The 72,089-nt window shown below is 46.1% G+C and overlaps 2 protein-coding genes across 2 annotated transcripts in view; both read right to left on the reverse strand.

Annotated features, from left to right (window-relative positions):
* Nucleotides 1-1,392, reverse strand: part of LOC124660518 (polyadenylate-binding protein-interacting protein 9-like) — a 4,110-nt gene extending 2,718 nt beyond the window's left edge. The window contains exons 1-2 of the mRNA XM_047198338.1: nt 1,072-1,392; nt 7-144 (exon numbers count right to left, since the gene is read on the reverse strand). Of these exons, the coding sequence (XP_047054294.1) occupies nt 7-144; nt 1,072-1,368 (435 nt within the window). The 5' untranslated portion in view covers nt 1,369-1,392. The remainder of the gene's footprint in view (nt 1-6; nt 145-1,071) is intronic.
* A 34,291-nt stretch (nt 1,393-35,683) lies between these two features.
* LOC124665415 lies at nt 35,684-41,755 on the reverse strand. The gene is made up of 10 exons (XM_047202828.1): nt 41,657-41,755; nt 40,652-40,779; nt 40,298-40,478; nt 40,095-40,195; nt 39,538-39,621; nt 39,399-39,447; nt 39,214-39,305; nt 38,126-38,246; nt 37,644-37,717; nt 35,684-37,556 (listed from the first exon to the last, which is right to left on the reverse strand). The coding sequence occupies exons 1-10, from the start codon at nt 41,747-41,749 to the stop codon at nt 35,900-35,902; spliced, it is 2,580 nt and encodes an 859-aa protein (XP_047058784.1). The 5' UTR covers nt 41,750-41,755; the 3' UTR covers nt 35,684-35,899.
* Between the last annotated feature and the right edge of the window lie 30,334 nt (nt 41,756-72,089).

The raw sequence follows: 72,089 nt of genomic DNA on the forward strand, positions 1-72,089 counted from the left end.
ACTCACTGTATGATCGAGTTCGGAGACATAAACTGTTCGCCGGATGCTCTCCTCCCTGTCTGCATGCCTCCCCCTGCCGTTTGTCCTCCTCCTTCCATGGTTGAAGTATCCATTTCTCCTCTCATTATCTACAAAATTCCTCCTCTGGGGGAAAGAAACACACTTATCACTTCTTATTCCTGCTTGTATTTCTTTTTTCCTTTCCAACTGAATAATACTACTATCCAATCTTAACTATTGCAAGCAGCTCATCTGGAGAAGAATCACACTACTGAACCATGAAAAAGACAACTCGTATGGAAAAGAATCACACTAATGAACCATGAAAATACTTGTCTGGAATTTTGATATCTGAAAAATGAACACTCTCATTATCAGAACGAAAATGAGTCCACATACCAAATTATGTTTTCTCTCTTCTAAACTGAATTGCTAGATCTGTGATTCATAGATTACATAACTACAGGAAGGTGTCAGAGTGGATCGGAGAACTACTCGACCACAGTTACAGACAAGTGATATGATCCATTTTAATTTGGACTTTACATCGATCTGAATTCTGAAGTGAAATGGTATGCTTAGATATGATAATAGTTTTATAGAGTCAGTTCCTGGTACTGCAGAACCGTGTATTCGTCTACAAAAACAGAGAAATTAGCAACATGAGCTCACAGCAAGCTGACATGAACTGGGACATTTCACTGCCCATGATGACAGACCAAATCAAGAGGATCTAAAACCTACAGTATTAATAAACACACGGACGATCTAGGCAGAGGGAGCAAATCCTACAGAGAGATTCGCACATGGTGCACTAGTGGTGATTTTGGGGTGGCATGATAATATAGAAAGGCAGGGGAACCTTCAAAAGACGAAACAGGGGAGGGAAGCCTTTCGCCAAAGAACGCCAACTACCGCACCACGCAAACCACCAACCGATAACGCAATCCAACACAAAATTAGAAAAACATATCCGATCTTCAAGCAACAACCGGTGCAGAAAAAGGTAGTAATCAAATCCGCAGCACCGATCCGGGCCGATACCAACCAAAAGAGTGTGCGGAATTTTACCATGCGCTGCTGCTGGTTCCCAATGTATCCGGCGGTGTCGGCGCCGGCGGGGTACGCGCCGATCCCGCCATTCCCGACGGAGCCGTAGTAGAAGACGGGCGCGTCCGCCGACAGCGCCTTCCTGGGCGTGGCCGCCGCCGAGGAGGGGACGAACTCCTTGGCGGCCGGGTTGAGCTTGGACAGCAGGTCCACCAGCTTCTGCACGTCCTGGTGGTACTCCGCCTCCTTGGCCGCGGCCGCCGCCGCCGCGGACGCCGCCTGCGCGGCCGCGGGCGAGCCCTCCGCCACCGCCGCCATCCGCACCTCGATGCACTGCAAGAACGGCGAGGCCGCCACCGGCCCTGGTCAAATCGCGCGGCGGATCGGCGGGAGGCGAGGCCGTCCTCTGGGCTCGGGAAGCAGGAGGAGGGAGGAGGAGGAGGGGGAAGGTACCTGGCAGTGTGGTGCGCTCGAGCTGTCGCTAATGGCGTCGATTAGTCGCGGGTGGGTTTTGCTTTTACGAGGTTTTTGGCGATTTCCGGCGTGGAAAATATATGCTGCCAAAACCACCGAGAAGAAACGGACGGCACGGCATGGTTCCTGCCTGCGTGGACGCGGTCCATGCGCCGGCCCGTCCAACATACCTTTTTTTTTTTTTTTTTGCATGGCCGTCCAACATACCTTGACACGGTGCACCGACATGGTCCTATGGTTAATGTGATTGATTACATGCTACGTATACGCTAAAGTACATTTGGGTAACTGTAAACTTTCCATGGGAGCTTGGGTACAAAAAACATTAGAGCCAGTAACTTGCCATAATGCATTGCTCATGTCATGGGGTTGAATATTAACTTGGAAGTATGTGAGTAAGGAGAGAAGGGAAAATACTTTTTTTTAATGTGAGAAGGGGAAATACTTGATGGATATACTCTTCCTTATATATTTTCGGTTTTGCTAGAAATCAGGCCCCTAATTGTTATTAAGTCGAAGTTGATTTCTAGCCATTTGATTTGTCTCGTGATCCGTGCTAATATAAGTGGGTAATTGCCCACGAGTTGCAACTCATATTTTCTCAGTTGCATATAGGTTGCAACTGATATTTTGCCAGTTGCGCATTCGTTGCAAATGATATTTTCGCAGTTGCGCGTATGTTGCTACTTGTTTTTTCCCTGTTGCGCACAGGCTGCAATTGATATTTTCTCAATTGCGTACTACTTGCAACTGATATATATTTTCTCAATTGCGCATAAGTTGCAACTAACATTTTCTCAGTTATATTGTTTCAAAAAATTATTTTCCCAGTCATATATGTGATAATATTTTCTAAGTTAGGCAGGTATGCAAATTGAATAGCTAAGAAATCAACTTAGACTTAATAAAAATCAGTCGCATGATATCTAGGCACTCCCTATATTTTTCTTCTTTCCTCCGTTCATAAAAGATGTCTTAGATTTGTCTAAATTTAGACAAATCCAAATCTAGGACATCCTTCTATGGATATAGTACTAAATACTTTTATCTTCTACCTGAAACGCTAACTTTAGGGAAAAAGTTGTTTATACGGAGTAACAACAATAGAAAATAAAAAATGTACCAAAGAGATCTCATACCAAATAATACCGGAGAACAACAGATTGTTTTGCTTCAATCAAGAGTTCTTACAAATAAAAAAAACTTAATAAGGTCGACGGCCCTAAGAGCATCTCCAGTCGGGTCCCCCAAAGCGTCTCAAAGCAATTTGGGGCGCCCCGGACAAAAAACGGTTCCAGCCGCGTCCCCCAAAGCCCAATTTTGTCCGGCGCGCCCCGATACGGTGTCCGGCGCCCCGAGCCCGTCCTCGCCTCACAGGGGATGCACCGGGGACGCCGGACACACCGAAAAGCGAGGCGGGGAGTGGCGGGGCCGATGACATAGGCATCCCAAATGGGCCTGCCAAAGATAGTACCCGGGGTTTAATGAAGGCCCACTACCCGAAGAATAAGAAGGTTCGAGAGCCCAAGATATATTAAGGAAAGTAGAATTGTAATAGGAAGTGTTGTTTGTAATCGGTCGGGATGAGTTAGAAACCGTCCCGGACTACGTAACTTGTACAAAACGAAACCCTCGGCTCCACCTCTTATATAAAGGGGGAGTCGAGGGACGAGGAGATCATAAAATCATTGTTCACAAACCCTAGTTTTCGTAATCGTCGAGTACTTTTCGTACTGAAACCTTCGAGATCTACTTGCCCTCTACTTCTAACTAAACCCTAGCCTATAACTCGTAGGCATTGACAAGTTAATACCTTGTCAATTGGCGCCGATCGTGGGAATTAGAGGCGTAAGGATCCGATCTCGATGGCACGTTCAAGATCTTCGACATCGTCAACCGGAAGCAACACTATGGATCGAGGTAAACAGATCGCTGCTGGTCTTGTTGATTTTGTTCCTCACCCACCCTCCCGTTTGGATGCATATGCGTATCTGGCGGAGCCCATGGAGATGACGTTCGGGAGGTTTCACTTTCGCGTCGAGAAGGAAGGATCGTATCGTGTCGAAATTCCGATTTCGTCGGGATCGTCGGCGGTCGATTCCGATTTTTCAAGCTATGCATCGTCAACCGAGTCGAGAAGAAGAAACTTCGGCAACACGTTACGTCGGCACCGAGCAAGAGAGAAACTCGCCAAGATCTTCGGCGACACATCGTTTGAGTCATCTGCGGACTCATATATAAGCGATGGCTCAAGCGATGTCGACGATTACGACTTCATCGACAAATCTATCACAGTGGGCAAGGTCTTCATCAATCTCAGCAAAGATGTCACCAAACCCAACATAGATCTGAGTACAAAATATCATCAGATTTATGCTATCGAAAATCAAGAGGAAACATCCGAGGCTTTCGACGATTTGGGTAATCCCTATGTTGATCCCTCAGATCTAAGGAGAGGTATGGGCACTAAATATGTCGGGCCCACACCACGTGTCAGAGTGCAACTTCCGCAAGCAGCCTGGGATAGAGCTGCAAAAGCTTTAGATGGTTCGGAGCCAATGACGACAACGGCTATGGCTCAAGAACTGCAAGCTTATCAATATAGGCTCGCACGAGCTGCCAGAGAAATAGAAAAACGAGACGGCTGAGTTGAACGAGGAGAAAGGAGGCGACCTACGCATCCGGCGGGGAGAAGGGCGGATCTAAGTCGACAATCTAGAGTTTCGGATGATAGCCATAGGGAGGCTCGGAACAGAGGAAGATCAAGGTTACAACACATACCCGAAGCAGAAAGAGAGCACTTAGTTCAAAACCTCGACATGTCCTTTATGTCGATAGATACAAGAGGAAACATTATCCCTAAGACACCGAAGGCTGGGTACATGGCGACACAAGCTTATATCCTCGCATCTAGGCCACCCCCGGGAGATCCAAGGGAAACATTATACAATATGGCGTTAGCGAGGGTTGGAGCTATGGGGACGGCGTTTGTATCAACGCCTCCCGAAGGAACGGCAAGGCAAAATAGTCCACGACCTGCGGCGACAACGGCGGCAGTCCATGAAGGACCAAGTGGAGCGAGAGACACAGGAGCACAAGCAAGGGTCGATAGAGCAAGGCAAAGCAGAAGGGATCATCGGCAATCCCCGGAGCTTAACGACGAGGACATGTGCGGCCTGCCATGCTTCACTAGGAGAGTACGAAAAACTCGAGTCCCTTCGGGATTTAAGTTGCCTGATCACTTCAAAAAATTCGACGGCTTGCAAGATCCAGAGGATTGGCTAGTTGATTACCTCGAGACGGTGAAGTTAACTGGAGGGACTAGGGCAACAGCCATGCAAAGTATTCAAGTGCACTTAAGTGGAGCCGCACGATCTTGGATCAAAAAGCTTCCTCCAGGATCTATCGACGGTTGGGAAAGTTTCGAGGACGTATTCGTCAAGAACTTCGGATCTACGTGCAAAAAACCTGCGTCGTTAGAAGAGGCTGAGAGCATGTCGACAAAAGCCGGACGAGTCAATGAGAAAATATATACAAAGATGGAACATCATCAAAAACTCGGCGAGAAAATATATCGACGAGAGAGCAATAGATGCGTTTGTCGCAGGAATTAGACGTGGAGATTTCGTCGAGGACTTGGGAAGAACAAATCCAAAGACAGTATCTGCGTTAATGGAGATAGCAAATAGATGGGCGGATGGAGAGGATGCTGTCCACAACAAACGGCACAGGTCGCCAGAGGAGGACCGTGGTCGAAATTATCAATCGAGGCGTCGATTTCCTCGACGATGCCGGATTATGACGGACCAGGGCAAATCTCGGCAGGATTTCGGGCAAACGCAGGAGGAAACAATAGAGATGATTATCAAAGAAGCAGTGAGCAGCGAAGCGATAATAGGGACGACTCCCGCAACAGACAAAATAGTGGGCCAAGGTTTCCAAGACCTTTCGTATCCCCCGAAGAAATGCTGAACGGACCATGTCAGATGCATTTTTTCTCGACGACAATGGGAAAAGACGGTCGGGGCACTGCGAGAAGGCTGTCGAAATTTTCGGGCAATGTTCGGGTATGCGAAAACGCTCACGCTCGAGTAGCACGAGAGAAACCCTCGGGAGCCCGGGAGCGAAGTTCACCTACCACCACCTCCCGCGATTACGGACGACAATCGGCATCGGCTCGAGAATAGCGGCGGCGCCTCCACCACCACCTTATGTCGATCCTAACTCAAACGGAGCGGTGTCGATGATTCGAAGGGAAGGCCGTCCAACGGAACTCAAAAAATAATCTCGAGACAGGTGTTCATGGCGAGAGAAAATGCCTCCACCAACGGTTGAGTACCTCAATTGGTCGGGGCAAGACATCGGCTTCACCATAGCGGATCATCCGCGAGCAAGTTCCTCGACCGGGGCAGTCAGCACTTATTCTGCCAGCAGTTATTGCGGGATTTGACGTTTCTCGAGTATTCATAGATGGTGGCAGCAGCTTAAACCTTATGTATGCAGATACATTGAGGAAGATGAACATATCCTTAGCAAATTTGAAGCCAACAGACACAAGGTTCCACGGCATCACACCGGAGAAACCAAGTTACCCATTGGGGAAGATCAACCTCGACGTTCAGTTTGGAACCCGAGAAAATTATAGAATCGAGAAATTGGAGTTTGAAGTCGTGGATTTTCCATCGCGGTATCACGCTTTGTTGGGACGACCAGCATATGCTAGATTTATGGCGAGTACCACACTATACATACCTGTTGTGGAGATTGCCCGGACCAAAGGGACCAATCACGAGTCAAAGGAAGCTTCGCCTTAGGCGATAAGTGCGACAAGGATTTTCATCGGTTATCGAAACTTTCGGGATGCAAGCTGAGTATTTGGCGTCGAAAAGCATGACCGATTACGACGTACTTGCCGGACGTTGGAAGGCCAAATAAAGAATCAACTTTCAATACGAGAGAAAAATTCTAAGGAGGTGCGGATTCACCCGACGGACCCGAAAAAGACGACATCTATCGCAAACAACATGGATATCGCATAGGAAAGCGCGCTCGTCGAGTTCCTCCGTGAGAACTGGAAAATCTTCGCATGGTGTCCAGCTGACATGCCAGGAGTACCCGGGGAACTTGCCGAGCACCACCTAAATTTGGATCCATCGAGCGAGACCAATCAAACAACCTTTGCGGCGTTTTTCGGAACCAAACCGCAAAGCTATCGTTGTCGGAAATCAATCGACTACAAGAAGCTGGTTTTATCAAAGAGATATTCACGAAGCCACATGGGTAGCAAATCCTGTGATGGTGCCAAAGAAAAACACTAAGGTCCTTCGCATGTGCGTCGACTTTACGTGTCTCAATAAACATTGTCCAAAGGATCACTTTCCCCTCCCGAGGATCGATCAAATTATCGACTCCACGGCTGGATGCGAACGTCTTTCCTTCTGGACGCGTATTCTGGTTATAACCAGATCAGGTTGAAAGAAGAAGATGAAGTAAAGACCGCGTTCATTACACCTTATGGCGTATTTTGTTACAGAACAATGCCCTTTGGTCTAAAAAACGCGGGAGCAACATATCAAAGGATGATGCAGAAGTGTTTGGCGACACAGATTGGGAAAAACGTGCAAGTATACATCGACGACGTCGTCATAACATCAAAAGAGGGGACAACGCTGATCGAGGACCTCAAGGAAACGTTCGACAACCTCAACAAATTCTGCCTGAAGTTGAACCCGACGAAGTGTTCCTTTGGCGTCCCAGCAGGAGAACTCTTGGGGTTTTTAGTCTCAGCAAGAGGGATTGAAGCAAATCCCGATAAAATACAAGCTATTGTAACAATGAGAAAGCCAACAAAGTTGAAAGAGATACAACAGACTAGCTGGACGAGTCGCGGCTTTGAGCAGATTCGTCGCCGAGGCTAGGAGAAAAGCGTTACCATTCTATGCTTTGATAAAGCAAGGAGACAAATTCCGGTGGAACGAAGAAGCCGACGAGCCTTCGAAGATTTGAAGCGCAAAATCTCGACACCACCAATTTTCGTGGCGCCGAAGGAAAAGGAACCTCTCTCGCTATACAACGCAGCCACGCCCCAAGTGGTAAGCTCGGTGCTAGTTGTCGAAAGAGAAGAAGAAGGAAAACTCCACGGAGTACAGAGGCCAGTATACTTCGTCAGCGAAGTTTTATCACCGTCAAAACAAAGGTACCCTCAGTACCAAAAGCTAGCATATGGAGTATTCACAACAGCACGAAAATTGCGTCACTATTTTTCGGCACACCCGATCATAGTGGTCAATGAGGCTCCTCTGTCAAATATCTTGAACAATCCGGAAGCTACGGGTCGTGTCTCCCTTTGGGGAATAGAACTTTCCCCTCGGGACATCACGTATGAAAAAAGAAAAGCAATTAAGTCGCAAGTTCTGCCGGACTTCATCGCGAGTGGATGGAGCTGCAAAACACAGGACCCCCGGACTTGTCGAGAACCCGGACCATGAATTTCGACGGGTCCAAGAGAGTAGAAGGAGCTGGCGCAGGAGTAGTACTTATATCACCTGAAGGCGACAAATTGAAGTATATCCTTCGGATGACGTTCCCTAACGCATCTAACAATGAAGCAGAATATGAAGCCCTCATACACGGGATGAAGATGGCGAAAGCATGCGGTGCAACTCGACTGAAAATCTTTGGCGACTCACAATTGGTGGCCCAGCAAGTTATGAACCAATGTGATGCGATCAATGATAGCATGGTAGCATACAAGGAGGTGTACAATGAACTCGAGAAGCTATTTGATGGATGCGAGGTAAACCACATCGGTAGATTGAGCAACGATGAAGCCGACGTCCTCGCAAACATCGGGTCGCGAGTGCCTCCCGATCCCGCCGAGAGTGTTTTGGGAAGAAATATCGGAGAGATCTACAAAGCCGAAAAAGGTGCGAGAAAAAAGAAAAAACTTCGACACCCCTCACGAAACCACGGAGGATGAAGAGGAACAAGAGCTTGTGATGATGGTACGGGTTCCTTGGATGCAAGCATATGTATCATACATCCTCAGGAAAGAAATACCCGACGATCCAGTTGAAGCAAGGCGAGTAATTCGACGGTCTAAAGCTTTCACGGTGATCAAAGGAGAACTGTACAAACGAAGTATTTCAGGCGTTCTGCAAAGGTGTGTAACACCCGAAGAAGGAAGAGTAATTCTGAAGGATGCACACGAAGGAATATGCGGCCACCACGCGAGTAGTCGAGCCATCGCAGCCAAGGTTTTTCGGGCAGGATTCTCTTGGTTGACAGCAATCGAGGACGCCAAAGAAATAGTAAGGACTTGCGATGCATGTCAAAGGTTCGCCGCAAAACCTCACTCTCCAGCAGCAGAACTAGCACCAATACCATTGTCGTGGCCCTTTGCACAATGGGGACTCGATATGGTGGGAAAGTTACACAAATCATGGCCAGGCGGAAAGGAATACATGCTAGTAGTCTGTCGACAAATTTACAAAGTGGATAGAAGCGAAGCCGATAAATTCGCCAGATGGAGCATCCGCAGTAAAATTCATAAAAGGCCTCGTCTTCAGATTTGGAGTGCCTCATAGCATCGTCACGGACAATGGCAGTAACTTTACATCCCACGAATTCAAAGATTACTGCAAAGAAGTGGGTATCAAGCTGCACTTTGCGTCAGTTGCACATCCTCAAACCAACGGGCAGGTCGAGAAAGCCAATGGCATCATCTGCAATGGCATCAAGAAACGCCTGTTGGGACCATTAGAAAAAGCTCGACATACCTGGCCTGAAGAATTACCAAGTGTGTTGTGGAGCATCCGAACAACACCAAATACAGCGACACAAGAAACCCCGTTTTTCCGGTCCATGGCGCGGAGGCAGTACTACCAATAGAAATAGAGCACGACTCCCCTAGAGTCACAGCGTATAATGAAGAAGCTTCAAGGACAGCATTGGAAGACGACGTAGACGCACTCGACGAAGCTCGAGACGAAGTATTATCAAGGGTCGCCAAATACCAACAGGACTTGAAGAATTACCACAGTCGACGTTTGCGGCCAAGATCCTTTCAAGTGGGAGACTTAGTCCTTCGGCTCACGCAAAAAAGTCATGAAAAACTCGAGTCACCATGGCTTGGTCCCTATATTATCACGGAAGTGATCGGCGGAGGAGCATACAGGATAAAGGACAAGAAGACGGGGGTGGAGGAGCAAAACCCCCGGAACGTGGCGCAACTCGGGCGGTTCTACGCCTAGAGCTAAAATATAGTCCTTGTAAAACTTCAATGTCTTGAAACGCCCACGAGTTTTCAGACGCACTCTTTTCCTTTTTCGGGGCACCGAGTGGGGCCGGGAAAGGTTTTTAATGAGGCGGGCTCGTGGTGCTGCAATATAATAAAGATAGTGGAGATATACTTCTTATTCACGCTCGGGGGCTCAACGCCTAAGTCTCAAAATACATACAATATAGATTCACTGAAATATTTCGCCTTGGTACATTAATACCTCGCCAAATATAAAAATCGGAAGCCAGCAATCATAAATATAGTGTACACGTCAAAAATCTTAAGTGCTCTGGTCTAAGAACCTCGCAATAAAAATATAGAACTTCGACATCAAAGATACTCGAAGATTGGCAATCCATCCAAGGGAAAAACAAGGATGTCTTATTACAACAGAAAGATAAACCTTCAAGGTGGAAAAAATAGTACAACCTTTGCCCAGTTAGGCTCGGGGGCTTCAACAATATAGAGGGCTTCGGCAATATACAATAAATTCCTTCGGAAATAAAAAAAGAGAAATCAAAAAAGAGTGAGATACAAGGTTTCCAATATAGTACAAATCAGTTAAATCCCAAGATACTATCTACGGACAAGTCTCTGGTTGTTTTATGTTCAGCATAAGAACCCTTGATAAAGAACTCTGAGTCCATCCGAAGAAGCTCATCTATCATCGATTCCGCCACGGGAGCCACCATATCATCGATTGAGTCAATATCATTCTTCCGCCGCGTCTTCTTAGCCAAACAATCAGCAACAATCTTCGTCAGGTCTAACTTTGGATGACAGATGTTTATCATAATCATGGCGAATCTCGCTCCAGCAGAGAGTTGAGCACGCACAAAGTTATGAATACGGGGAGCATCTCTGAATACCTCTAATAATTCAGGAAGAGTTTTGGGAACCTCATTTCGAGGAAACAAATTCCTATAGACAAGGGTTAATGTCGTCGTGCAAAAATTGAGAAATTCGCGCACTTGGCAAGCACGGTCTTGGAACCTAACAATTTGTTGGGTTCGTTCAGGAGTGGCCCAGAACAAACAGCCATGGTTAAGGGAGAGATTGACAAGAAGATTTGTTCTCTCGTTCACTCTTTGATCTTCGGCAGCAGCATCAAGAACCGAGCCTATTAAGCACCAAGGCAAAAAAAATTGAAGAAGGGCACAGCAAAATAAAGAGAAGACATCACGAGATCGCAAAAACTTACCTAACATATCTGTGCTAGCTTCCAGCATTAGCTCAAGCATACTATTTTCTCGGGTCGTGGCTCCCTTTGCTTCTAATACAGCAGCATCCTTAGCAGCCGTAGCTTCTTTGGCTTGTTGAAGAGCAAGTTTTTCTCGTTCAGATGCTTTCCGAGATTGTTCCATCATGGCCAAAGTTTGTTTCTTCATAGATTGAAGTTGTTGTCGAAGTTCTTGCAAATCTTCCGACAAATGTCTGCTTGACGAACTTTCGAGGAGATTATGGTCGACTAGTACTTTCTTCGAAAAGGAAGATGCAGGTGAAGCAACGGCAGAACAGGGAGTGGTCGAGTAATTATCAAATATTAACTGGAAAAGAAAGGCCCAGGATCAATGATAAGCACGAAGAGGAATTTCATTACTTTCTAGAAAATTTACACGGACATTACAAAAGAAGTTCTCCAGAGGGACTAACAGAGTAATTGTCGCCAAGGCTAAAAGGGCGACAAGAGCAAAAGAAACAGAGAGAAAAAACAAGGAGGCATGCAACTAGACCTCCGGCCTCGATGAGCTAGGAGTCGAAGCTGGCTTGATCCCGAGATATGCCAAGATCTTCTTCGTGTTGGGCTTGGCCGCCTTAATCAGCGACCTCCATCTCGATTGCTCTATCTGATCGGTGTCGCCAACTTTCATCCAATCAAGAGTCTGTTGGCTGTCAGCAACCAGGGCAACAGTGTTTTCGACAGCAACCTTCATATTTTCCTGACGCATCTTCAGTCCAAGGTCTTCTGATGAATTAAAGTTCTTGGCAAGGGCAAGAAAAGTCGAGGGCTCCTCTTTCTTCGGGAAGAAGTAGGGGAACAACGCCGACAAACCTGCACTAGCATTTGCCACGCCTTCACGAATTTCGCGCCCATGAAGCTCCAGATAAGAAAGTGCGTCAAGGAGAGGGTCATTGTCGGGATTCTCCAGATCAAAATCTTGGTTTGTTTGGGCTGCCACACGAGACAAAACATTAATCAAAAACCAAGAAACAGGAAGTACAATAAAATAGAAGGGATCGATAATATTACTCAGAGTACGTCGACTTTGCGACTTCAGACGCTTGAGGATCCCCTGCTCACGAGCAGCTTGTGCAGCTTTCTGCTCGTTTAAAGCAGATTCAGCATCTTTAAGCCTTTTGCAGTTCCTCGACACTAGCAGCTTTTGCTTTGGCTTCATCAGCCTCAGCTTTAGCTTCGCTAGCAACAAGTTCGGCTTTCTTGCGAGCCGCCTCACTTTGCTCCAGTTTTTGAGCAAGTGCGTCGGCACGATGATTGGCCTCTGCAAGTTTTTCTGTCGAGATAGAAAAAAAGGGGGGAGAAAAGATCAAAAAATCGCGACAAACAACAGGAGAAAAAAGCCAGGAAGAACAGCAAGTATAAAATTTGTTACCTTCAGTTCTGCTGGCATACTCACGATACCCAATGAATTGGGATCCAATGCGGATAAGATCTTTGATCATGGGCTGTCAAAGAAGAACAACGCAAGAGAAAACATCGGCATTAAAAAAGAGTGAGGGCCTGAAAAAGCAAAATAGAGGAAATATAGATATCGACAAACTTACATCATCCAAGAGAGGGTTCGAAGAGCTACTCAATTGGAGACTCGGCTCGATGATCGTTTCAACCCTTGCCCTTTTCGGAGAAGGGACAAGGGGGCTCGAAGGAGGAGTAGATATGCCAACATTTTGTTGAGGAGGCGACGATTCTTCTCCTTCAACGGGCTTCTCCGAAATAACTAAAGTATGTGACGTGCTCGTCCGAGGAGCCACGTCACGAGTTGGTACTTCTTCCTCGTCATCACTGCGAGTGAGGATCAATAGCATAAAAAGCAAGGCAAGAAAAAACTTCGACTACAGAAATAAGGGGAAATCAAGGTGACTTACGAGCTGATGAGGGATTCAATATAAGGATCATAAGTTGCCTTCGGATGAGAAGGAACAACTTCTTCGGCTTTGGATGTGCCGGAATCTTCGGCATTACTTCTCTTCCTTTTCCTTTGTGGAGAAACGGCGGGAGGAGGAGATTGGACCGACGTAGTGTCCTCGGAAGATCCCGCAGATTTTCGAGAATCCACGGGATCATTCACAAAAGACGGAGCTTCTTGATTGTCGTCAGTGACAATGCCCCTTTCTTCGACTTCTCCATCCTCAGGAAGAGGAGGAAGGGAAGCCATATAAGGATGATTCTGCAGGAAAATAGCGGCAAAAGGAAAATTAGAGAAATATCAATACAATGAGATGCAGGGAAAGTTCGGAACAAGATAAAAACTCGAGAAGATAAAATACCTCGGGGAGAGGATTGGCGGAGCTGTATGGCTCCACGCGACAAGAGGAGGGAATAGGATCCTTCTTGTTTAGTGAGGAAATTCTTCGAATAAGCTTCTCCAAGTCCTTCAAAGAAAGATCATTGGAGAGCACTATTGGCGTCATTTTCACCAGCATACGTCCAAAGGGGATTTTTTCGAGCCTGAAGAGGCTGCACTCTAATTCTAAGAAAATAAGCAGTGATTTGAACACCAGAAAGTTCTTTGCCCCGAGTATTTTGAAGTTGACGAATGCGAGACATAAGAGCTTCTGTCGCCTTTTTCTCTTCTTCGGAAGCTTCAGCATCCCAGGAGTGGCGGCGTTGAATTTTTGCGTTTCCGTCGAAAGGGACTATGTTGTGTTCCACGGAATTAGCACTTTCTTCGTGTATATAGAGCCACCTTTTGCGCCATCCTTGGACGAGTCAGGAAATTTGACGTCGAAGTAATCAACGTCGGTTCGGACACAGATAACAACGCCGCCTATGTTGTAGGTGGCGTTGTGAGCGCCATTACGGCGGAGGCAGAAAATGCGTTTCCAAAGAGCCCAATTAGGAGGGATTCCAAGGAAGCATTCGCAAAGCGTGATAAAAATAGAAATGTGGAGGATGGAATTGGGAGTCAACTGGTGTAGTTGAATCCCATAAACAAAAAGAAGGCCGCGGAGGAAATCATGAATTGGGGCGGAAAGGCCGCGGATGAGGTGATCAACGAAACTAACCCGATACTCCATTGGAGGGTTTGGGTAGCTTTCTTCGGCGGGAAAGCGGATGGCGTCTTCCTTCTTCATCGGGCCAAGCCTCTTCGACATATTAACATCTTGGTTGGAGATTTTAGATCTCTCCCACTCAAGATCCTCGGCGGCCATCTTGGATTCGGAGTCGTTGTGGCGGGTGAGTCGCGTGCGCGGTGGCATCAACGGCACCTGGGAAAGCAATGTTCGTGCGTGCGGAAGATCGGAAAGAGTTGGGCGCGGGGAGTCTTTGCAAGGAAGAACAGATGTGCGGCGCAAGCGAAGGAGCGAACCGAGGTTGAAGAAAGGTATATATAGGAATCGGGCGAAGCAGTGCACCGTTGGATGAAGAAATCGTGTGGTGAAATAAGGATATTGCAGAGAAAAGGGTAAAAAGGTCTTTTTACGGAGATGGAATGGAACAGGCGTTACCGAACGTGCGCCAGGAAAAGCGGAGGACGTGTGTCCCCCACTTGCACGACGTGTTAACGTGGTGGGAACAATGGACCCACAAGACAGAGAAATCTCGACTATTAATAGAGCTGAAGAGAATTTGAGAAAAGAAAGTATGTCGACAAGAAAAATAAAAGGAGAATGGCGACAGGAGAAGTTATTTGAATACTTCGGGAGCTTTTGGTCAGAAACAAGTTTTTGCCCAAATGCTCGGGGGCTACTTCGATAAAAGTAAAATTTCGACTATGGCAAATATAGAAATTGTGGGAGCCTACAACCAAGCACAAGTTCTTGGCTGTAGCCTCGGGGGCTACTCCCATCGGGAGCGCTGTTCGCGCACCCGAGAGATAAAAAAAAAAGAGAGAATATCGGAAATAATGGCAATATAGCGACAAGGTGGACTAAAATGTTGAGCCTACAACCAAGCACAAGTTCTTGGCTGTAGCCTCGGGGGCTACTCCTATCGGGAACGCTGTTCGCGTGCCCGATGAAATTTAAAACGGAAAAGAAAGAAAGATAGAAAAGCAAGAGAGTATATTTCGAGTTATAATTAACTCTACATATACTCCCATCGGGAGATTAATATAAGTCATATTTGACTTGATAAAATGTGCCATTCCAACAGCCGGAAAAGCACTCGACAATATATTCTCGAACGCCAAAGTTGCGATCAATTTCTGAATGCCGCAAATTTGCGAAGGTAAGACCCCGGATCCATTCTCGCTCGGGCGTGGCATCGCCGAAGACTGCGCTCTGCTACTTTTATCCGTATCAACGGATACGAAGAAAAATCCTAACGGACGCGTTAGGTACTCGATAAATTTGACCGGGACTCGACAGAATGGTAAGACCTTAAGCGGCACTCGTCGAAGTTTGCACCAGTATCCCGAGATCATGTCCAGGGACGTGATCTTGAAGTAGGTTTTTGCGGATTGCCACTAGAGCAGTTAACTAGTACCTGATCCGTCAGATGAACTAGCCCCAACTACCAATATCCCTGTACAATATAGAAATTTATATAAAGAAATATAGAAAAGTTTAAATTGTCGAATAAAAATAAGCAGTGGAGATTTTCCCTGACTCTACGATTGAAGCAAAATCTCGGGGCTATCGACATAGGCATCCCAAATGGGCCTGCCAAAGATAGTACCCGGGGTTTAATGAAGGCCCACTACCCGAAGAATAAGAAGGTTCGAGAGCCCAAGATATATTAAGGAAAGTAGAATTGTAATAGAAAGTGTTGTTTGTAATCTGGCTGGATGAGTTAGAAACCGTCCCGGACTCTGTAACTTGTACAAAACGAAACCCTCGGCTCCACCTCTTATATAAAGGGGGAGTCGAGGGACGAGGAGATCATAAAATCATTGTTCACAAACCCTAGTTTTCGTAATCGTCGAGTACTTTTTGGCTGAAACCTTCGAGATCTACTTGCCCTCTACTTCTAACTAAACCCTAGCCTATAACCCGTAGGCATTGACAAGTTAATACCTTGTCAGCCGACCCGTCAGCGGCACAATAAATTTTAACCTAACTGTTGCCTACCTCGCGACGGAAGTTATTGGGGCGCAGCGACGGTGCAGTTCCCACAACGACGGTGCAGTTCCCACAGAGGCGCAGCGACGCGTCTCGTCGCGCCTAGCTCTGCGTGCCGGCGTTAATGGGTGCCACAGCTCCCTCGCCTCCCTCCGGCCTATAAAAAAGATCGTCTCTCATCGTCCCTCTCACACACAAACCCTAGCGCCTCTCTCCCCAATCCTAGCCGCCACCATCTCAACAAGAGTCGACGCCATGTCTGGTAGAGGCGGAGGCTGAGCTCGCGACCGTGGTCGTCGCCGGGGTCGTGGTCGTGGTCGTGGCCGTGGCAGAGCGGCACGCTCTCCGTCGCCTGCCACGCCGTCGTCTTCACCATCGGAGATGGACGTGGAGCCGGACGTGCTGTTCGAGTTCGTCCTCGTCCTAAAGGGCGACCCACGCGGCATCCAGAGGCTGCCGGACTCCTTCGCCGAGGACGTCGCCGGCGACGACCGCCCGCGCACGATGCATCTACGGGAGGCTTCGTGCGGCTACTACCGGTGGATCGTCGACGTGATCTAAGACGCGCACAGCAAGATGTACCTCAACATCGGCTGGGAAAAGTTCGCGCGCCACCACAGCCTCGAAGCCGGCTTCATCCTCCTGCTCTCCTACTTCGGCGACAGGGACATGAGCGTCAAGGTCTTCGACGAGACACGCTGCCGCCGGGACTACCACGACGACAGCACCGACGAGGAGGACGACTGATGATCAAGAGTGTTGTTTCTTCGCAGCGAATACGTGCATGGAAGTTTATGGATGTTTGTCTCATCGGTAGAACCAACAAGGGCACCATCCTCCCGCTGGATTTTCCAGTTTGGGTGACTGGGTGTGCCCTCGAGTGTTCTTTCTTAGCAGCGAACACAGAAAACCTTCGATGCACGACCTAGTTAGGTTTAGTTTTTTGCAAAATTTTATATTTGTGTCCACCATGGTTCAAACTATGTATTAGTTTGTGAAAAATCATGTTCCAAATTATTCCCAATTATGTATTAGTTTGTGGAAATTAAAATAAAAATGTCAAAAAAAAGTATTTTTAATGTTTACGGCGTTTGGGGGACGCGGCTGGGGAGCGACGTCTCCCAAACGCAGCACGGACAAAACACGTTCCCCAAACACTCAATCCAGCACAGTTTGGGGACGCTTTGGGGGACGCGACTGAGCTATTCAATGGGGTCAGTTTATATGTTACGCTTACGCAGTCAATGAACTAGTTCTGGCATGTGCACTCTCTATTGTGAGTTGTTTAGCTGACTGCATTAGGCGGAAGTTGTTACAACACAGTGTACGTTCCAAATATACTGTACAGTCATCGTTCTAGGTTTTGATCAATGCCGTGTTCAAAAGTTTATAGGTTGAATACGCGAGAATGATGTCATCGTGCCTATAAATATGCTTAATTATTTTATGTTCTGACTGAAAAAATCGTTGCCTCCTAGTCACAGTCCTCGCTCTTCAGTATTTTTTTTACATCACCAAAGATTTCCGAATTCTGGAGGAAGTAATATAGTCTTCTTTTCAGACCTGACCGGGCTGGGGTTTAGGATTTCTGGTGCCGGATTACAGAAGGAGCTGCTGGTGCGGAACATGGCTCGTCAAGCAACGACTTGAAAATGGTGCTACTGCTACATGACTCTTGTACTAACACCGTTTTAGTGCTGAATTGGGTGTGAATGGTTCACAAATAAGTATATAGGTTCGCCGTTCCGGTGAATTGAAAGTTCGACACGCCAAATATGTGGCTGCAACTAGACGCAGACCAAGCATGGCTTATGGCTGGCAGCCTTGGAGTTGTTTTTTTAAAAAAACGAAGGCAAAAGTTTTGCCTCATCCATTAATTAAGAAGAGGGTGCTCAGTTTTTAGGAGAAAACCGGGCAAAAACCAACAACAACATAGCCAAGTCTACACAAAACTCACGCCCACACGCACAACCAAGCCTAACAAAGATCCAAACAACACGGCTACACCCACACTAGTCAACATAGAGGACTACAAGATGACACGAACGAACTCCCAACACAAGCGCCGACAAAGGCATGCCATGATATTGGGGGCACCCATCAATCAACTGCGGATGCATGGTAGGTAGCAGCGAAGGTAGCGAGAAAATCGCAAACCTCACGAGCAACGACACCTCCAGGCCCCGTCGCCAGCAAAACTGACTTAGCAGCCCCATCACCAAAAGGAACCACATGCTTCACTTCCTCGACGGAAGGAGGCACAACCTCATCACCGCCCAACTTCAGGAGCTCAGGCACCACAGATGAATCCACACAGAACTCATGCAGCTCTGGTGTGACCTCAACCACTGATGACTTTTGCTCCGCGGAGCTAAGCGGAAATGAAGCCTGCATGATGGCGAGGTCCTGCCCACCAGAAGAGCATGCCTCCGTCGGCTCCAAAGAAACACCAACACGTGCCAACAACAGCTTGAGACTTGCCACCTCTTCACGAAGGGGGCGAGACGCCTCCTCGACTCGGTTAGCAACCAACTGGACGAGCTCCAAGCGCAACAATGCAAACTGGCACTGAAGGTGAGAGTCGAAACAGGCGTTGCCGCTGAACTCGTCGCAACGCCTTGGAGAGGGCCTTGGCGGCGATGTTACATGCGGCGTTGTTGCAGGAGACGACGAGTGGCACACCACCTCAGCCCAACTCCGGGACGCCGATGGGCGACGTGGCTGTGCGAGCGGAGAGCGGCGCCGCTGACAAGGAGCACGTGCATCCGGAGAACGTGCACGACCGTCCGGAGAGCAAGAACGAGCGGCGGGAAACCGCGCACGACAGAAACGCTCCCGATGACCAGGGCGATGACAACGGATGCATCTGAACGGCGCACGACATGAGCTAACCTGGTGGTCACGCTCGAGGCACCGAAAGCATCTCCCCCGAGCCCAACGCTTGAAGGCGAGGCTGCGCTCGAGGCCCTCCTTTTGAAGCAAAGGTGATGATCCACGACAAGGGCGGCCGCCACGACCCACCTGCACCCAGTCATCGTCGTCACCAAGAGCGTCAACAGAAGCAAGGCCGACGCAGGGCTCCGCAGCCACTTGCTCAACTTGCACCGGGCCGGCCAATGGCGACCGCGGAGCCAACTCTTCCTCATCGTCGTCCTCGTCGGAGTTGTTATTTAGTGTTTCCTGCCAAGAATGTGAGCTTGCTTAACCCTCATTATCAGAGACTTATCAACGAAATTGAAAACTGTAGACACATGACACATCTATTGTAGGAGTATTAGTCCATCAAAACCGACGAGCAGCTAAAGGCCCCCGCGTTAGGGCGGATCGGGCGGAAACCCTAAACCGCTGCCGCCTCCCCCCTCTTCGGCCCTCCTCCTCCCTGCCGTCGCCAGCACGCGCGCGGGCGAAGCCTGTGGTGCTCTGGGCAGCGGCAAGCTCCCTCTCGCGTCTCGCTCCTGGAGGAGGCGCGGGATTGATGTCGGCGGTCGCCGCCCGGTAGTGGGGCTGATCGGGGATCGGCGGGGTGTGGTCCTGGGTGGGATCCGGGGCGGCGGCCTCGGTCGGTGGAGCTGCGGCACATCGTGCTTAGCTGCCTTGACGAAGGTTGCGGCGGCCGGGTGATCTTCGGCGATGCTGGCGGCGGGGGTGACCCCAACGGCTGCAGATCCGGTGTCTTCGGCGGCGTGGCCGTGCCTGGTGGTGATCGGTCGGTCCGCTATACCTCTCCCTCCCGGTGGCTCACGTTGGTGGCCTACTTCGAGGTTAGGGGTGGCGGCGGACGACTCGTCGACGGGTCTGTGGTTGGTGGCGGCCTCCTCTTCCGCCGATGAGGTCGACCGGCGGGCGGCGGCGTGGGGGCCGGCAGATATGCCCAATAAAGGTGGTTGTCCTAGGGTTCTTCTTTCGCGAAGATAAAGACCTTCCGGATGCCGATCTTTCTTCATCTAGCCGGAGTGATGAGTTCCGGAAGGCTCCACCAGCGAATGGAATAGTGCATCTAGAGTTTGCTGGATCGGGTGGTATTCGGTCGCGCGCACCCATGCTTTTATGCCGGTTGTTTGGCTTTGGAGGAAGCGGCGCGAAGCTCTGTTCTATGTTGCCATCAGATGACATTCTGATCATGGTGAAAATCAGAGGCAGAGAATATCATGAAGGCCGAATTGGATGACTAGCAATGGAGGTTCAGGTGACATAGGCATCCCCAATGGGCCTGCCAAAGATGGTACCCGGGGTTTACTGAAGGCCCATAACTCGAAGAATAAGAGGATTCGGAAGCCCAAGTTATTATTAAGGAAAGCTAGAGTTGTATTAGGAAGTACTACTTGTAATCTTGCGGGACGGGTTGGAAACCCTCCCGGACTCTGTAACTTGTGCATTACGAATCCCTCGGCTCCGCCTCCTATATAAGGGGGAGTCGAGGGACAAAGAGAGGACCGATTCATTATTTTACGCAACCCTAGTTTTTACATCGTCGAGTACTTTTCGGCTGAAACCTTCGAGATCTACTTGCCCTCTACTTCCGACTAAAACCCTAGTCTACAATTTGTAGGCATTGATAAGTTAATCCCTTGTCAATTGGCGCCGTATGTGGGAATTAGAGGTGTCAAGGATCTGATCTCGATGGCACGTTCAAGATCGTCGACTTCGTCGGTAGCAAGCAAGGCCATGGACAGAGGTAAACAGATCGAAACTGGTCTCGTTGATTTTATTCCTCACTCGCCCTCCCGTTTGGATGCATATGCGTATCTGGAGGAGCCCATGGAGATGACGTTGGGAAAGTTCCACTTCCGCGTCGAGAAGGAAGGATCATATCGTCTCGAAATTCCGATCTCGTCGGGATTATCAGCGGTCGATCCCGATTTTTCAAGCTCTGCATCGTCAATCGAGTCAAGCGACGAGGAGATTTCGTCGCCACACTTCATCAGCACCAGGGCAAGTGAAAAACTCGCCAAGATCTTCAGCGACATGTCTTTCGAGTCATCTACGGACTCCGATATAAGCGATGACTCGAGCTACATCGACAGCTTCAACTTCATCGACAGATCCATTACTGTTGGAAATGTCTTCACCAATCTCAATGATGATGTCACCAAACCCGACAAAGTTCATAAATATTATCAGATCTATGCAATCGGAGAGCCAAGCCGATCAGAACCAGAGACGTCAGAGGCTTTCGACGATGCGGGAAACCCATATGTCGATCCCGCCGATCTCAGGCGAGGTTTAGGCACTAAATATGTCGGGCCTACACCGCGTCTAAGGGTTCAACTCCCACAAGAAGCATGGGACAGAGCCGCAAGAGATATGGACGGTACAAAACCAATGACTACAACTGCTACGGCAGAAGAATTGCAAGCTTATCAATATAGACTCGCTCGCGTTGGCGGAGAATTAGAAAAACAGACAGCCGCTTTGAATAGAAGAAGGGAGGCAGCTTCCGCGTCAAGCAGGCGGAGAGCAGATTTAAGCCGACAATCAAGAACTTCGGGAGATAGTCACAGAGAAGCTCGAAGGAGAGCAAGATCTCGACTGCAAAACATACCTGAAGCAGAGAGAGAGAATTTGGTTCAAAACCTCGACATGTCTTTTATGTCCATTGACACGAGGGGGAATATCATTCCTAAAACACCGGAAGCTGGGTACATGGCAACGCAAGCTTTCATCCTAGCGTCCAGACCACCTCCCGGAGATCCAAGGGAAGCGTTGTATAATATGGTCATGGCAGGATGTGGAGCCATGGGAGCAGCATTCGCAAGTACACCTCCCGAAGGAGCTGCAAGGCAAAACAGTCCTCGGCCTAATGTAGCAGTGCAGGATCCCCCGAGAGCGAGCGGGGTCAGAGATACAGCGGCTCAGGCCAGGGTGGATAGAGCGCGACACGATAGAAGGGAACATCGGCATTCACCAGAAGTTGCTGAAGAAGATATGTGTGGACTCCCGTGCTTTACGAGACGAGTTCGAAAAACTCAAGTCCCGTCAGGATTCAAGTTACCCGACAATTTTAAAAAATTCGATGGCCTGCAAGACCCCGAGGATTGGCTAGTCGATTACCTCGAGACGGTGAAATTGATAGGTGGAACCAGAGCAACAGCCATGCAGAGCATTCAAGGACACCTAAGTGGAGCCACAAGATCCTGGATCAAGAAGCTTCCTCCAGGTTCCATCGATAGCTGGGACAGTTTTGAGGAGGTGTTCGTCAAGAATTTCCGATCCACCTGTAAAAAACCTGCATCACTAGAAGAGTTGAGATCATGTCGACAAAAGCATGATGAGTCAATGAGGAAATACATCCAGAGGTGGAACTTTATCAACAACTCGGCAGAGAACATATCTGACGAGAGGGCAATAGATGCGTTCGTGGCAGGAATTCGACGAGGAGATTTTGTCGAGGACTTAGGGAGAACAAACCGAAGGACAGTATCAGCATTAATGGAGATAGCAAATAGATGGGCGGATGGAGAAGATGCTGTTCACAATAAGCGACATAGGTCACCAGAGGAGGACCGCAGTCGAAACTTCCAAAATAGACGACGATTCTCTCGGCAGTTTTCAAATTATGACGCTCCTGGCCAAATATCGGCTGGTTTTCGAGGAAATACTGGGGGAAATAGTCGAGATGATTATCAAAGGAGTAGCGAGCAGCGAGACGACAATAGAGATGATTCTCGGAATAACAGGCAAAATAGTGGGCCAAGGTTTCAGAGACCTTTTGTATCACCCGGGGATATGATGAACGGGCCAGTTCAGATGCATTTCTATCTCGACAATAATGGGAAGAGGCAGTCAGGACATCTGCAGAAGGACTGTCGCAATTTTCAAGCAATGTTAAGGGTCGCAGGGCTAGCCAATGCTCAAACAACAAATAGAAACCCCCAAGGGCCCAGGAGTGAGATCCACCTGCCGCCTCCTCCCGCAATTACGGACGAAAATCGGCACCAGCTCAGAATAGCGGCAGCACCACACCCACCTCCATATGTTGATCCTAACTCTAACGGAGCAGTCTCGATGATTCAGAAAGCTAGGCCGTCCAATAGGGCTCAGAAAGTAATCTCACGACAAGTATTCATGGCAGAGGAAGATGCCTCCACCAACGATTGAGTACCTAAATTGGTCGGGACAGGACATTGGTTTCACAATTGCGGATCACCCGCAGCAAGTTCCTCGACCAGGGTAGTCAGCACTTATCTTACCAGCGGTAATCGCAGGATTCGACGTATATCGAGTATTCATAGATGGAGGCAGCAGCCTGAACCTTATGTACGCAGATACACTAAGGAAGATGAACATATCCCTGGCAAATCTAAAACCAACTGACACACGTTTCCATGGAATCACGCCAGAGAAGCCGAGTTATCCGTTGGGGAGGATCAATCTCGATGTTCAGTTTGGGACCCGAGAAAACTACAGGATAGAAAGGCTGGAGTTTGAAGTTGTGGATTTCCCATCGCAATATCACGCTTTGTTGGGACGACCAGCATATGCCAGGTTTATGGCGGTACCACATTATACATACCTGCTGTGGAGGTTACCTGGCCCTAAGGGACCAATCACGGTCAAAGGCAGTTTCGCGTTAGCTGATAAATGCGACAAGGATTTTCATCGACTGTCAGAAACTTTCGGGATGCAAGCAGAGTATATGGAGTCAAAGCTCACAACTGATTATGACGTGTTACCCGATGTAGGAAGGCCTCTCAGGGAGCCAACCTTTAACACTACGAAAGATTCCAAGGAGGTGCAGATTCACCCGACCGATCCGAAGAAAACGACGTCCATTGCAGCAGACATGGACCTCGCATAGGAAAGCGCGCTCGTCGAGTTCCTCCGTGAGCACTGGAAAATCTTCGCATGGTGTCCAGCTGACATGCCAGGAGTACCCAGGGAACTTGCCGAGCACCACCTAAATTTGGATCCAATAGCGAGACCAATCAAACAACCTTTGCGGCGTTTTTCGGAACCAAACCGCAAAGCCATGCTATCAGAGATTAATCGACTCAGAGAGGCCGGTTTTATCAAAGAACTACATACAAAGGCCACGTGGGTAGCTAACCCAGTGCTGGTCCCGAAGAAAAACACGAAAGTCCTTCGCATGTGTGTCGACTTTACGTGCCTCAATAAACACTGTCCAAAGGATCACTTTTCCCTCCCAAGGATCGATCAAATCATCGACTCCACGGCAGGATGTGAACGTATTTCCTTCCTGGACGCATACTCTGGTTATAACCAGATCATATTAAAAGAAGATGATGAAGTCAAGACAGCATTCATAACACCTTATGGCGTGTTTTGCTACAGAACAATGCCGTTTGGTCTGAAAAACGCGGGAGCAACATATCAGCGGATGATGCAGAAGTACTTGGCAACACAGATTGGAAAAAACGTACAAGTATACATTGACGATGTCGTCATAACATCAAAAAAGGGGACACCTTTGATCGAGGATCTAAAGAAAACTTTTGATAACCTTGACAAGTTTTGCCTGAAACTGAACCCGACGAAGTGTTCTTTCGGCGTCCCTGCAGGAGAACTTCTCGGGTTCCTAGTCTTAGCAAGAGGAACCGAGGCCAATCCATAAAAAAATCAAGCTATTGTAACAATGAGGAAGCCAACAAAGTTAAAAGAAATACAACAATTAACTGGGCGAGTCGCAGCTTTAAGCAGATTCGTCGCCAGGTTGGGAGAAAAGGCGTTACCATTTTATGCTTTGATTAAGCAAGGAGAGAAATTCCAGTGGAACGAAGAAGCAGACAGAGCTTTTGAGGATCTCAAACGCACAATCTCGACACAACCAATCTTGGTGGCGCCTAAGGAGAAGGAACCCCTCTTATTATACATTGCAGCCACACCCCAGGTGGTCAGCACAGCACTCGTAGTCGAAAGAGAGGAAGAAGGAAAACTTCATGGAGTACAGAGACCAGTATATTTCATCAGTGAAGTATTATCACCTTCAAAACAGCGGTACCCGCAGTACCAGAAGCTAGCATATGGAGTGTTCACAACAGCAAGGAAATTGCGACACTATTTTTCGGCACACCCGATAATAGTGGTCAATGAGGCGCCTCTATCCAATATATTAATCAATCCAGAAGCTACGGGTCGTGTCTCCCTTTGGGGAATAGAGCTTTCCTCTCGGGACATCACGTACGAGAAAAGAAAAGCAATAAATTCGCAAATTCTACCGAACTTCATCGCAGAGTGGATGGAGCTACAAAATACGGGACCTCCGGATCTATCGAGAACCTGGACCATGAACTTCGATGGGTCCAAGAGATTAGAGGGAGCTGGAGCAGGCGTGATACTAATATCACCTGAAGGCGACAAATTAAAGTATGTCTTACGGATGTCGTTTCCAAACGCGTCTAACAATGAGGCAGAATACGAAGCTCTCATACACGGGATGAAGATGGCGAAGGCTTGCGGCGCAACCCGACTAAAAATCTTTGGCGACTCACAATTGGTGGCTCAGCAGGTCATGAATCAATGTGATGCAGTCAATGAAAGTATGATAGCATACAACGAAGTATATAACGAGCTGGATAAGCTATTTGATGGATGCGAGGTAAATCACATCAGCAGGCTAAGCAATGATGAAGCCGATGTTCTTGCAAACATCGGGTCGCAGTGTCTCGCGATTCCGCCAGGCGTGTTCTGGGAGGAGATAGCAGAGAGATCTACAAAATCGAAGAAACCAAAGAAGAAGGAGAAGGATGAGAAACCCTCGGGGGATACGAAAGTAGCACTGGAAGAAGAAGAGGAACAGGACCTAGTAATGATGGTGCAGATTCCATGGATGCAAGCGTATATATCATACATCCTAAGGAAAGAAATACCTGACGACCCAGTTGAAGCAAGGCGAGTTATTAGACGATCTAAAGCCTTTACTGTGGTTAAAGGGGAGTTGTACAAGCGAAGTATTTCGGGTGTGTTACAAAGGTGTGTCACACCCGAAGAAGGAATGATAATTCTGAAGGACGTACACGAGGGAATATGTGGTCATCATGCAAGCAGTCGAGCTATCGCAGCCATGGTTTTCAGAGCAGGATTTTATTGGTTGACAGCAATCGAGGATGCAAAGGAGATAGTGCGAACTTGCGACGCGTGCCAGAGATTTGCTGCAAAACCTCACTCTCCGGCAGCAGAATTGATGCCAATACCATTGTCTTGGCCCTTTGCTCATTGGGGTCTCGACATGGTGGGAAAATTACATAAAGCTTCGCCAGGAGGATACGAGTATATGCTCGTCGCCGTCGACAAATTCACGAAGTGGATAGAAGCAAAGCCGATAAATTCACCAGACGGAGCATCTGCAGTCAAGTTCGTGAAAAGCATTGTCTTTCGGTTTGGAGTACCTCATAGCATCGTCACGGACAATGGTAGCAATTTTACATCCAAGGAATTCAAAGCATATTGTGCAAAGGTAGGCATCAAACTACACTTTGCATCAGTTGCGCACCCGCAGACCATTGGTCAAGTCGAGAAAGCCAATGGTATCATCTGCAATGGTATCAAGAAGCGTCTGCTAGCACCATTGGAAAAAGCTCGACATACTTGGCCTGAGGAGTTACCTAGTGTGTTGTGGAGTATTCGAACAACACCAAATACAGCGACACAGGAAACTCCGTTTTTCCTGGTCCATGGAGCTGAAGCAGTACTGCCTATAGAAATAGAGCATGATTCTCCGAGAGTAACGGAATATGACGAAGAGGCATCAAGGAGAGCATTGGAAGATGATGTCGATGCACTTGATGAAGCTCGAGACGAAGTGTTATCGCGGGTAGCTAAGTACCAGCAAGATCTGAAAAACTATCACAGTCGACGATTGAGGCCAAGATCCTTTCAGGTAGGAGACTTAGTTCTTCGGCTCAGACAAACAAGCCATGAAAAACTCGAGTCGTCGTGGCTTGGTCCTTAAATCGTCACAGAAGTAATCGAAGGAGGAGCATACAGGATAAAGGACAAGAAGACAGGAGTCGCAGAGCCAAATCCTTGGAACGTGGCGCAACTCAGGCGTTTTTACGCCTAGAGACGAAATATAGTCCTCCTTGTAAAAATATAATGTACTGAAACGCCCGCGAGTTTTCAGACGCACTCTTTTCCTTTTTCAGGGCACCGAGTGGGGCTGAAAAAGGTTTTTAATGAGGCGGACTCGCGGTGCTGCAATATAATAAAGATAGTGGAGATATATATCTTTTTCTTTGACAGGCTCGGGGGTTCACGTCCAGAAGTTACAATATATATATACATCACGAAAATATTTCCCCTTGGTGCAAAGCACCTCGCAAAATAAATAAAAATACAAAATAGTGACCAACAAAAAAGGCTCGGGGGCTAATACCCGCAAATATAGTATACTCAATATAATTTATTTTGCCTTGGTTCAACCTCGCATATACAAATAAAGAAAATCACCACCGAAACACTCGGGGGATTGACAAAAAATAAGAACAGTATATCCAGTGATTTTACAATATAGACCATGTTTACAACATACAAGATGCAACTATTGAGAAAAATCGACAAGAGAAAGGAAAATATTTCAATGGCCGCCTAGTATGTTATCTATGGTTTATCGCTCATTATTGGCAGTACGAGTACTATGTTCAGCATAGCTACCCTTCACGAAGAACTCAGCATCCATCCGAAGCAATTCATCCATCATGTCTTCCGCTACAGGGGTCACAACATCATTGATTTTGTCAATATTCCTCTTCCTCTTCGCCATCTTGGCCAGGCACTTGGCAACAATTCGACTCATGTTTAACTTCGGATAGCAGATTCGTATCATAATCATAGCAAATCTCGCGCCAGCAGACATTTGGGCCCGCACAAATCCATGGATTCGAGGTGCATCCCAAAATTTATCCATCAGAGCAGGCAGGGTTTCTGGCATCTTGTTGCGCGGGAACATGGCGCTGTAAACTAAGGACAATGTCCTTGTGCAAAAGTCGAGAAAATCGCGGACCTGACCTGCACGATCTTGAAATCTGACGATTTGGCGAGTACGTTCAGGCGTAACCCAAAAATTAGAACCATGCTCCGATGCAAGTCTGAGAAGCACACTGGATCGAGCTTCAACACGTTGATCTTCGGTAGCAGTATCCAAAAAAGAACCTCTTTTCAGTGGAGGAATCAGAGAGGAAGGAAAAACAGCAGGAATAAAGACAAGTACGATCAAGTGAACGACGTATACCCGCCATATCCAAGCTGGAATCATTCATTAGTTGAAGCATGTAATTTTCTTGTGAAGAAGCTTCGACAGCTACAGCAACTGCGGCCTCTTTTACAGCTATAGCATCCTGGGCTTGCTGAAGCGCAACCTTTTCCCTCTGCAATGATTTTCGAGACTGCTCCATTATTATAAGTGTGTGCTTCTTCATAGACTGCAGCTGTTGGCGGAGTTCTTTCAAGTCTTGTGCTGAACCTTTACTCGAGGAACCTTCAATAAATTCATCATCGACAGATGTTTTCTTCGAGAAGGAGGAAGCAGGAAAAGTATCGGCAGGACGAGGAGTTGAAGTATAGTTATCAAATATCAACTGGAAAAGAAAAGTTTCAACATCAATCATCAAGCAAAATAGATTTCCATTGATTTTCACAGTATTTACATGGCTATTACAAAAGGAGGGTCCCTAATGAACTACTGAGATAGTTGTCGCCAAAGCTACTATGACGACAACATCAAAAGAGAAAACAAAAGAGAAGGCAAGGTGGTCTACTTGACCTCCGGCTTCGATGAACTAGGAGCGGGAGTTGGCTTGCATCCGAGGTAGGTGAGGATTTTCTTCGAATTTGGCTTGGCAGCCTTAATCAACGATTGCCACCTCTTGGTTTCCATCTCCTTCGTGTCGCCAACTCTTGCCCAGTCGACATCTTGTTGGCTGTCAGCGACCAAGGCAATAGTGCCTTCAACGTCAACTTTCAAACCTTCTTGGCGAAGTTTGAGCCCAAGATCTTCTTGAGAATTGAAGCATTTGGCGAGAGCAGCAAAAAGCGTGGGTTCTTCCTTCTTCGGGAAGAAGTAAGGAAAAAGACGCGATAGACCTGTTCTGGTATCGGCAAGACCTTCACGCGCCTCATCTCCGTGGATCTCAAGAAGGGAAAGAGCGTCGAGAAGGTGATCACCTTCAGGATTCTCCAGACCATAATCTTGCTGCGTTTTCCCTAAGTGAGTCAAAAGAAGCTTGTCAGAGGAAAGCGAGACAAGAAGAATTTGATGATCCGAAGAAATAGAAGAAATATGAGTACTTACTCATAAAACGTCGACTCTGCGACTCCACGCGAGTGAGGATTTCTTTCTCACGAGCAGATTGCTGGGCTATATTATCGCTCAAAGAAGTTTCCGCGTCATGAAGTCTTTTTCGAAGATCTTCGACAGCGACGGCATCTGTTTCACCTTTCTTGCGAGTTGTTTTGCTCTGCTCTAACTTGACAGCAAGAGCGTCAGCGCGTTTGTTGGCTTCCGCAAGAGTCTCTGACAAAATAAACAACAGTAAAATATCATGACAAAAAGAATGAAGGAGTATGATCAGCAAAAGACACAGGAAAAAATAGTACCTTCGAGCTTGGAGGCATAATCACGATATCCGATAAACTGGGTACCGAGGCGGATAAATTCCTTCATCAAAGGCTGAAGAGAAGACCATCGAAAACAGGAATCAATATAGTAAGCAAAAAGCTCGACAGCACCAAGCAAAAAACAGGGGGAGTCCAAAGCAATGAAATGTTCAGAGTATAAAAAAAAGAGAGAAGAAGAGAACTTACATCATCCATTAAAGGAGTCGTGGAACTACCAGTTAGCAAGGTAGGCTCCTTGCCCGACTCGATCCTAGCCCTCTTTGGAGAAGGGGCACTGGGGCTTGCAACTGGAGTTGGATGCTCGATGTTTTGCTGAGGAGGCGAGGTTTCCTCCCCATCAGGTTGAGCTTCAAGGACAACTAAAGTACGCGACGTACTCGTTCGAGCAGCCGCGTCAATAGGTGGATTTTCATCCTCGTCACCACTACAATAAAACGGCGACAATATAAGAAACAACACAGACAAAATATCGAGAGCAAACAAAAAAGAGAAGCAAGGACTTACGAGCTGACAAGGGCATCCAAGTAAGGGTTGAAAGTTGTCCTTTCTTCAGTAGGAACAACTTCTTCGGCAGGAGATGCGCCGGCTTTGGAGGTGCCAGAATCGGCAACTTCATCCCTTTTCCTTTTGCTCTTTGGAGAAACAGCTGAGGGAGGAGAGTGTGCCGATCCGGTAGCCTCAGATTTGACTTCTTTTTCAGAGGAAGCCGCAGATTTCTGAGAACCCGCGACTTCACTCTCAGGGCGAGAAGTACCCTGGTTGTCGTCGGTGACAACAGTCCGTTCTTCGACTTCTCCACCTTCGGGAAAGGGAGGAAGAGGCGACGCAGTTTTATGGCCCTGGACAAGATAGAAAGAGTATCGACATGAATTTGTATCAACAATAATAGACGAAGAAATAACAGAACAAAAAGAGAAAAGAAGAGAATGAATGAACAAACAGATGGTAAAATAAATTACCTGCGGGGGCGTGTTCGTGGCGCTATATGGTGTCACACGGCAAGATGATGGGACGGTGTCTTTCTTGCTCAGCGACGAGATCTTCCGGACAAGTTTTTCTAAGTCCTTGACCGGTAAATCTATCGACAGGCGATCCACATCTTTGTCGATATCCAAAGGGGGTTTTTGCGAGCTTGCAAAGGCTGCACCCTAATCCTAAGGAAGTATGCGGTGATTTGGACACCCGACAATTCTCGACCACGCGTATTTTGAAGTTCACGGATGCGCGTCATCAGATCCTCTGTCGCCGTTTTTTCTTCGTCGGTAGCCTCTGCGTCCCAGGACTGGCGGCGACAGATTTTTCAGAACCATCGAAAGGGGGAATGTTGTATTCCGCCGAGTCGAGGCTTTCTTCGTGGATATACAACCATTTTTTGCGCCACCCTTGAACCGAGTCAGGGAATTTGACGTCGAAGTATTCGACGTCAGGGCGGACGCAGATAACAACGCCACCTATGTTATAGGCGACATTGGGGGAGCCATTGCGGCGGAGAAGAAAGATGCGTTTCCAGAGAGCCCAGTTCGGTTGGACCCCAAGGAAAGACTCGCAAAGAGTGATAAAAATAGAGATGTGCAGGATGGAGTTGGGAGTGAGATGGTGAAGTTGCAATCCATAGACAAAGAGCAACCCACGCAGAAAATCGTGAATGGGGGGGGGGAGGAAAGACCGCGGATGAGGTGGTCAACGAAACTGACCCGGTACTCGATTGGAGGAGATGGATAGCTCTCCTCGCTGGGGAAGCGCAGCGATTCCTTCTTCTTGCTGATCCCGAGCTTCTTCAGCAAGTTGATGTCTTGGGTGGAGATTTTGGATCTCTCCCACTCGGTGTTCCCCAGATCTTCCGTCGCCATCTTCGAGTCTAGCGTGCTGTGCCTGATGAGCCGCGCGCGCGGTGGCATCAACAATGGTGTAGGAGAAAGGCGCGAGTGTGGTTGAGCTCAAGAAGTGATGGGCGCAAGGGAGGATTTTGCAGAGGAGAGCGGAGATGCGGCGTGAGCGAAAGTACGAACGGAGGAAGACGATGACCTTAAGAAGGGGTGCGGTGAATCGATGCACCGTTGGATGGAGAAATTATGGGATGGATGATGTACACGTGGACAAGGGGTAATAACGTAATTTCAATATGAAGGAAAGGGGCAGCCGCTACAGTGCGTGCGCCAGGAAAAGCGGAGACGTGTGTCCCCCACTCGCACGACGTGTCAACCTGATAAGGATTTTGGGCCCGCAAGGCAGAGAGAGCACTACTCGCATTTTCCCGATACAGTGGTCGTGGCTATCGTCAGTGATGATGTCACCTTGCCAAAGGGAAAAATCTCGGCTATGGTGATTCATGAAATTGGCGGCAGACAAAGACTATTGATAATTTCAAGAAGCCTTTGATCAAATACAAGTTTTTGCTCAAATGCTCGGGGGCTACTTTAAAAAAAAGAGTATGACAAAATAGAAATGGCGGGAGCCTATGACCAAATGCAAGCATTTGTTCATAGCCTCGGGGGCTACTCCCATCGGGAGCGCTGGTCGCGCACCCGATAGATATGAAAAGTTCGAGAAGGAATGACAATATAGCGACATGATACATTAAAGTGTTGAGCCTACAACCAAGCACTAGTCCTTGGCTGTAGCCTCGGGGGCTACTCCCATCGGGAACGCTGTTCGCGTGCCCGATAAAATTATTAAAAAAAGAGAGAGAGAGAGAAAAAAGAAGAAGTGAGTATATTTCGAGTTATACAAATAACTCTGCACATACTCCCATCGGGAAGGCAATATAAGTCATCCGTTGACTCAATAAAATGTGCTATTCCAACAACCGAAAAAGCACTCGACAATATATTATCAGAGCGCCAAAGTTGCGAATAATCTCTGAATGCCACAAAACTTTGCGTAGGTAAGACCCCAGATCCGTTCTGAGCGGCGTGGCACCGTCTCTGACGTCGGTTTGCTACTTTTTTCCGTATCAATAGATACGAAGAAAAATCCGAACGGACGCGTTAGGTACCCGATAAAATATAACTGGGACTCGACAGAATGGTAAGACCTTAAGCGGCACCTGTCGAAGTTTACACCAGTATCCCGAGATCATGTCCAGGGACGTGATCTTGAAGTAGGTTTTTGTGGATTGCCACTAGAGCCGTTAACTAGTACCTGATCCGTCAGATGAACTAGCCCCAACTACCATCATCCCTGTACAATATATAATTGCATATCCAAAGATATGTGATAAATTCGATAGAGTTATTGAATGATTAAAGTTGGAGATTTTCCCTGATTCTTCAATTCAAGCAAAATCTCGGGGGCTACTGACATAGGCATCCCCAATAGGCCTGCCAAAGATGGTACCTGGGGTTTACTGAAGGCCCATAACTCGAAGAATAAGAGGATTCGGAAGCCCAAGTTATTATTAAGAAAAACTAGAGTTGTATTAGGAAGTACTACTTGTAATCTTGCGGGACGGTTGGAAACCCTCCCGGACTCTGTAACTTGTGCATTACGAATCCCTCGGCTCCGCCTCCTATATAAGGGGGAGTCGAGGGACAAAGAGAGGATCGATTCATTGTTTTACGCAACCCTAGTTTTCACATCGTCGAGTACTTTTCGGCTGAAACCTTCGAGATCTACTTGCCCTCTACTTCCAACTAAAACCCTAGTCTACAATTTGTAGGCATTGATAAGTTAATCCCTTGTCATCGGGTCTCTGTGATGTTGAGGGACTTGCTTGGTGTTCTGGTTCTCGCAGCACCAGTATGCAAGTGAGGCGACAACACAGGCGAAGTTCAGAGTCTTACCTTTAAGGGTGAAAATTCAAGGTCTGCCTTTAATTGGTTGTGTCTGGCAATAACCTTGTTGAAGGCATTGTTTGAGAGCGATGACTATCTTCACGGTGAAAAGCTAAGATCTTTTGATCGGGCAACGACGATGGTTGTGCACTGTTTCCCTTCTTGGAGGCGTCGCTTTTGGAGAGCCTGAAATTCAGGTGTTATCTTAGTGGTGGATGTATTGTTGCTGCTAGATCTGGAACACCGTAGAGGGACTTTTTTTCTTAATTTTATTTTTTATTCTTTGGTTGGGTGCATCCGTATTAGTTATTACCATTAGGGTAGTGCGTAGTTGCACAAGCTAGGTGTAATTGGTATCTTCTTGATATTAATATATTTCCTTTATCAGAAAAAATATTAATATATTTCCTTTATCGGAAAAAAAAAAACTAGTCCATCGAAATCAACCAACATACATCACGAAAAGAAAGATGGTAAACTCAAATCTGATGTGTTAGACCATGTACAATGCAAGGTGCTTAGCAAGGTGTTTATGAAAATAAACCAGGCTTTTTTTTCTTAAACACTAGTGCTTATTTGTACATGAGAGGTGGCTAGTTAGGTGGATGCTTAGTGCCTAGTTATACAGAACCCGGTTTACTTTTTTAAACGCCCACCTAAACATCTTGCATCATAGATAAAGGGAAAAGGGGATTACTCTATTTCGCTGAGAAAGAAGAAAGACAGAGTACCCTAGCCGTCTAATCCGAAGTATACTCAGGAGCAACCATATGACGCATCCACAATATGGCTACAGTGTAGATTGATTAATTAGGTAAAGTCGAATGCAGAATATCTTTCGAATTAAAAGTTAATATAGTACTATCGGTTTGGTGTCATCTAGCTCTAGCAGTATAATATATGACAGATCGGTTCTCCGGTCAGTAAACTTGGATGACTCGACTTGCATACTGCCTTCGCCGAAGGAATCAAGAACTAGTGTTTGGACTTTGAAGTGGTCAAGGTGGATCGAGTCATCGCTCTTGTAATCTCTAGGGAATTCATCTGTTCCTGTCCTTTTTTTCTTCTTCTATATCCAAACGCGTGAAACTAGACGACTCGAGCACACAAATTAGTGGAAAAAAGTGTAAAAAACAAAATAGGGGCAACTTTGAAGGAAAAGAAGGCAACAGCTTTGAGTGTGAAGCCTCTAATCCTCCCCGTCCTGCCCATGCATCATGCAAAGGCACGCGCGCGAGAAGAGAGAAGCGCTCCACAAGCTTTCCGTTTGGTCAATTAGTAAACGCAGATCGGTAGGTGGGGGCCGACCGACGCAGAAAGATGTTGTTTATACTCCCTCTGTTTCATATTACTTCGCATGTAAAATTTGGTTAAAGTTAAACGTATATGTCTAATATGAAATAGAGCGAGTATGTGTGTTCGAATCGAACTATTTTGTGGCAAAACAATTCATGGAACTGTTTGTTTGCATTGGAAGCAATATGGCCCATATTATGTAATGTACGTTCGCTTGGTTTATAAGACCTGTACCTGAAATTTTCAAGACTCGCAATGAAGTACCCATTCTACAGTACAAGACCTCTGCGTTCTGGAATTTCCAGTACAAGAGTAGTAAAGTGCTGTTCAGATCAGCGCGTGGTACATTTCCTGTTGATTCGGCGACTGAATGATGAAGTGACTGCACTAGGTGTGGTACCAACTTTGGTACTAGACATCAATGGATTACTGGTACTATTGATATGGTACTTGTGCATTTTCCGCGTCATAATTGCATTGCAATGAAGGAATACTCGCCAACTGTGTGCTCTCTGTTGCAAGCAACTAAGCTGCTAAAAGTCATGGTGATCATCCGTGCCACAGGTCTGGTTGACTAACAGATAGTACTAGTAGAATCTAGATTGTTAATAAAGGTTCGAGAGTTCGCAGCTACGAAATTGGTGCTCGCTGTCGTGAAAGGAACGGCTCACAGCCTCTGCTTGGGAGGAATAAATTCCATCACAGGATGGCCATCATTGATCGTAAGAAGCATATTCTGATAAAGAAAAGGTTGCAGAAAAAGGCAAGAGATATAGCAGCCTGATGGGCTGACATACGCTTTTAGTGATGGAGGATTTCCAGGACAAGTCATGGCACAGTTGACGAGTTGCTAGGTTGGATAAGATGGTGAATCGTGTCATAGCGTCCTGGCATTCTGCATTTCTGCTATGTCTATCATCATATCGAACAACCGGAAAGATATACCCGATATGATGACAAAGACCAAGCCACACACAGGTCATCACAGAACGGCAGAAAAACACCGGTAGTACTACACGACTACAATACCAGGGGTCATCCAACACAATCGTTTTACATGAAGTTCCATGTTCAATCTTTACAAGCTTCAGCACAACCACTGCATTTTCGACACCCACGTCGCCACCATCCGCAATTTTGCCAGCTAGGTTAGCATGTATGCAGGTCACTTGTACCTCTGTATTGTTAAGGTTGCAAGACAGGCCTGTAATCAGAAGAGGGAGTAGTACACTGAGTATGGATGGCCAACCTGTGCACTATTCAAGCCTGAATCTGCGCTTCCATTAGTCCAGTCAGTGTAGAGGCCTGGAGGCGACGGCTGTTGGAGCAATGTGCCTACCATACCAGTTCTCATGCCTGATGCCGTGTTTTGGTAGAACGTATTATACCCACCAGGGGCCATGTAGCTACTGGCACCTCCATTCCAATATTCAGGCATCTGATTTGGTACGGACGGAAAAGTGCAGCAGCATATCATGGGGTTTTGATCCCCACTCATGCACTGCAACATGCCACCAGGGTAGGGTGGTAATATACAGTTATTTGATGCACCAAAACTGGGGCCAGGAAGCTGTGTGGGTCTCCAGATGGTATCAGTGGGACTGAGTGTGGAAGGTATGCTCACACTATTGCTTTGTCTGGTATCACCACCATCATCCAGGCACTCCGAGACCCAGCTAATTATGTCTGGTTGGTCTGTAACTGAGCATGACTCTTGTACCGGGGCATCAGATGTAGAGCACAGCGCAGAGCAAGTTGAGGAGCTCATTGATACAGAATTGCCCGAATCAGATGACTTGTGAAGAACCTTAAATCCAGGAGGACAAACTAAGCTTTTTCTTCCCTTGCTATCCTTGGCCAATATATCAGTGGAAGAAAGGACACTGACTGGTCTTGTTAACCGAATGCTCTCTGCCTGTTCAGATGAAGTTTGATCTCCTGACATAGTCATTTTCCCAGAGCACGAGCTGTGATCCCCTCCTTGTGCTGAAGTTTGATGTTTGCCATCACTACACACAGCTTGATTACTGAGAATGCTTCGGCAGTCACTTACACTTGCTACATCTTTATCTGAAACAGACGCCTTTTGTTGATGTAAGATCTGAGGTTCACTCTCAGATGCCAACTTTCTGTGTGAATTTGGAAGCTTATATGTCCCAACTGATGTCTGTGTCTTGGCATCAGAAGTTGAAAGATTACTACTGAGCACAGTAGGACTGATACTCTCCAATACAGTTGCACTGGATGCTGCAGTGTTCACAGAAAGCTGCATGTCTTTTCCTTGAGCTGGAGTATCCTTGATATGTGAGTGTGCACTCTTTTTCTCTGCTTCAGTATGAGACTTAACAACGACTGAGGACAGCTGGTTAATTAACCTCTGGAGAGGTTCCTCTGGTATCTGGGAAGCTACCTTTAAATTCTGGGATCTAGGAATTCTATCATTGTGTACATCTTTTAGCAATTCAAGTTTCTTAGAAACCCAAATACCTTCTTGTCCTGTGGCTTTAGATCTTGTATCAGTAGATGTTGACTCCCTAGTGAGTACAGTAAAGCGGCGACTCGGTGCGCTAGATCCTTGTGAAACTATATTAGCATAATGTGGTTTTTTCCATGAAGTTTCAGCTGTTCCATTTACTGCTGAGGCCATTTGCTTCGAATCTGAAACTCCTAAATGTGCAGATGCTTGGGATTTATCATCACTGGAAGCCAACTGCTCATCGGGTCGGCCCTTTGGTCCAAGTTGTGGTAATTCTGGAGATTTAGAGCAAACCTTCTTTTGCTGACTAGGAACACTCTCATGGTTATTCAGCCGATGAGGAGCTGCATTTACAATGGATGGCGGCTTGCAAGAAGGACGAACTGAATCCCTGTTAAAGGATGGAAGGATGACCATCAGCATAAGTTACTAAGCAGTAGGGATCAGCAATCAGGACACAGCAAACAAAACATATTACCGTAGAATTGCTGCTGTCAGTGTACCAGTATTCTTGTTGACGTCCCTGGGTACTACTCCGTCATTGATGCAAATCTTCAGATGCAAGAAACACAACCAGTACAATGAGTCAATGATGTACAACAATTAGCACATACCACGCAGGAATTTTCAATTGCAGAAAAAATACAAAATACTTTCTCGATCCACATTTGCATGGCTCGCACGTATTCCAAGGTTCAAGTTTGACCATTAATTTGACCAATAAAACATGGGTTACATGGTACAAAAGTTATACCATTGAATTCTCATTTGAATAATAAAGTTTCTAATGGTATAATTTTTAAGACACAATTCTAATAAATTATTGGTCAGATTGATGGTTAAAGTTGAAACACTCAAAACAAGGACGCCATGTAAATGTGGACAGAGGGACTAAGGGAGTAATGGCATTGAAAAGCATATCCCATAGAACATTTGTTCAGACAAAGTCAAAGTTCTTACTTTATCTTTGGAGTTCCCAGTACAAATGGTAGTTTTTGAATTCCAGCCACCTGGAGAAGGTAAAGTACTTCCTGAACGCTGTTGGGGACCCGTCATATTCATTCCCAACAAATGCTGAAGCCTTATCTCAGAAAAGAAAATAAAAGAAAATTTAAAACGTTCTTTTGACAATGTATCAAATTTTGAGAGCGAAAGTAAGCTATAATTTTCTTTGACTATGAAAATGTTAATGAGTAATATATATCTATGTTTAAAGTAAAAGTGGATGTGGAAGTCTCAAGCTTGAGAGACGGGCAGAAAAAAGGGTAAGATAATTAATTTAATGATTAAAATGCAAAACTTTCTTCAAATATATATGTGCTGGCAGTGACTGGTGATAAAGCATAGATAAGAAACAGCCTGAATAATCCAGATAGTGGGCAATATGATTCAAAAGGTGCTGCAACCAATTAAGATAACTCATAAATGAGGTAGTACAAAAGCCACATGGTAAAATCGAAGAATTATACAAAGCAACAGAACAGTATTAACTGTATGCGGAAAGACAGGAAAAGAAAGTTAGGAGGACAAATTACAACCAGAAGCAGCTCAGAACATATGCTGAGTTCTCAATAATAAAAACATCAGAGGAATCGCAGCATGTGCTTCTTTTGAGAGCGAGGGAGCAATATTGGTCTTGTAACATGTTTGCCTTGCAGAAGTTTTTTCCATGAAATTCAAAATGGCAAATGTAGTTCATAGAGCACATCATCAGAGCACACGTGAGCTTATTATACCATGAGCGACGTCTACTCATCACTATGAATGTGTTCATAACTGGATTTTGTAATGCAGCTTGTCTATGATGATTGCAAACCATGCTCTGATGTTAAAATAAAATGCCTCAGACCTTTGCACAAAAAAAAGGATACCCAAGAAATGTGCCACGATGGCCGGATCATATTACCCTTTATATATAATAAGATCCATAAATTTAAAGTGTAGGTTTGCATTTGCAATTAAAAATACCGTACATAAGCAAGATTGACAAATACAGTACTAAATTATACTCAAGAGGTGCAATTTAAAAAGGCAGTAGCAATTTATACCTTGCACAAAAGACACCAACATCATCTTTGGTACAAATATCTTCTGCTAGGGCTTTATAGTGCACATATGAACAGTTTGGCTTTTGGCAAACCTGAGGTAAGACACGGTGAAATTATAACAGAAAAGGAAGAAGTCAGTAGTTGCAGGCGGCTGAAGATAATGGTTTAATATGTAATGCACACACCTTATTGCTTAGCCATATATGACAATATCTTGTAACACCAAAGGTTGCTCTACATGATCAACATATAAAAAGGTAAGACATAAGCTGCATAAAACAGAAAGTGGGTTGTGTAACCTATGTACTTATTGACAAAAGTTACTTTAAAGGTCTGCCGTCCAAGATGTAACCATTGACCGACTCTATGCACAATACAGCTTCCTCTTCTCTCGAAAATGTGACATATCTGTAGGGAGACAAGCAGATAATTACACGAAAGCCAGAACAACATATCGACTGACATAAAGATAAAAACACATCTGAGGAGCTGAAAATAAGCATATTGACTAAATGTAACAGAAGCCATTGTGCATTTTTATTTGGGTGGTCAGGGTCATTGGTGGTATTGGATTATCATTAAAACAGTGACCAAAGCTATCTGAGGTCAGATCATATTTTGGTGGCATAAAAAATGATGGATTGCCTATGTTATTACAAGGTCAGAGACAGGTTAAACCCATATGAAGTTGAATATTTCATGCACACTTTGCCTTTTCTGAAATGTGTCTGAGGCTTTTACTGGTTCTGCCTAGATCTGACCCCATAGCCATGAATGCTACATATTCATTGAGTGGTTGTTATTTGACTAATTTCCACTTCCCAGTGCTAAGGCTATACATTTTACATTTGAAACTGCTATTTAAACAAAAAAAAACTTACACACGGCCAGAGTCAGGAAGCTGTTGGTTAGCTCCAATGTTGTCGATAATGATGTTTTCTATTTTTCCATATTGTCCAAGAAAACTCTTTTGCCTTAGCACCTGTGAATAGTGAATAATTAGTTTTTTCATATGCATTACAGCAAACGTCTAAGATAAGTCAAGATACTAAACAATGACAATTATTAGTTATAGAACATTTGCCTTCTCACTGGCAAGCTCAGAAGGCATCCCGATTATATACACAAGCTTCCTTTGAATCACACGAACATTTGGATCTATTGGTTCTTCTACAACTCTTGTCTGACTCTTCACTGGCTTCTGCTTTTGAAGCTTCGTTTGTTCTTGTTGCAAATTTGATTTGTCAGCACAAAGTTCCTTTAATCTGCAAATGTAAAACCAAAAACTAAGTCACACAATAGTTACCACATTATTTGGATAGAAAGTATCCTAAAATAGAATCTTATGAAATATAAAATGAACAAAAAGGGAAAACAGTAGGAGACTTAATTAATACGATAACAGGGCATATTAGAGACAAAGTCATAAAACACATGCATTTGGTTGCTGGTGCTCGTCTCCAAAATCCTATCCTTGTTGTAGATTGAACGGCATCCAGGGCACCTCCCACCACATTCATCCTTCTGGTCCATTTCCATTATATGATGCCAGCACCAGAGACATATCTACCAAAATATAGATTATAAATATACCGATTTGATTGATACACAAGTCCACAAGAAAAGTCACGATTTGAATTGTTCATCATGTGCCCACTTATAAAATGAGGAACAATATAAGAAGTACAACGAATGAACACAGCAAGATGTGTAAGCAGCAGAGCAAGCATTTAATTTACATAAGTAATAGAAAAAAACTATATGAAATCCATTATTCCCGCCGTCCCAAAATAAGTGACTCAACTTTATCTAGATACAGATGTAACTAACATATGTCTAGATACGTCCATATCTAGACAAAGTTAAGTCACTTATTTTGGGACGGAGGGAGTACAATATTATAATAGCATTAGCTGGCATCAAAGAGCAGACGCAACCCGGATACTAGATGTTGCTTGCAGTATTCATCTCTTGGCACTTAGCAAGAAGCCAAGGACACATGTTTGGGAGGTTTATAGGTACCAAACTAATAGTCCTGTTAGCTTAAACGGACTGGAAAAAACTTTGAATAATTCAATTCATACTCATATTACTAGAACTGATATTAAATTTCTAAAACATACTGTAGTAGCAAAAAGAAAAGGTTACTATATGACGCATGCTGAATTCTACTGGCCTTTGGTTTAAAAGAAATCCTTAAGACCCTTCACAGAGATGCCAGCACAGATATTTTTGCTCAATTTCACAATATAATACATATAGACAAAATAGTCTTCAAGCAGATGAGATTTAAGAACAAGAGCTGACGTCTTTCATGGTTTCAAGGCATTCCATAGACCAAAGATACAGCGTGAAATCAGAAAAGAAAAAGTACCGCGGTAGAATCAGATAAAGCCAAACATTCAAACTTGATTCACAAGCGAAGCGATAGGCTTTTGCTTACCTCGTATCCACATTTACAAGGTTTCAGATGTTTATCTGTCAAATCCATCGTCTCCAAGCAAAGTGGACATTTGTCTTTAGCTTGGGTACTCATGTTATCCCGAGCCAACACGTAAGGCGATAGGAGAACTGGAATAGTGAAACGGAACTTGGTTAACAATAAAGTAACAAAACATGTAATGTAAATCAGAACGTTACTACAAGGTATAGATCTTATCGAGCAGACAAAAATCAAGACTATCAGGTTTCTGCTAGATATCCTTGCTATGTTTAACTGGGGGGAAATAACAGTTGGTGAAATCATTGGCAAGAGTGGCATACGCTCCTGGTTGCATTTTGTAAACTCTGGGTCCAAAAGTCAAGATGAATCAAGCTACATAATCACCATGCATCTAGAAAACGTTGCCAAAAGTGTGTTCCAAATGTGTTGTTGGTAAGTAGAGTTCAACCAACAGGTTGCGAATTACTTGCGCCTTCACTCTACCAATTCATAAGATATGTCAACTCCCCCATCAGGTAGAAGTTGTCCAGGCAAACACTTGATTAGGCTAATCTAATGACAGCAATTTAGGGGGTCTACATGGCAAATCCCAAACTCCTGAAGGTGCATGCAGGAAAACCACGCCTAAATCAGAAATCTAAAGCCTATTAGGCCCTTGACCACCACACAACAATGCACCTTCGAAAATAATAAAAAACGGGACCCATGTCAATATGATAATGATACTTAAGCAAGTCGCTATCATCCCCTAGGTACAAATTAATAGCACGGCCTCATCATTGATCCTCATCATCACTGCCCTAAAACCCCAACCCCAGAGTTCCAAACCTCGCACAAACTGAAGTACGGGGAAGTTAAACTGCGGGTAACGCGAATCCATGCGGGATTAGCTTCGAACAAGTTAGACATGCAGGCACTTTTGTTTCAGTAGACGCGAGCCGCGACAGTAGTAGCGGCAGACGATGAAATAACCGCCCGAAACCGCGGCCCACGCATGGCACATTTCGCCGCGATCGAAACCCCCGCCGAGCAATCGCGAGAATCGGGCGGTTCCGGCGTCCGCGGCTGCCAAAACGGGCGAAAAATTCCCCCCCAAAATTAGAGCCCAAAACCTCGGCGAAACCCCAAGCCCTAGAAAATCCCCCGCACGAGGCGCTTGGAAACAGTAACCCCGGCGCCCGGAGACGGGCGGGTAGGCCGAGAAACGGCGCCGATTCGGGCGGAAAAAACCCCCGTAGAGAAACCCCCACATTGCGGCGGCGGCGCGGAAGCCCTAGCTAGCGGGGCGGCGATCGGGGACGGGGAGCGGTGCGGGGGACTCACGGCGGGGGGCTTGATCGGCGGCGCGCGCGGGCGGGCGGCGGTGGCGGCGCGCGAGCTCCGGCTCGTCTCTATCCGTCTCCCTCTGCGCCTTCCTTGGTCTGCTCCCTTCCCCTCTGCTGCACGCCTGAAAGACGAACAGCTTTCGCCTGTTTTTCTTTTTTTCTCCGTGGGGGAAAAGGGAGAGTAGGGAGTACTAGGGAAGTCAGGGTCTTGTTTTTTTCTCGCGTCTCGCGTAGCAGGGGAGTCTTTAATAATTGGCAGGGCGAGGCGCACCCACCAACCCAGCATACCCGCGCCGGCACGTCACGCCGACACGTGGGGCCGTGCCATTGGTGGGCACCGGTCGACGTGGCTGGGGGCCGACGTGGCGAAGGCCCAGGGCTTTCTTGTGTTCCCTCATCCCTGACCCTGACGCGACCGTACGGACCCATTTCTCCCACACGCAACGCAAACCCCACATGGGCGGGCCCACCTGCCAGCGTACGGTACGCACGCGTGGCAGCGTCCCCTCGGAGGTGGGCTTGTCGTCTATCCGGGGGCGCGCTCGGATATCCGGCAACTTTACGCACGGGCGCGTGGTCGTACCCGGTAGGAAAGGTGTGGCCGTGGCCCGCATGTCAGGGACGTGACGGGGGATGGGTGACCGGGAGCACCGGGATTCGGGGGCGTAGCGTACTAGTGGCCGCTTCATTGAAGGCTGCTGCGGCAAGATTTTTGTTTTGTTTGATTCTGGGAATTGAAGGCGTGGTGGGTGGGGAAAGTGAGTATCGGAGAGAGATGGACGAGCTCGCGTGGTGCGAGCGCGACCCGTGATACGGGATAGTACCGCTCGGGTGTGGGACCGACTGACAGGGTTCGGGCTTTGGACTGGGTCCCGTCCGCAGAGGCAGAGATACCGTACTTTGGTTGCAGGGAGCAGCACATGCCCGCAATTCACCGGGCAAGACTCGGGTCATCTCTTGGAAAATCATGAAAATAATTCTGTAGATTACCATTGATACATCCCACAATCATGGAAAATCCCAATCCGAATTTCTTTTTATTTTGACCTGGACAAAAATAACAAATTCTGATATGTTTTGGAGATTTGAAAATGACTACTCGGATCTATAATTTGTCATTTTTGTGTAGCTCAAAATATTAAGTATTTGCAATTGATTTTTTGCCCATTTGTGGGATACATCATTGACTATGTGTGGATTTTTTCCAGAATTTTTTACAACTCAAAACTATTATTTTTATTTTTTTAAAAAAAACGAGATCACTGGTGCCCATGTGCACCAAATCTCTGTCCACTCAAATGGTTTGTTTTAGGAAAAAGTCTATTTTAAACCCTGAATTCGTAGATGCTTGGCGAAATGAACCCTCAACTACAAATCCCTGTCGTTGTACCCTAAAGTATTAAATCCCGGTCTAAGTCAAACCCTGGAGTATTTTTTAAAGCAGAAAAATAAATATCTAAATTAATACTCTCACTGACTATATTGGCCCACATGTCATATCATCTTCTACCTCCGTCATGTTTCTTTTCTGCTCCTCCACACGACAACCATTCACAGATGCAGATCCCTCAACCTGCAGTGCCGCCGGAGCCTCACGACCATCGCCACCAAGGGGCGGAACGCCGCCGCAGGGACTCGCTCCACAACACCACAAACATGCTCAGAGATCTCTGCCCCGCCGACACAGAGGACACTATCGGGTCGGGGCCATCGCTAGGACAACGTCGATGTTGCACCACCGAGCGCCAAATCCTCATCCAAGGCCACGCCCACCGAGGCCAGGGCTGCAGGCCAAGGTCGCGTGCCTTAGAGCCACGAGGAGTTGCAGAGTGTCCGCCGTCCTCATGCGAGCACGCCGTCCCACCTCTGAATCCACCAAAGACGGCAGACCTCCCCCAAATTAGGCAAAGACGCTAGCCCTCTCCTAAATTTGGCCGAGACATAGGCCCCAGATGCTCCCGTGCCACCTAGCCGTCTTCCTCCTCATGCCCTCCCCCCGAGCACGAGGCCTCCTGTACGTATCAACCACCACCCGAACTCGGCCTCCTATACATGCCCCCAACCCACGAGGGCGCCGGCGACCTCCTAGCACGCGACACACCTTAAATCCACTCCCTCGCCTGATCTCACGGTCCTCCCCTCACAGCTCGTCTGCCATGGCTCCAAATATGTTGCTTGCACGTTGACCGCTAGATATGAGGAGAGAGATAGTTCTGACAGGTGGATCCCACTGCTACCTCAGCATTCAACAATTTTTACTATTATTATGTGTACTGACTGGTGGGCTCCTGTATTTCCGGCCGGGATTTGTAGTTTCCCGGTCCACCAAACAGCTCCAAGGTTTGATTTAGACCGGGATTCAATAGTTCAGGGTACAAACGACATGGATTTGAAATTGAGGGTTTATTCCGTCCAACCCCTACAAATTCAAGGTTTGAAATGGACTTTTTCCTTTGTTTTAATTTGTTTAGGTTGGCCCGCGGAAAAAACGCGTCACGTAATTTGGCTGCCAGGACAATGTGTACACTGGAGCCATCCTAAGATAGTGCTCGCTCTCAAAATAATTATTTTAGTAAGGTTATGGTCAGACACAACTAATTAAGGCTATACCTTGGATTTTCACCCTGAAAGGTGTAACATCCGAGGACTTATGGCAAATGTGTGGTAGATTTATAAATGGGTTGTGCATTGTATCTCTAAACGGGGAAAATTTTAACGCATAAATGCGTAAAAACTAAGGGGGTCGAGATTTCTCTCTCGTTGCAGCTAGGGTTTAGTGTAGCGAGAGTGCGATGAATTCGACATGATCTCTTTTGAAACTAGGGTTTTGGAGGGGATTTGAATTTAAATTGATATTCAAATTTGAATTCCAAACAATGGATGATATGAGAATTAATCATATAAAAAGAAATAGGAATTCATAACTCAAATTCAAATAAGATTCGCATGACACAAATCCAAAATGGATATTCACATTTATCTAAAGCTCATAAGTGAAACCTTAAGCTTTATTTATAACTTAACACACATACATTGTCTTTAAAATATTCTTTATACAAGAATTAAAAGGAATGAGACAAATGAAATAAAATGAAGATTACAAGAATTTAACAGGAAAGTAAAATCCTAAACTAAACTACTTTGTACCTTCGTGTTGCTTGTATCTTATCTAGTCCTGAATTATTGCACACATCAAACAAACAAACCAAAATGAAAGAAAACAAGTGGCAAATACATCTCTAAACGGGGGAAATTTTCACGTCTAAATGCATAGAAACTAAGGGGGGTCGAGGTTTCTCTCTCGTTGCAGCTAGAGTTTAGTGTAGCGAGAGTGCGATGAATTTTGACATGATCTCTTTTGAAACTAGGGTTTTGGAGGGAATTTGAATTTAAATTGATATTCAAATTTGAATTCCAAACAATGGATGAATATGAGAATTAATCATATAAAAAGGACTAGGAATTCATAACTCAAATTCAAATAAGATTCACATAACACAAATCCAAAATTGATATTCACATTTATATAAAGCTCATAAGTGAAACCTTGAGCTTTATTGATAACTTAACACACATACATCGTCTTTACAATATTCTTTATACAAGAATTAAAAGGAATATGACAAATGAAATAAAATGAAGATTACAAGAATTTAACATGAAAGTAAAATCCTAAACTAAACTACTTTGTATCTTCATGTTGCTTGTATCTTCTCTAGTCTTGAATTCATGCACACACCAAACAAACAAACCAAAAATGAAAGAAAACAAGTGTTAAATGCCATTGGTCAGTATCAAAACAATTCAAAAAGGGAGGATAATCACAAACCTAGCCAAAGTTGATCAACTAGATTCAAGTTTCAACCTGAATCACACACAGCTTAGAAGGAGCATTGCATGCCTTCTAACACTCACCACAAGCCTAGTGATACGTCCATTTTGCATCACTATTTTATATCATAATTTACTGTTATTCATTGATATATTTCATATTTAGAGATGATACTTATGTTATTTCACCTATTTTGCATGTTTCATGATTATTGGAGAATTACTCACCGGAGTCGGGATTCTGCTGGAAAAAGCACCGTCGAGGATACAATATTTACGAAGATCAACAATTGACGGAAAATGTACCGAAGCTCTTATTTTTCCGGATGACGGAGCCAGTCAAAAGGGGAGGCCGAGGAGGGCCACCATGGCCCCCCCATAGGCCGGCGCGGCCACCAGGCCTGGCGCGCCGCCATGTGGGGAGGGGGCCCACGACCCCCCTCGGCCATCGCCCTTTCGCGTACTTCATCTCCCGAGAACCCTAAGGTGCGGGGGATCATCGAGGATAGTCACAGCCGCCTCTGCGGGGCGGAAAAACACCAGAGAGAAAAGAGCTCTCCGACAGGCTGAAATCTGCTGGGGAAATTCCCTCCCGGAGGGGGAAATCGTCGTCATCGTCACCGTCATCGAGCTGGACTTCATTGGGATCATCATCATCATCATCTCCACCGCCGACACCATCATCTCCACCACTGCACCTCGTCTCCGTTGTAACATCTAGGGTTGAATCTTGATTATTTCATAGGGGAAACTCTCCCGGTGTTGATTACTCCTTGTTATTGATGCTATTGAGTGAAACCATTGAACCAAGGTTTATGTTCAGATTGTTATTCATCATCATATCACCTCTGATCATGTTCCATATGATGTCTTGTGAGTATTTCGTTTAGTTCTTGAGGACATGGGTGAAGTCTAAATGTTAGTAGTGAACTATGTTGAGTAATATTTAATGGTTTGATATTTAAGTTGTGGTGTTATTCTTCTAGTGGTGTCATGTGAACATCGACTACATGATACTTCACCTTTATGGGCCTAGGGGAATGCATCTTGTATTCGTTTGCCAATTGTGGGGTTGCCGGAGTGACAAGCAACTCGAACCCCCGTTGGTATATCGATACATGAGGGATAGTAGGATCTCGTAGTTTAAGGCTGTGGTTAGATTTATCTTAATTACTTTCTTGTATTTGCGGATGCTTGCAAGGGGTTTAATCACAAGTATGTATTAGTCCTAGGAAGGGCGGTGCATTAGCATAGGTTCATCCACACAACACTTATCAAAACAATGAAGATTAATCAACTATATGAAGCAAAAGCACTAGACTAAATTCCCGTGTGTCCTCAAGAACGTTTGGTAATCATAAGTAAACAAACCGGCTTGTCCTTTGTGCTAAAAAGAATTGGGCCACTCGCTGCAATTATTACTCTCTCATTTTACTTACTTGTACTTTATTTATCTGCTATATCAAAACCCCACGAAAACTTGTCTGTGAGCATTTACAGTGAATCCTTCATCGAAACTGCTTGTCAACACCTTCTGCTCCTCGTTGGGTTCGACACTCTTATTTATCGAAAGTACTACGATACGCCCCCTATACTTGTGGGTCATCACCTAGTCACCAAGTGAACCACGGGAATGTGTGTCATGCCCTAGTAGTAGTATGATTGCTATAAATAGCCAATTACAGCTGGTGGTGCATCATCCATCAACACACATCACCAAAACCAGAACACAAGGATGTTTTTAGTTGTTCTTCACCAAGAACACCACCATTAGGATCAAATGGAGGGTTAGAACAAGAGGAGCATCAGTAACAACAAGGAGGAAAAGGGCATGCTCAATTGAAATAACCACCAGAAGCAAAACCTCTACACCAACACACATCTAGGAGCTGGAGCAAGGTAATCAAGACAGAACCTCTAGTTTTGCTCTTTGAATTGAAAGCATGCTCAAAAAATATCACTAAGCAGAATCTCATAAAAAGGAAAAGCAACAAGAGACCAATATTATCCAGTAGCTAGAATTGTACAACAAGGGAATCACAGATGCACAAACCAGTAATCAACTAGACAAGTATACAGTCACTGGAAGCCTACAATTATCACCAAGCAACACTAGCCCATTCAAAACCATTAGAGATTAAGAACTTTATTCATAGTCAACTCACAGTGGCACTCATATATACATGATCATCTACTGTGAATGGATTCATCCATACAAAACCACACTTTTTATTCAACTGTGAGAGCAACCAGATGCAGTAGTGATACATCTAAAACGTATCTATAATTTTTGATGCTCCATGCTTGTTTTACACTAATTCATAAATGTTTTGCTCATACTTCATTGCACTTTTATACATTTTCCAGCACTAACCTATTAACAAGATGCCACGGTGTCAGTTCTCTGTTTTTTGCTATTTTGTATTTCAGAAGAGTTGTACAGGAAATATTATCGGAATTGGACGAAACAAAAGCCAAAGTCAATATTTTACCATAACGAAGACAAAGTCTAGAGGGAGTCGAAGGGGGGCAGCAGGGCGGCCACGCCAGCCCAAAGCGCGGCCTAACCCTGGCCCACGCCTAGGGGTGGTGTGGGCCACCCTGGCCTCCACCGACATTGCCCCTCCACCTATTTAATCACGATCTCGGGAAAACCATGAACACCCGAGCCTCCATCCACGAAAAGTTCTGTCACGGCCGCCATTGCAGACCCTAGCTCGGGAGGGTTCTGAAGCTCTTCCCGGCACCCTGCCGGAGGGGTAAATCATCCTCGGAGGCATCTACATCACCATGCCCGCCTCCGAAGTGATGTGTGAGTAGTTCATCGCTGGACTATTCGCTCATCTCACATATAGTGGAGTCCCTCATCTCACATATAGTGGAGTCCCTCATCTCCATGACAATGGCGTGGTCGGTATCCGAGCAACCTATGAAAGAGGAAGGTAACACAAGAGGAGTAGAGGTTAATGTGTTAGAAATCAAAGCGTCATCACTCAACTCATGTGGTGTGTCACTCTTGCTCTCAAGGTGTTTGCAGTATGATTTGCACTCGACTTTATTTTGGGGGTCATATTGGCTTTTCGAGCATCTAACTCGGCAAAGTAGGCTCTCATCTCGGCTTGTTCTTGTGGCGTCATCATGTATAGCTCTCACTAGGATAGGTGTATATATGGTGGAAAGAGAACTACCAAAAGGTCAAACTCACAACAAAATCGAGAAAATGGTTCAAGTTAGAGAATAACCGATATGTACTCACACACACACTCAAAGCACACACAAAAGGCTAAGAACTCTATATGGTGGTAGGTGCGGAAGTGGATAGCAAACGAAAAGAACTAAAGAAAATGTCTATTGTGAAATGTGGGTAAGATCCAAAGTCAAATATCAAAAGTGGTGATCTATGTCAAGGAAACACGGAAACACACACAAGAAAGAACAATGGGGTTAGCGCGACCAAGGAAGTGAGCAAGTAACAAAGTTGTTCCTAACGAAGACTTTTAGCTCGTTGTCACGCAAACACAAGATAGGCCGTAGCTTGGTTGCATATGAGAGAAGCAACTAGATTTGCACAAGATGTCACTCTTCTCTTTTCTCTCTTAGTGCTTGATGTCTACGGGTGCTTCTATTCTTGTAGACAGTGTTGGGCCTCCAAGAGCAGAGGTTTGTAGAACAGCAGCAAGTTTCCCTTAAGTGGATCACCCAAGGTTTATCGATCTCAGGGAGGAAGAGGTCAAAGATATCCCTCTCAAGCAACCCCTGCAACCACAAAGCAAGAAGTCTCTTGTGTCCCCAACACACCTAATACACTTGTCGGATGTATAGGTGCACTAGTTCGGCGAAGAGATAGTGAAATACAAGTAATATGGATGGATATGAGTGGTAATAGTAATCTGAATGAAATATGGCAGCGAGTAAACATGTAACAAAACAAGTAAACAAACGGAGATTCGATGCTTGGAAGCAAGGCCTAGGGATCCTGCTTTCACTAGTGGACACTCTCAACAATGATCACATAATAGGACTACTCTACACCCTCTTGTTGGATGATGAACACCACTAATTGTGTAGGATTACACGAACCCTCAATGCCGGAGTTAACAAGCTCCACAATATTCAATGTTCATATTTAAATAACCTTAGAGTGTAAGATAGATCAACACAATTACACCAAGAACTAACATAGCATGCACACTCGTCACCATCATACCATGAAGGAGGCATAGATCATATCAATACTATCATAGCAATAGTTAACTTCATAATCCACAAGAGATTACAATCATAGCCTACGCCAAGTACTAACACGGATGCACACACTCGTCACCATTACACCGTGCAGGAGGAATAAAACTACTTTAATAACATCACTAGAGTAGCACATAGATGATATTCAACTAGATCACATAAAGAGAGAGATGAACCACATAGCTACAGCGGAGCCCTCAGCCCGGGGTAGATTACTCCCTCCTCATCATGGAGGCAGCGATGGCGGTGAAGATGGCGGTGGAGACGGCGGTGGAGATGGCTCCGGGGCAATTCCCCGTCCGGCAGGTGCCGGAACAGAGAGTTCTGTCCCCCGAATTGGACTTTCGCGATGGCGGCGGCTCTGGATGGTTTTCTCTGTTTCCGTCCTTCTCGTCGATGTTTTTAGGTCAGGGACGAATATATAGGCCGAGAGTCGGCGCAAGGAGGCGGCTGGGGCCCCCACACCATAGGCTGGCGCGGCCAGGGGGCCACCCGCGCCGCCTTATGGTGTGGGCCCCCTGCTGCCCGCCTCCGACTCTCCTTCGGTGTTCCGGAAGCTTCCGGGAATTCTAAGACTTTCGGTGTTGATTTCGTCCGATTCCGAAAATATTTCCTTACTAGGATTTCTGAAACCAAAAACAACGAGAAAACAACGAACCGGCCTTTCGGCATCTCGTCAATAGGTTAGTTCCGGAAAACGCATAATAATGACATAAAGTGTGAACAAAACATGTCGGTATTGTCATAAAACAAGCATGGAACATCGGAAATTATAGATACGTTGGAGACGTATCAGCATCCCCAAGCTTAGTTCCTACTCGTCCTCGAGTAGGTAAACGATAAAAGATAATTTCTGAAGTGACATGCTACCAACATAATCTTAATCATACTATTGTAAAGCATATGAGATGAATGCAGCGATTCGAAGCAATGTTAATGCACTGAGTAAACAATTGAATCATATAGCAAAGACTTTTCATGAATAGTACTTTCAAGACAGGCATCAATAAGTCTTGCATAAGGGTTAACTCATAAAGCAATAAATTCAAAGTAAAGACATTGAAGCAACACGATGGAAGATTAAGTTTCAGCGGTTGCTTTCAACTTGTAACATGTATATCTCATGGATAATTGTCAATGCAAAGCAATATAACAAGTATAATATGCAAGTATGTAAGAATCAATGCACAGTTAATCACAAGTGTTTGCTTCTAAGATAGAGAGAAATGGGTAAACTGACTCAACATAAAAGTAAAAGAATGGCCCTTCGCAGAGGGAAGCATTGATTGCTATATTTGTGCTAGAGCTTTGGTTTTGAAAGCAAGAAACAATTTTGTCAACGGTAGTAATAAAGCATATGTATCATGTAAATTATATCCTACAAGTTGCAAGCCTCATGCATAGTATACTAATAGTGCCCGCACCTTGTCCTAATTAGCTTGGACTACCGGGATTATCGCAATGCACATGTTTTAACCAAGTGTCACAAAGGGGTACCTCTATGCCGCCTCGTACAAAGGTCTAAGGAGAAAGCTCGCATTGGATTTCTCGCTATTGATTATTCTCAACTTAGACATCCATACCGGGACAACATAGACAACAGATAATGGACTCCTCTTTTATGCATAAGCGTGTAGCAACAATTAATTTTCTCATATGAGATTGAGGATATATGTCCAAAACTGAAACTTCCACCATGGATCATGGCTTTAGTTAGCGGCCCAATGCTCTTCTCTAACAATATGCACGCTCTAACCATAAAGTGGTAGATCGCCCTTACTTCGGACAAGACGAACATGCATAGCAACTCACATGATTTTCAACAAAGAGTAGTTGATGGCGTCCCCGGGAACATGGTTATCGCACAACAAGCAACTTATAAGAAATAAAATGCATAAGTACATATTCAATACCACAATAGTTTTTAAGCTATTTGTCCCATGAGCTATATATTGTAAAGGTAGAGGATAGAAATTTAAAGGTAGCACTTCAAGCAATTTACTTTGGAATGGCGGAGAAATACCATGTAGTAGGTAGGTATGGTGGACACAAATGGCATAGTGGTTGGCTCAAGGATTTTGGATGCATGAGAAGTACTCCCTCTCGATACAAGGCTTAGGCTAGCAAGGTTGTTTGAAGCAAACACAAGCATAAACTAGTACATCAAAACTTACATAAAAGACATATTACAAGCATTATAAGACTATACATTGTCTTCCTCGTTGTTCAAACACCTCACTAGAAAATATCTAGACTCTAGAGAAACCACTCATGCAAACCAAATTTTAACAAGCTCTATGTATTTCTTCACTAATAGGTGCAAAGTATATGATGCAAGAGCTTAAACATGAGCACAACAATTGCCAAGTATCAAGTTATTCAAGACATCATACCAGTTACTACATATAGCATTTTCCGTTTCCAACCATATAACAATTAACGAAGCAGTTTCATCCTTCGCCATGAAAATTAAAAGCTAAGAACACATGTGTTCATACGAACCAGCGGAGCGTGTCTCTCTCCCACACAAGCATTTATTCAAACAAAAACAAAAACAAGAAACATACAGACGCTCCAAGTAAAGTACATAAGATGTGACCGAATAAAAATATAGTTTCAAGAGAAGGAACCTGATAATTTGTCGATGAAGAAGGGGATGCCTTGGGCATCCCCAAGCTTAGATGCTTGAGTCTTCTTGAAATATGCAGGGATGAACCACCGGGGCATCCCCAAGCTTAGAGCTTTCACTCTCCTTGATCATAGTATATCATCCTCCTCTCTTGACCCTTGAAAACTTCCTTCACACCAAACTCGAAACAAACTCATTAGAGGGTTAGTGCATAATCAAAAACTCACATGTTCAGAGGTGACACAATCATTCTTAACACTTCTGGACATTGCCCAAAGCTACTGGAAGTCAATGGAACAAAGAAATCCATCCCACATAGCAAAAGGAGCAATGCGAAATAAAAGGCAGAATCTGTCAAAACAGAACAGTCCGTAAAGACGAATTTTAAAAGGGCACCAGACTTGCTCAAATGAAAATGCTCAAATTGAATGAAAGTTGCGTACATATCTGAGGATCACTCACGTAAATTGGCATAATTTTCTGAGTTACCTACAGAGAATTTGACCCAGATTCGTGACAGCAAAGAAATCTGTTTCTGCGCAGTAATCCAAATCTAGTATCAACCTTTCTATCAACGACTTTACTTGGCACAACAAAACACAAAACTAAGATAAGGAGAGGTTGCTACAGTAGTAAACAACTTCCAAGACACAAATATAAAACAAAGTACTGTAGCAAAATAACACATGGGTTATCTCCCAAGAAGTTCTTTCTTTATAGCCGTTAAGATGGGCTCAAGCAGTTTTAATGATGCACTTGCAAGAAATAGTATTTGAAGCAAAAGAGAGCATCAAGAGGCAAATTCAAAACACATTTAAGTCTAACATGCTTCCTATGAAGAGGCATCTTGTACACAAATGAATTCATGAAGAACAAAGTGTCAAGCATAAGAGGATAAAACACGAGTAACTTCAAGATTCTCAACATAAAGAGGGGAAACTTAATATTATTGAAATGCATATAACCATATTTCCCTCTCTCATAATAACTTTCAGTAGCATCATTGATGAAATCCACAATATACCCATCACTTAAAACATTCTTATCATGGTTCATATGCATAGAAGTATCATTAAATTTGGCATAAGAAGAGTTATTCTCATTAATAGTAATTGGAGTAAGATTATTATCAAGAATTTGAACATGGTAAACAAATTGCATATTAAGGGAATTGTTTTTGTTAATCCAATCATGACTATGACAAGTTTCATAAGGATAGTTAGAACCTATATCATAGCATTCTTTATAATAATCATCGGAGATCGGGGGCACGAGTGTCATCATAGGAAATAGAATAGTTATCTTTCACGAGTCGGTTTATCCGTGTCCACACCATCATTGTTATTAGAAGGAGATGTATCAAGAACATAATGACCAGTAGCTAAAGGATTTTCAAACACCTCTTCCCCAAGCTTAGAGCTTTCTATATCATTATGGGAGGAAGCATGGATAGCACTGACACTATGGTAATTATTATCATCATTTTCAGAATTAGTTTCCCAGAGATTTGTAATATCAAAAGTAGTGTGCTCATTCAAATCATGATCGCTAATGTATGTAAAGGGCATAGGAAGATCATCGTATTCAGATTCATTATCATAATAATCATTAGGAGCAACATACTTACGGTTACCTAGCGTTATCTCATTCACGCGGGGATATGCCGTTACCTTTTTCTCTTTATTCTCCTTCTTCTTCTTCTTCTTCTTCTTCTTCTTCTTCTTCTCCTTCTCCTCGTTCCCTTCTTTAGGAGGAAGAGGCTTGAAGGGTGGCTTGTCCGCATAACCTGATCTACTTTCAGAAACAATAGAAGAAACTTGGGAGGATCCCTCCTTTTCATTAATTAGTTGAAAACACACAGCGGTCCTATCATATTTTGGCAAGGTGTCATCTTCTAAAATATTTTGTATGTAAGTATTTGTATGACTATTATCAATGCAATAAGAAAAACACCCATGCAGGACATCATCAATATCAAGATCACTCATATGTAACAAAGAGATTTTTCTCGACAATTCTTCACACCCCAAAAATAAAGTAAGTTCATCATGCTGATTAGGAGTAATTTCATCATCACAATACAAATTTGCAGCACTCATTGGGTTCAAATTATCATTGGAGGGGCATTGAAAATTAAAATGACCCACTTCATGGCAAACTTCACAAATAAAAGGATAGAGGGCACAAACTTTTTTACCAAGATCATCTAGAGCCCTAAACCACTTTCTAGTTTTTTCATTAGCATGATGGATACAATATTCATCTTTGATTTGATTAACTCCACAAGGTCTATGTATTCCACAAAAATTAACATGCTTATAGGAAATAACATTCTTAGGAGTTTGAGCATGCTCATTACAATAATTAACAACAATTTCATTCTTAATGCAAGCCTCTTTAAAAGGTTCATGATACTTATCAAAATTCTTTTTGGGCAATTCAAAATGAGAAGCAAAGGCTTTATAAAGATTTGCAGCAACTTGAGAGTCAAGACCATAAGTAGCACTCATATTTCGAAATTTATCGGTATCCATAAAAGCTTCAATGCATTCATAATCATAATTTATACCTGACTCTTTACCTTTGTTGTTCTCCCAATCTTCAGCGTTCTCCTTAATCCGATCAAGAAGGTCCCTTTTAAACTCTTCTTTGTTGCGCGTGAATGATCCAGAACAAGTAGTATCCAACAAGGTCTTATCTTGAAAAGAAAGTCTTGCATAGAAATTATCAATGATGATATTACCTGGAAGCTCATGATTGGGGCATTTGAGCATTAAAGACTTCAATCTCTCCCATGCTTGGGCAATACTCTCTCCATCATGAGGCCAGAAATTATATATTCGGTTTCGGTCTTTGTGAATTTCACTTGGAGGATAGAATTTAGAATAAAATAGAGGCACAATATCCTTCCAATCAAGAGAATGCTCATCCTTCAGCAGTAAACAAAACAGTAAACAAGTAATATGGATGGATTCTGCTTTCACTAGTGGACACTCTCAACAATGATCACATAATAGGACTACTCTACACCCTCTTGTTGGATGATGAACACCACTAATTGTGTAGGATTACACGAACCCTCAATGCCGGAGTTAACAAGCTCCACAATATTCAATGTTCATATTTAAATAACCTTAGAGTGTAAGATAGATCAACACAATTACACCAAGAACTAACATAGCATGCACACTGTCACCATCATACCATGAAGGAGGCATAGATCATATCAATACTATCATAGCAATAGTTAACTTCATAATCCATAAGAGATTACAATCATAGCCTACGCCAAGTACTAACACGGACGCACACACTGTCACCATTACACCATGCAGGAGGAATAAAACTACTTTAATAACATCACTAGAGTAGCACATAGATGATATTCAACTAGATCACATAAAGAGAGAGATGAACCACATAGCTACAAGCGGAGCCCTCAGCCCGGGGGTAGATTACTCCCTCCTCATCATGGAGGCAGCGATGGCGGTGAAGATGGCGGTGGAGACGGCGGTGGAGATGGCTCCGGGGGCAATTCCCCGTCCGGCAGGGTGCCGGAACAGAGAGTTCTGTCCCCCGAATCGGATTTTTGCGATGGCGGCGGCTCTGGATGGTTTTCTCTGTTTTCGTCCTTCTCGTCGATGTTTTTAGGTCAGGGACGAATATATAGGCCGAGAGTCGACGCAAGGAGGCGGCTGGGGCCCCCACACCATAGGCTGGCGCGGCCAGGGGGCCACCCGCGCCGCCTTATGGTGTGGGCCCCCTGCTGCCCGCCTCCGACTCTCCTTCGGTGTTCCGGAAGCTTCCGGGAATTCTAAGACTTTCGGTGTTGATTTCGTCCGATTCTGAAAATATTTCCTTACTAGGATTTCTGAAACCAAAAACAGCAGAAAACAACAGAATCGGCCTTTCGGCATCTCGTCAATAGGTTAGTTCCGGAAAACGCATAATAATGACATAAAGTGTGAACAAAACATGTCGGTATTGTCATAAAACAAGCATGGAACATCAGAAATTATAGATACGTTGGAAACGAATCAGTGCTTACAAGTTTGCACTCCTTTGTATCGGTGGACACAGACTCTTTTTTTGCATTTCTTTTCTTTTTCCACTTTTTTTCATTGCTTAAAAGCTTTCTTTTTCTCTATGTCACACTTTTCTTCTTTTGTGTATCTTTCTCACCGAGCTTGCTTCGGAGCTTTGCTCAACACAACGCACACACACCCTCTCACGGTCGTGACACTTGTGTAATACTTCGCAACACTCAAAAAGCCACTCTCAATAGGATAGGTACACAAACGAAAAAAGGTTGGCTACAAGGTGAAGCAAGTTATACCTATTGATGTTAGGTGGTGTCGGAACACTCAAACTTGCAATGACGAAGGGGTGTCGATGATGGTGTCGAGTTGCTCCGGAATCCGGGGTGCCAAAGGTGTCGTCGCCGTGTTGGTGTAGGCGTGTAAGTGGAGTAGACAACCAATGCACTCCACGATGAAATCCGAACACAAAAGACCTTGCCTAAAAATTTGGTTCAAAACAAGCGGTCAAAGTGGTCAAAATTTTGGAGTCAAATGGGTTCGGGAAAATTGTCAAAGTGTTGACGTCAGAAACCCCCTGGCGGGCAGAGACGGTCAACACGGTAGAGCCGGGAACAACTAGGGCTGCGGCTGGCCCCAGTCCCTCAGAGCGACGGCCCGTAAAGCCTCCTGGTCGCACGTCCGATGTTTATCACAAGGGCGTGCCACCTGACCTATACCTGGTCAGGAAGGTGTGGATGATGCCTCGCTTAGTTTCCTGCAGGGCACACACGTACACGTTAAATACGAGCCTCGATCGGCTCTCAGGTTATCCTGTGAATCGGCTCAAAGAGCCGATCCACCCATGATTCAGACAAGGTGTCCGAATATATGGTGGTCCTGCTTGATCAAGATAAAGCTAATGAGATCTACGACGATTTAGGGTTTTCACCGCATAATCGGATCATCCTACTCACGATTGGGCCTCGCGCTCGCGCACGGTGACCGTAAGCCGATCCTAGACAGGGCCTAAAAACCAACACGAGGTTGATCCCCGGAACATCCTTTCTAGGGCTAGCAAACGCCACCCTGCACGCCGCTGGATCCTCCAACCCTTTGTAAGGCCTAACTATTGCGGATGTTAAACTAATCCTTGATGAAACAAGGAGCAACCGTAACGGATCAGATCTACTAAACTATGATCAAGCGGGGTGCCGCCCCTACACATAAGATAGGTGTAAGGGCGGCTAGACATGCAAGGGTTGCACTACGAAAGCATGTAATTCGAAGAACAATGCTAACCCTAACATGTCTAAGATAACTACGTTGCTCGCCATCAAAAAGGCTTCGATACGAGCAACGCATGAACAACGTGGGCAGGCTTGTGCTGCCTAGATCGCAAGATGCGATCTAGGCAGCATGGTGCTTACCGGTAGAAACCCTCGAGACGAAGGAGTTGGCGATGCGCCGAGATTTGTTTGTGGTTGAACGTTGGTTGTTGTTTATTCCATAAACCCTAGGTACATATTTATAGTCCAGCGGACTTTCTAATGTGGGCGTGCACCAAACCGTGCACGAGTAAGATTCTAACTTCTAAACTAAGATGCGATCTAATATTTTACAGATACACGGGCAATTAAGCCCAACTTGGTATAAAAGGCCGATTCACGTATTTCTTCCATGTATATATCTTCAAGTCAATCTCGATCGTGGCCCACCTCGACTCGGTCAAATTCCGGTGATAACACATGCCCCCTGGTTTTGGAAATGACATTTCCAAAATCATTATGCCTTTCTTTCGTCGGGTCATGTCGTGGCAGAACCGTCGCAGTATCCGTCATCATGATACCTTGCCTTCTCAACTTCTCCGCGTGACCTGGCAGTTTTTCTCTTTCTTTCAGGCACCACTTCCTCGGAAACTGCTGTGGCATTGAATTCCCTATATATCCCCTTTTATTTAACCGCTCCGCACAGTTTATTCCTCCTCTGCCACCATGTCTTCTTCTTCTTCTTCCCCCTCCTCTTCATCGGGTCTTTCCTACGTGTCCTCTCCCATCCGAGAGTCGACACCCGAGTGGGGTACGCAGGCGGCGTACGACATCCTTGCCCCAACGGCGTGGGACAAAGAAGACCATGACTCCTCCATCTGGTCCGAGGATGACAAATCCTTAACCGATGGGGAGAGTGACCTCCGCTTCCTCGCCGACGGGGAATCGGAGGAGGAGAGCGATGACGATCGCGTCTCTCGGGCGGACTTCACTTCCTCCGAGGAGGAGGAGGAGGAAGAGGAGGAGGACAGCTCCTCCGACGAGCCCCCGGCCAAGCGCTTTTGCCCCTGGCCGGGGAACCTCAGCGACTTCGACAGCGACGACGACGCTGACGAGGAGGATGAAGACAACGAAGGCCCTGCCGGCGGCCGCTGGAGCAGCGACGACGAGCCGGCAGGGAGCAGCGCCGACAGCGGCGGTGACGGCGACGACGAGGGCAGCCATGGCCCGTAGATAGGATCCCTAGAATAGGACCAGCCGTAGTAGATGGGGCAATGTATCCCCTAACAACTCCTTTTGAGAGCAATTTCGGCTCTTTTGTGTAAGAAATCTGGCTATCAATGAAGAATTACCCTTAATTTGATCTTGCCGATCCCTTGTATGCTAATTTAGCCGATTTCTCCTTATCCTGGCTCTGCCGATTGTTAGCTTAATCGATGTTCAACGAGCCGATGGCAACACATAGGTCCTTCATTATAACCTGCGGGACGGGCCAAATCAGTCATCCCTTCAAACGGTAGTTGCGAACCTAACTTGAATTCAGATCCCCAAACTTCCAACTGAACAGATCCGAACCGCGATCATCGAGCGTAGTGCTGGATTTAATGGCAAACTCCTGAAAAAACGCCCGATCTCATCATTTACTTTAGGTTTCGAGACACTTTTACGCCGAACCTCCCTCTTCCGGATCCTCTTCGTCTTCGGAAAGCTTTAGGACGGTTGCTGAATCAACTCGAACGTCGAAGCTGCCACTTCTGCAGAACAGATATCATTTGTCCATAAATTCCCTGGTGATATTCTGCAGTGATGTTTATAATCCTGCTCTCCCTTTTAACATCAACCATCTCGTAAAATACAATGGAGATGCAGAGCCAGCCGATTCCAGCAAAAATCGGCTTCCTATAGCAAGGGATCCTTCAGGGCAAACTGCCCCCCGAGCCTCAGTCAGAGTGAGGACAGCAGTGAGCCGACCAACTCATCCATCCTTGGTTTCCAACCTATAGAGCAGGGCCAGCCGATCCCGACAGAATCGGCCCCCAAGAGCAGAGCACCTTCAGGGCGAGCTGCCCCCCGAGCTTCTTCAGTTTAATCCTTGCGCCTTGCTGATCAGATCGGCTCATCATCTTCGGCAGGCTGCAGCAACTTCCGGTGAGGATGTCCTTGCATTTCTGATGCCCTCCAAACTCTGGGCGCAACAACCCCTGGAAGTGACAGTTTCGAGTCAAACGTGACGCCGATGGCTTCGTCATCGACTGTTCTCCGGTCTTAGAAGAGATATGCTCCCTTCGTTAGGCTCATCCCTACCCTGACTTGCACGTTTGTGCTGCCCTTGCCGTTAGTCAGGGTTACGATCCTCAATCCTGCAGTCCTGGTTCTAGAAGATGTCACGTTCCTGCTCCATTGATCCTTAAGTCGATGTCTGCACATCGGCTGTGCTTAAAAAAATTTGAATTTTGAATTTTCGGCCGATTTGAGTATCGGCCCCCATACTCCAATACCCATCACCAAAGGATGAGACACTTCTACTGCATATCCTCGTGTTTTATCCACCTGGGTGCCCCCCCGAGCCGATTCTGTCAGGAGGATTGATGGTATCGGCTTTGTTGGATTACATGTTGAGCCCAGGCAGAATGGATGGTGAGGATAATTTTGGCCGATTGCTGGGATCGGCCTCCACGTTGCTTGTTCGATGAAGGTTTTGTAATGTTCCTTCATAGACTTTTTTTTGGGGCCGATCACAAAGATCAGCCTCGCCACGTTTGTTCATCGACGTTTGCTTTGCTACACAGTCAGGCCTGTGGATAAAACCAGCCTAACCCCGTTCTTTGTCACGTCGATGCGCTCGCGATCGTCCAGATTGATGCTCGAGAGTGGCTCTTGGCCTGATGTCTCCCAAACGTCCATGCCGGCTGTTGAAACCTCGGCCGAATCATCTGCGTGGACGACTTCTACTTCATCTCCATCCCATTGTATTAGGCATTGGTGCATCGTGGATGGGATGCAACGATTGGCGTGGATCCAATCTCTCCCTAGTAGGACAGCGTAGGTACTCTTGCTTCGTCGACGATAAAGAACGTCGTAGGGATAGTTTTCCTCCCTACGGTCGGATCCACATTCGGAACACCTTGTGCGTCGGATGCTTGGCCGTTGAAATCGCTCAGTGTTACGTTGGTCTTGATCAGATCCGAGCTGGAGCGTCCCAACCGACGTAGCATGGAGTATGGCATAATGTTGACTGCCGCTCCGGTGTCCACCAACATCTTGTTGACAGGCTGCCCATTGATGTATCCTCGCAAGTACAGGGCCTTCAGATGCCTGTAACTTCTTTCCTTTGGCTTCTCAAAGATGACCGGCCGTGGGCCGCAGTCTAATTGTGCCACAGGTGCTTCGTATAACCTTGGAGCGCTAAACTCCGTTGGAAGAATGAAGACCATGTTCGTACCAGCCGATGTATCATCATCGGCTTTCCTTAGCTTGGGGCGCCACTCTTTTCTTTGTGGCCGACCTTCTTCGTCCAGAGTTCGCTGAATTTGGCGGCCAGATCAGGCCGTGCCTTCCTCAACGTGTGCAGGTACAATCTTTCAGCTTCTTCCAACCCCCGCAAACGCTGAACCCTTCGCTTACGGGACGGCTGAGCCCATCAGGGCACCACCTGGGCCGATGATATTTGTCTTCTTCATCATCGTCCTCTAGTTCCTCGAGATCTTCCACCCGAGCGGACTCAGCATGCTTGTTCCGAGGCGGGAGAGGCCCTAGACGCTTGAACCCGAACACGTTAGCGGCGTCCTTCTTCCTTTGTTTGCATTCCGGGCAGTTCTCGATTGTTGGCAATCGGCTCATTCCTGAGTCCCAGCAATGTTTGAAGAAAGGGCAGTCCCAGTGCTTATCCATGTCATCTTGCCCCTTTTACCTTCCTTCAGCGTGACGATTGTACCCGTCGTTGCCTCTATCATGCTGACGGTACCTCCTGTCCTCTGCGTTAGACCGACGACATCTTTCGTCGTCTTCGTCGTAGCACCGACGTCGGTCGTACTGTTGCTCATATTTGTTGATGAGATGCTCGGAAAGTGGACGTTGATACCGCACGCTTCTCACTTCCTCTCTGGTTAGGTACAGTCTATCGTCAGCTTGGGGCCGGTCGCGCGGATCGGCTTCCTCCTTATCCTTGCCACGGGAGCGGCTGCTTTCTGCTTCATCTTTGCCATGGCGGCTTGCAAGCCCTGCCATGTTGACGCCAAAGGAGAACTTTGGCTGGCATATGTAGTGGCTGAGATCCACCATGTTGTCGCCAGGCAACAGACGTGTGTTCTCATTGAGCTCGTTGTCGTGCGCACGGGTCTTCTCAAAGGAGCCGATGAGTTCGGCGTCGAGGGTTGCCTGGATCTCGAGATGTTTCTTCTTGAGTTCATCAGGCAGGTCCTCGTACTTGACCGGAGTGCCTTCCGCCATCTCGGATGTAGATGGCGATGTTGTGGATGTCGAAGGTGGTCCCACCGGGCGTGCCAGAATGTGTTGACGTCAGAAACCCCCTGGCGGGCAGAGACGGTCAACACGGTAGAGCCGGGAACAACTAGGGCTGCGGCTGGCCCCAGTCCCTCAGAGCGACGGCCCGCAAAGCCTCCTCGGTCGCACGTCCGATGTTTATCACAAGGGCGTGCCACCTGACCTATACCCGGTCGGGAAGGTGTGGATGATGCCTCGCTTAGTTTCTGCGCAGGGCACACACGTAAACGTTAAATACGAGCCTCGATCGGCTCTCAGGTTATCCTGTGAATCGGCTCAAAGAGCCGATCCACCCATGATTCGGACAAGGTGTCCGAATATATGGTGGTCCTGCTTGATCAAGATAAAGCTAATGAGATCTACGACGATTTAGGGTTTTCACCGCATAATCGGATCATCCTACTCACGATTGGGCCTCGCGCTCGCGCACGGTGACCGTAAGCCGATCCTAGACAGGGCCTAAAAACCAACACGAGGTTGATCCCCGGAACATCCTTTCTAGGGCTAGCAAACGCCACCCTGCACGCCGCTGGATCCTCCAACCCTTTGTAATAACTATTGCGGATGTTAAACTAATCCTTGATGAAACAAGGAGCAACCGTAACGGATCAGATCTACTAAACTATGATCAAGCGGGGTGCCGCCCCTACACCTAAGATAGGTGTAAGGGCGGCTAGACATGCAAGGGTTGCACTACGAAAGCATGTAATTCGAAGAACAATGCTAACCCTAACATGTCTAAGATAACTACGTTGCTCGCCATCAAAAAGGCTTCAGTACGAGCAACGCATGAACAACGTGGGCAGGCTTGTGCTGCCTAGATCGCAAGATGCGATCTAGGCAGCATGGTGCTTCCGGTAGAAACCCTCGAGACGAAGGAGTTGGCGATGCGCCGAGATTTGTTTGTGGTTGAACGTTGGTTGTTGTTTATTCCATAAACCCTAGGTACATATTTATAGTCCAGTGGACTTTCTAATGTGGGCGTGCACCAAACCGTGCACGAGTAAGATTCTAACTTGTAAACTAAGATGCGATCTAATATTTTACAGATACACGGGCAATTAAGCCCAACTTGGTATAAAAGGCCGATTCACGTATTTCTTCCATGTATATATCTTCAAGTCAATCTCGATCGCGACCCACCTCTGACTCGGTCAAATTCTGGTGATAACACAAAGTTGGAGTCAATATAGTGTGAGATTATGGTTAAAATTTGAAGTCAAATGGGCTCCGAAAAGTGGTCAAAAGTTGGGTCAAAGTTGGATGTCAAATGTTGCTGAAATTGGATCAAAACTGGGGTAAAAAAATTACGCCGGGCGGAAGTTCCGAGCAAGTTCTGAAAATATACAGTTTAATGCCAGGAGTTAGAGCATCTCCAACATGCGCGCTATATAGGCCGCGCTGCAAATAAACGGCCGGTATACCGCGCACGGGAGGGAAGAAGGCGCTCCAGCAGGAGCGGTAAACGGCGCGGCGCTGCAAAAAATTTAGGGCGCGCGGCGTTTTGCACAATCCGGAGTGCCATATGTGACGTGTCGGCTACAACGCGTGGCATCGCTCGTCCACGCGCGAAAAAACCCCCGCGCTAAAACTTCCCCTTCCGCGTCGCCGCCCGAGCGCCCAATCCGCCGTCTCCGCACGGCCGCCGGCGCAATCCCGACGATGGGCGGCCCCTCCGGCAACCCACCAACCCCTCCCTACTCCGTCCCACCCTCCGCCACCGCCGCCGCTTCCGCCGCGCCGCCGGCAAACCCTAGCGGCGGCGCCGACGGCGGCAACACAATGGCAGCTGCGCGCGCGCTCTTCGTCCCACCGCGCGGGGCGCTGCACGCAGGTGCAGCCGCCGCGCAGATGGCAGCCGCGCAGGGCGCCGACAACGCACAGCCCGCGCCGAGGAGGGGGAAGGCGCCATCGACCAGACGGCCGTGCATCGGTGCCGCGTCCGTCGCGCCGCCGAAGAAAGCTAAGGCGCCCGCCTCCCGCCGGCCGCAGCCACCTCCTCCGACGATGAACCAGACGCCTCCTCCTCTTCCTCCGACGAACCAGCCGGCGCCTCCGTCCGGCAACCGCGCTGGCGCACATACTGTGCATCAAGCCGGCAGTTTTACCCATGGGCACGTCCGCCCATGGGCACCCGACCCGAATAGGCCGGGTATGGGTTGCTATATTCACCCATGGGTTTTACCCATGGGCGACCCGATTAATCATGGGTAGGGTATGGGCACAGACTTGTACCCATGGATCGCCCGATGGGTCGCCCGATTAGCTGACAAGTGGACCCTCACATACTATACTAGAACTAAAAAAACACAGCCCAGTCCAACTTCCAACCCAGTGGCCCAGCCCATGAGGCAACTTCCAATGCAGCAGCCAGGGACGAATTGAGCACTCCACCTCTCGTCCTAACCTAGCCGCCAGGGACGAATTGCATCCACCAGAATCAGAGACTCCTCCCAATCTCCCATCGACAACTCCTCCTCCCGTCCTCAGTCCTCACTGGCGATGCATCCCGCCGCACTCCCGCCGTCCAAATCCGCCGCCGCCCCTCCATTTCCCGCCCTGTCATAGACGGACGCCGGCAGGCCGTCCTATTCGGCGTCGGCCCTGCGTCTCCCGCTCGTTTGCCTGCACGCCGGCACGCTGTTCGGTCCGCCGCCGTCCCCTCCATCACCTTGCGTTCGCCGCCACGACGCCACGCCGTCTCATTCGCTGCTGCCCCCTACATCTCCCGGCCGGCTGTGAGCTCGTGACCTCGCCGGCTCGTACATGTGCCTGCATCTCACGAGCGCACGAACGGCACGAGGCCCACGAGCTCGGTTCTCAATCCGCCACGAACGCAGCAGCTCTTGACCAGCAGCACTGCAGCAGTGCATCACTGCAGTAGGTTAGGAATATTGGTCATTTTTTCTCTGTTTGGCATGTGTTCTTGGCTTCTTGCTCGCAAATCCGTGAATGTTTGACGCCACAACCATCTCATTTGTTGTGTTTTTGCATTGACAGGTCACAAGAGTTGAATGGCTTCCACGGAGCACACTTCTTCTCAGCCGGCAGTGTCAAGCTCGGCTGTTGTCGGTGGTGTTCTAAGTAACTCTCCTTTCGATGAAGCTCAAGGTACTGGTACAGAACCTTCTGCAAGTGCTAGTGTATCTGCTACTGCTAGAGGCACAAAGAGAAGGCTCACATCTGCTGTATGGGATGAGTTTATTAAAGATGAGGTCAAAAAGCAAGCTCAATGCATGTATTGTAAAAAATGGCTTAGTGCAGGAAGTAAAGGTGGTACTAATCACTTAGCAAATCACTTAAAAACTTGTGGTGCTAAGTGTGCACCAGTGGGCCTAAAACAATAGAAATTAAAGCTAACAGAGAATGTTGATGGGAGTGTTAATTTCGGGAATAATGATGGTGTGTTTGACGCAGCGCTTGCAAGGAAGGAACTTGCCCTAATGATCTGTGTTCATGAATATCCACTATCAATTGTTGAGCATGCTTTATTTCGGAAATTCTGCAAGACATTACAGCCATTGTTCAAGATGGTCTGCAGGAATACCATTAGGTAATCATCTAGTTAAATTGCTGTATTCAGTTGTTGGTAGTACCATTGTTCTTATTGTGTCTTATTTTCTATGTTATACTAGAAAGGATATACTAGAAAATGGCTAAGACTCTAAATATTGCATACACTAGAAGGTTAAATCTGGATTGCAAAACTAGGTGGAATTCCACATATATAATGCTGGACATTGCATTACAATACATCCCAATCTTTGAAAAGCTAAACAAACGGGAAAAACTGTTTGCAAAAGAAAATTGTTGTCCAACCGACGAGGATTGGAACTTTGCAAGAGAGCTTTGCGAGAGGTTGAAAGTATTCTTTGACATCACCGTGCTTTTCTCGGGTACTAAATATGTCACAGCCAATCTCTTCTTCCCAAAAATATCTGCCATTCGTTTATCAATAAGGAAATGGTCCACTAGTGATGATCCTCTTATCAAAAAGATGTCTGAGGAAATGAAAACAAAATTTGAGAAATATTGGAAAGATGTCCATGGTCTTATGGCTGTTGCAACAGTCCTTGATCCTAGATATAAGTTGCATATGCTGCAGGCTCTATTTGGTTCCCTTTATGGATATGAATATGCAAATATGGAAGTAGAAAGAATCAGAAATTTAATGGTTGATCTGTTGGAAGAATATCAACCTGTTGGGAATGATGGTTGCTCATCCAAACATGGCAGCGTTGCTGCTTCCACAGTTGGAACAGATGAAGCCATGCAGATATTCAGTGCCTATATGTCTTCTCAGCCAGCTTGTGATCTGCTTCTCGTGTGCGCACCTGAATTGGATCTATACTTGGAAGAGCCCAATATCCCAATGACTACGAGAGCTGGACATCATCGACTGGTGGAAATTTGGAGGCATCAAGTATCCTACTTTGCAAAGAATGGCTCATGATATATTGCCAATACCGGTAACAACTGTTGCGTCTCGAATCTGCCTTTAGCACTAGCGGTAGAGTACTTAGTGCACACCGTGGTTCGCTTGCTCCAAATATGGCTGAAGCCCTCATGTGTATGCAAGCTTGGTCTCGCGCCGACATGTTAGGTACTCGATATTTTGTTATACTGTATTTTGCTTCCAAGTAACAATTCTTACTACTGCCCCCATGTCTTGACTCATGTGTGTCATTTTCTGAATTTTTATTAGGGGATTGCAATTCTACTCTCTATGCCGAGTTCCAGTCTGTTCTTGCTGATGAAGAAGAACCAATGGTAACATGTCATACAGTTACACTCATACATTGCATGTTTTTACATAATTCTTACACTCATTCATGTATATATATATTGTATGCTTGTAATTGTTAGGATGAAGATGTGTCCATCTTAACTGAAGAATAAGACCAGGTGAGGGTGCTTGCTGCTTGCTTCGCGTTGGATTTTTGGGCGTTCACATTTCTGGACCAAGTGAAGATGTGTTGTTTCATTCCTGGGCGTTCACATTTGTGTAATCATGCTTCAATAGTTGAATATCAAGACTTGAATATTAGTGTCATTCTGTAGCCTGTGACTCTGTGATGTGATTGTGAGTTTGTGAGCCTGTGAGTCTGCAGAGATGGACTGCACTATTTATTTCTGTAATCTGATTTGTGAGTTTGTAACCTGCTTGATGCCTTGACTGCTACTTATATATATTTCTGAGACTATCTATATCTATTTGGTATGCATTTGAACACTGGATTATGCACTAGTGCTTAAAATTCTGAAAATGCTATTGTTTGCTGTGTTGACTGTGCAGACCCGATGGGTGCCCATCGGGTCGGGTTACCCGTCGGGTTCGGGCGTGGGTGACATCTCACACCCATGGGCAGGGTAATGGGCACAGACCCTTGCCCATTTGTTAATCGGGCATGGGCGTGGGAGAGCTTGACCCGGCCAAACCCGACCCATTGCCGGCTTGAACTGTGCATGATGAAATGCCCGAGAGGTAAAAACACTTATTTTCGTCCAAAGTTGATGAGGAAGGAGAAGGGTTGATTGAACCTCGCCATCCCGGTCGGTCGGCCAACTACACCATAGCGGAGGATAAGTTGCTTTGCAAGACGTGGTTGACAATTGGAATGAATCCAACAACCGGTACCGATCAAACAAGAGAAACAGAAAGGACACAGATGCCGCGTTGAGGGGGGTGAATAGGCGGTTTAAAACTTTTACGAATATGGCTTAACAAATGCGGAATAAAACTAGCGTTTAATTTGTCAAGCACAAAACCTATATAACTAGGGTTCACCTATGTGCACCAACAACTTATGCTAAGCAATTCAAACAACTATGTGGTCGCAAGATATATAACTTCAAGCACGAAGGCTATCACAAAGTGAAGTGCATAAGTAAAGAGCTCGGGTATAGGAATAACCGAAGTGACGCGGAGACAACGATGTATCCCGAAGTTCACACTCTTGCATGTGCTACTCTCCGTTGGAGTGGTGTGGAGGACAAGTCACTCCAAATGCATGAGGGCCACCATATTCTCCTCGATAATTCCCACCAAAAGGGATGTCCTCAATCCACTATGGAACCTTAGGGTGGTAACCGAACCCGCACAAAGCTTGGGGCTATCTCCACAACTTAATTGAAGGCTCCCAATAAATCGCCACAAAGGCCTTGCCCTTGAAGAATCTCCACAACTTAATTGGAGTCCACAAGAAGACCACAAAGATCACTAAGCCGTCTAGAGTCCAAAGACCCAAGAGGAACAAGCTCCGGGAACAAGCTCCCGAAGTGAATATCTTACGAACTTTCACCTCCACGTATCACCGCGGAGAAGTCAACCCGATGCACCAAATGCAATGGCAAGAACACCACAAAGATGCCCAAATTCTTCACTCTTAAATTCCAACAAAGCTACTAAAGCTATTGGGGGAATAAGAGAGGAAGAATCAAAAAGGGGAACACAAAATACCCCAAAGATCTAGATCCCAAAGATTCCCTCACAAAGAGGAGATTTTGTTTGGTCAAAATGTGGATCTAGATCTCACCTATCTTTCTCTCAAAATGATGCAAGAAGCATTGGAGGGGGGGAAAGATAGCAAGCTCTTAAGAAAACAACAATGGAGGGGAGCTAAAGAGTGAGAGAGCTGAGTGGGGAAGAAGAAGTAGTGCTTATTAAAAAAGAGAGAGAGATAGTGCTGCTGGCGTATGAGGCAGCTCCTTGTGACGGTAAAGCACACGTCCGTTGGGAACCCCAAGAGGAAGGTATGATGAGTACAGCAACAAGTTTTCCCTCAGTAAGAAACCAAGGTTTATCGAACCAGTAGGAGATGAAGGCCACGTGAAGGTTGTTGGTGAAGGAGTGTAGTGCGGCGCAACACCAGTGATTCCGGCGCCAACGTGGAACCTGCACAACACAATCAAACTACTTTGCCCCAACTTAACAGTGAGGTTGTCAATCTCACCGGCTTGCTGAAAACAAAGGATTAAACATATGGTGTGGAGAATGATGTTTGCTTGCAAAGAACAACAGAGAACAGTGATTGCAGTAGATTGTATTTCAGATGTAAAGAATGGACCGGGGTCCACAGTTCACTAGTGGTGTCTCTCCAATAAGATAAATAGCATGTTGGGTGAACAAATTACAGTTGGGCAATTGACAAATAGAGATGCATATACATATCATGATGACTGATATGAGATTTACTTAGGGCATTACGACAAAGAACATAGACCGCCATCCAGACATGCATCTATGCCTAAAAAGTCCACCTTCGAGGTTAGCATCCGCACCCCTTCCAGGTATTAAGTTGCAAACAACGAGACAATTGCATTAAGTACTGTGCGTAATGTAAACAATACAAATATCCTTAGACAAAGCATTGATGTTTTATCCCTAGTGGCAACAACACATCCATAACCTTAGAACTTTACGTCAGCGTCCCGCAGATTCAATGGAGGCATGAACCCACTATCGAGCATAAATACTCCCTCTTGGAGTCACAAGTCTCAACTTGGCCAGAGCCTCTACTAGCAACGGAGAGCATGCAAGATCATAAATATCACATATATGATAGATCAATAATCAACTTGACATAGTATTCCATATTCATCGGATCCCAACAAACACAACATGTAGCATTACAAATAGATGATCTTGATCATGATAGGCAACTCACAAGATCTAAACATGATAGCACAAGAGGAGAAGACAACCATCTAGCTACTGCAATGGACCCATTGTCCAAGGATGAACTACTCACGCATCAGTCCGGAGGCGGGCATGGTGATGTAGAGCCCTCCGGTGATGATTCCCTCTCCGGCGAGGGTGCCGGAGGCGATCTTCAGAACCCCCCGAGATGGGGTTGATGGCGGCGGCGTCTCTGGAACTTTTCTCGTATTGTGGCTCTCGGTACTAGGGTTTTCGCGACGGAGAGAATATATAGGCGAAGGGGCAGAGTCGGGGGACGCCCGCGGGGCCCAACCCATAAGGCGGCGCGGCCAGGGGTGGGGCCGCGCCCCCCTATGGTGTGGCCGCCTCGCGTCCCTTCTTCGTCTCCTCTTCGATGTTCTGGAAGGCTCCGTTGAAAATAGGACCGTGGGCTTTTGTTTCGTCCAATTCCGAGAATATTTCCTGTGTAGGATTTCTGAAACCAAAAACAGCAGAAAACGAGAAGCGGCACTGCGGCATCTTGTTAATAGGTTAGTCTCGGAAATGCATAAAAACATTATAAAGTATGACTAAAACATGTTGGTATTGTCATAAAACTAGCATGTAAAATAAGAAATTATAGATATGTTGGAGACGTATCAGATAGCAGGGGGTGATACGTCCAAAACGTATCTACTTTCCCGAACACTTTTGCTATTATTTTGCCTCTAATTTGTGTATTTTGGATACAACTAACACGGACTAACGCTGTTTTCAGCAGAATTGCTCTGGTGTCTCGTTTTTGTGCAGAAATCCAACTTTCAGGAAAATCCCCAGAATTAATGCCAAAGGGCTTATTTTTCCAGAAGATTCACGGAGCCAGAAGGGCAGGCCAGGGGGGCCCACGGCCCCCACACCATGGGCCGGCGCGGCCTAGGAGGGGGGCGCGCCGCCCTATGGTGAGGCCCCCTCGGCCG

The sequence above is a fragment of the Lolium rigidum genome, chromosome 6 (genome assembly GCF_022539505.1).
Source record: "Lolium rigidum isolate FL_2022 chromosome 6, APGP_CSIRO_Lrig_0.1, whole genome shotgun sequence".
Taxonomy (NCBI): Eukaryota; Viridiplantae; Streptophyta; class Magnoliopsida; order Poales; family Poaceae; genus Lolium; species Lolium rigidum.

What these genes read in the sequence shown, in the direction of transcription:
- LOC124665415 (XM_047202828.1), bottom strand. Translation starts at nt 41,749, where the DNA reads ATGAGTACCCAAGCTAAAGACAAATGTCCACTTTGCTTGGAGACGATG. An exon ending in ACGAGCACCAGCAACCAAAT is followed by an intron (nt 40,479 to 40,651) that starts GCATGTGTTTTA and finishes TTACATTTGCAG; the next exon opens with ATTAAAGGAACTTTGTGCTG. An exon ending in CTGAGCTTGCCAGTGAGAAG is followed by an intron (nt 40,196 to 40,297) that starts GCAAATGTTCTA and finishes CACTATTCACAG; the next exon opens with GTGCTAAGGCAAAAGAGTTT.